Raw genomic sequence first — 62,036 nt, 5'->3', positions numbered from 1 at the left:
TCATTTCCCTAGAGCAACAAAACCACTAACTGTCTCACCAATTTTGAAATGTTTGAATTTGTTTTAGAACCTTGACCTTTAGCCAATGCTATGATTTATGGTATTATCATATCTTTCCTGTCATTTTATAAACAGTTTTACTTTTTCTCTTGTTTTGTTATTTGCCACATTTACATTTTTCCTGAGTTGGTCTCTTATGTATTTTTTGAGCTGTGTTGAGTTTAAACATCTTGCTCTACCCCATGTCCAGGAGGTTTATGTGGAAACCTGTATATGTGTGTTGAAATGTTTAAGTACAATGTGTGGCAAAGCTTTGTAACAACATGTATGAATGCTGGGTATTTGTATTTACATAGTCATGTTTATTCTATAAATAATGTAATACGCTTCTATGTTTTCATGATAAAGTGAAATATATAAAATTTTACTACACAGTGTAAACACTCAAATCTGATACCTACTAGTAGCTATAATTCTCACCTGTACTACTGTGCCCTCCCTAAAAGCCAAACTAACATAATGTTAAACTTAAAAACACATTCAAATAATTTAAAATATACTATTTTATATACTGGATGCTGACAGTGGTTACATTAGAGTGATATAATTATGAGTAGGTTTTCTCTATTTTCTGAATGTTTATTATGTAATTTTATTATTTTTATAAGAGAAGAGAATGCCTTTACTATATACATACACACACACACACACACACACATATATATATATATATATATATATATATTTTTTTTTTTTTTTTTTTGAGGCAGTATCTCACTGTCACCCAGGCTAGAGTACAGTGGCAGGAACATGGCTTATTGCAGCCTCGACCTCCTGGACTTAGTGAGTCTCACGAGATCTGATGGTTTTATAAGTGTCTGGTGTTTTCTTTGGTTGCACTCACTCACTCTGTCCTGCCACCCTGTGAAGAAGGTACCTGCTTCTTCTTCACCTTCTGCCATGATTGTAAGTTTCCTGAGGCCTTCCCAGCCATGCAGAACTATGAGTCAATTAAGCCTCTTTCCTTTATAAATTACCCAGTCTCAGGTATTTCTTTATAGCAGTGTGAGAATGAACTAATATAGTAAATTGGTACCAAGATAGTGGGGTGCTGCTATAAGGATACACAAAAATGTGGAAGTGACTTTGGAACTGGGTAACAGGAAGAGGTTGGAACAGTTTGGAGGCTCGGAAGATGTGGGAAAGTTTGGAACTTCCTAGAGACTTGTTGAATGGCTTTGACCAAAATTCTGATAGTGATATGGACAATGAAGTCCAGGCTGAGGTGACCTCAGATGGTCATGAGGAACTTTTTGGGAAATAGAGTAAATGTCACTCTTGCTATGCTTTAGCAAAGAGACTGGCAGCATTCTGCCCCTGCCCTAGAGACCTGTGGAACTTTGAACTTGAGAGAGAGGATTTAGGGTATCTAGTGGAAGAAATTTCTAAGGGGTAAAGCATTCAAGAGGAAGCAGAGCATAAAAGTTTAGAAAATTTGCAGCCAGACGATGTGAAAGAAAATAAAAATCCATTTTCTGGGGAGAAAGTCAAGCCTGCTCTGCAGAAATTTGCGTAAGTAACGAGGAGCTGAATGTTAATCACCAAGACAATAGGGAAAATGTGTCCAGGGCATGTCTGAGACCTTCACAGCAGCACCTCTTATCACAGGCCTGGACGCCTAGGAGAAAAAAATAGTTTTGTGGGCCAGGCCCAGGGTCCCACTGCTCTGTGCAACCTCAGGACATGGTGCCCTGCATCCCAGCTGCTCCAGCTCCAGCAGTGGCTAAAAGGGGTCAAGGTACAGCTCAGGCCATTGCTTCAGAGGGTGCAAGCCCCAAGGCTTGGTGGCTTCCACATGGTATTGGGTCTGTGGGTGCACAGAAGTCAAGAATTGAGGTCTGGGAACCTCTGCCAAGATTTCAAAGGATATATGGAAATGCCTGGATTTTCAGGCAGAAATTTGCTGCAGGGGCAGAGCTGTCATGGAGAACCTCCACTAGGGCAGTACAGAAGAGAAATGTGGGGTCAGAGTCCCCACTGAGACACTGCCTAGTGGAACTGTGAGAAGAAGGTCACTGTCCTCCAGACTCCAGAATGGTAGATCCACCAACAGCTTGCACCAGGTGCCTGGAAACGCCACAGGCACTCAGTGCTAGCCAGTGAAAGCAGCCAGGAAGGGCACTGCACCCTGCAAAGCCACGAGTGGAGCTGTCCAAGGCTATGGGAGCCCACCTGTAGCATCGGCATAACCTGGATGTGAGACAGGGAGTCAAAGGAGATCATTAGGGAACTTTAAGGTTTAATGACTACCTAGTTGGATTTCAGACTTGCGTGGGGCCTGTAGCCCCTTTGTTTTGGCCAATTTTTCCCATTTGGAATGGGTATATTCCCTTGGGCCTGTGCCCAGGGACCTAGGTGAGGACAGGCACTCCGGCTTTCACACCAAAATGTTGCATTTTCCAAGACCACCTGGGCCTGCCATGCCCCCCATCCTGTGCCTATAAAAACTTTGACACCCGAGCAGGCACAGTGGCTGGATGTCAAGAGGGACACATCGGTGGAAGAACACACAGGCAGCTGGATGTCGAGAAGAGCAGAAGAGCACACCAACAGGCACCAGCAAATGCTGGTAGGCCATCAACGGTGGAACAATGTGGAATTTGGCCGGGAATGGTCAGAGAAGAGTCTGGATGCTGGGCAGCCTGACTCCAGGGGAAGACCACCTTCCCACTTCCTCCCCCTTCCGGCCTCTCCATTCACCTTACTGAGAGCTACCTCCACTCAGTAAAACTTTGCACTTATTCTCTAAGCCCTCATGTGATCCAATTTTTCTGGTATACTAAGGTAAGAACCCGAGAGACAGAAAGCCCTCTGTCCTTGTGATAAGGCAGAATCTAATTGATCTGATTAATGCAAGCCACCTGCAGATGGCTAAACTGAAAGAGTGCACTGTAACACACGCCCACTGGGGCTTCCAGAGCTGTAAACACTCAACCCTAGATGCTGCCGTGGGGTCAGCGCTCTCCACGACCTGCCCTTCTGCATGCTCCCCTAGGGGTATGAGCAGTAGGGCACCAAAGAAGCAAGCCACACCCCCATCACATGCCCTGCCATGGGGATAAGGGCACTTTTCCCATTTCAATAGTGAGTGAGTTCTCACAAGATCTGACGGTTTTATAAGCATCTGCATTTCCCCTGCTTGCACTCACTGCATCCTGCTGCCCTGTGAAGAAGGCACCTGCTTCTCCTTTGCATTCTGCCACGACTGTAAGTTTCCTGAGGCCTCCCAAGCCATGCAGAATGGTGAGTCGAGCCTCTTTCCTTTATAAATTACTCAGTCTTGAGTACTTCTTCATAGCAGTGTGAAAATAGACCTAATACACAGGCTTAAGTGATCCTCCTGCCTCAGCCTCTCAAGTTGCTGGGATCACAGGTGCCTGCCACCACACCTGGCTAATTTTGTAATTTTTGTAGAGGTGGGATTTTGCCTTGTTGCCCGGGTTAATCTACAACTGCTGAGCTCAAGCGATCCTCCTGATCCGCCCATCTTGGCCTCCCAAGGTCCTGGGATTACAGTCCTGAGCCACTGTGCCTGACCACCTGTATTATTCTAAAAGAAACACAAATAAGAAAACAAGGCAGCAACCCTACAAACCCTGTTTGTAAAAATTCCCCAGGTTGGAGCTGTGGTGTTAAAGTGTATTAAGGTCATCATGAGTTGGACTTTATTGCTATTCTGCTTCCCCAAAAGGGCTCACTAGTTTATGTCCCTCTTCCTTTCATTGTTCTTAATAGTCTTATGGTTTTATCTTATATGCCATATCTTAACTTAAGGTCTTACACTGTACATAATAGCTTATAGATTTGAACTCTTTCACATGTTTTTGAAAATATGTAATGTATTGGCCAGGTGCGGTGGCTCACACCTGTAAACCTAGGACTTTTGGAGGCTGAGGCAGGTGGATCAGGAGGTCAGGAGATCGAGACCACCCGGCTAACATGGTGAAACTCTGTCTCTACTAAAGATACAAAAAATTAGCTGGGTGTGGTGGCGCATGCCTGTAGTTCCAGCTGCTCGGGAGGCTGAGGCAGGAGAATTGCTTGAACCTGGGAGGCGGAGATTGCAGTGAGTCAAGATCAAGCTACTGCACTCCAGCACCTTTAGACAGAGTGAGATACTCCGTCTAAAAAAAATGATGTAATGATGTGTCTATTCTAGATATTTTACCTATAACACATATATACATATGTAATAGATACAATAGCTATCAGATTGAAAGTATTTCCTTTTTTTCCTCTTGTAACATAATGTCTTCTTGCTTGGCTTCTAGCAAGCAGTTTTTGTGTTATTTGACATAAAATGTCATCAACTGACTGTCAGTTCTGAAATAATGAGTTTTACACGTCGGTATGTTTTAGTTATGATATGAGGTAATTGAACACTATCACTTAAAAAAAAAGTCAAAGTGGAATAGATGTTGGCATGAATAGAAGTCTCAGGCTCTGAAATCCAGCAGGAAGAAGGACTTGCATTTGGGTTTAGCCGAGCTTGATTGTGCTGTTGAAATAATTTATCCTTTTTGTTATCTCCTGGCAAGGTGAAGTAGCTTCTGTGAATAATTTTTGTTTCATAGATCAGTGAATTTCTAGGTTTATTTTGCTAGTTAAATGTTTCTACCAAATATCCTTATTCACACAGGAAACGATTCTTTTTTATAGTTTGTTCTTTCAGGAAAGATAATACTAAGTATCCTTTGAAAATACTGGTGAAAGCCCGGGCATGGTGGCTCACGCCTGCAATCCCAGCAGTTTGGGAGGCCGAGGTGGACAGATCACTTGAGGTCAGAAGTTTGAGACCAGTCTGGCCAACATGGTGAAACCCCGTCTCTACTAAAAATACAAAAGTTAGCTGGGCATGGTGGCAGGTGCCTGTAATCCCAGCTACTCAGGAGGCTGAAGCATGAGAATTGCTTAAACCTGGGAGGTGGAGGTTGCAGCGAGTCGAGATCGCACCACTGCACTCCAGCCTGGGCAATAGAGTGAGATTCAGTCTCAAAAAAAAAAAAAAAAAAAAAAAAAAAGAAAGAAAGAAAGAAAAGAAAATATTGGTGTAAATACTCATCTATGGGACCAGAATTAAACTTAGGTCAAATTTTATACCTCTGTATTTACGTATATGTATGTGTGTTTGCATTCACATGCACATGTGACAGAAGCTAGCATTTGTAGAACTTTTATCAAGAGATACCACCAAAGAGGCTTAACTTCAGTATTGAGGATACAACTTAATAGGGCTGAGAAAAATCATTATCATCACATGAAAGCTTCTGTTCCAACAGAGTGCTCTCATGGAGAACCTTAATTTTCAAGTTCTAAAATACAGAAATGGAAATTATTTAAACCTTGTGAAAATTGAACCCTTATGCCCCACTTGCCTGTGAAACCCTCCTCGCCAGTTTATGATGAGAATGAACTTCGGAGGCCAGAGTCCTTATTTTCATTTCACATCTTCCATTAGCAAATGCTTTACATTTTAAATTATTTTACTTGGTCCGGCGCGGTGACTCACGCCTGTAATCCCAGCACTTTGGGAGGCCGAGGCGGGCGGATCACAAGGTCAGGAGATGGAGACCATCCTGGCTAACATGGTGAAACCCTGTCTCTACTAAAAACCCAAAAAATTAGCCGGGCGTGGTGGCGGGCGCCTGTAGTCCCAGCTACTCGGGAGGCTGAGGCAGGAGAATGGCCTGAACCCGGGAGGCGGAGCTTGCAGTGAGCCGAGATCGCGCCACTGCATTCCAGCCTGGGCTACAGAGCGAGACTCCGTCTCAAAAAAATAAATAAATAAATTATTTTACTTTCCCAAATACTGGATTTAACTACTGGTTAGAGGAGAATGGGCTGGGAAAATTGTCCTGAAACCATCTCCCTCTCCTGTTTCTTGTTGGTCTTACTGAAAAGCAGCATCAGTTTTACAACGAACACGTTACTTTTATAATCCCCAAAAAGAGGGTATTTAAAAAGTGTAAGTCAATATCAGGCCAAAAGGAGCAAAATCAGCCTTACGGGCAGGTCTTACCTTTTCTCCCTTCCTAGCTCACAATCCTCTTCTCACAGCATGCTAGGGAATGTGGTGTTTGAGAAGCCCCTCCCAGGTCAGTGAGAAGAATCAAAAGGCAGAGCAGCTGGGTCTCTGAGTCTTGTTCGATGAAATTCCTGGAGCAGTCAGGAGGGCTGGAGAGAGGAAAAAGGCACGGACACCTTCTATGCTTCCTCCCTTCCTCCAGGAGGACACACGGCAGAAAAGCCTGTGGAAACGTGGTCTCATGGGAGGTTGGTACTGAGAAGCCTATCAGCCGGGTGAGAACTGTCCACCAGCACTGCAGGGCCAGGCAGAGGAGTCTGGGTATTGTTTTCTTATTAGCCCCGGGCACTCCGTTTCCAGTGCTTCTCTCTTGCAGGCCTCAGTGACATTTTTTCTTTTTTTGAGACAGGGTCTCACTCTTTCACCCAGGCTGGAGTACAGTGGCATGACCATGGCTCACTGCAGCCCCTACCTTCCAGGCTCGAGCTATCCTCCTGCCTCAGCTTCCCAAGTAGCTGGGACCACAGGCGTGTGCCACTATGTCTGGCTAATTTTTTAAAAAAAATTTTTGTAGAGATGGGGGTTTTACTATGTTGCCCAGGCTGGTCTTGAACTCTTGGGCTCAAGTGATCCTCCTACCTTAGTTTCCAAAGTGCTGGGATTATAGACGTGAGCCACCATGCCTGGCCTCCGTGATTTTTAACTGTAGCCTCATTGTTATTTCTCCCTCCCTTTCTCTCTTTCTCTCTCTCTGTCACACACCCCTCGCCCCCAATGTTTTCAAAGTGTTGGCTACACGTAATTCTATTTAGTGACCAAAAACTTAATTAACTACAGAATAAAACCATAATTTTCATTAGGTATTGTTGAAGCATAGAAGTAACAAAAATTAAAATAAAATAGGTGAAAGTTAAAAAATACAATGACTACTAGAGAATTTGGGAAGAGAAGTACCTTTTTTAATAGATATATAAATTATAGTTATTTAATTTAGAAAACAATAACTTTAGTGTTTCTAGAAAGTAGATGGCATTTCTAAAAAATAGTTACATACACTTGATAAAGAACAGATATTCCTTCTGCATTTAGAACTTTATGAGTTATTGTTACAATTAGTAAGGCTAAATTCTAACACAAAGGACTATAATAAAACATTCTTTTAATGTTAAAATAATTCCCCCAAAACCTATATTAAGCTTTACAAATTTCAGGCAAGTCATTCCATCTGAAACTCTGTCCAAGATACACATGGCTGTGAGTAATGTGTTTCTGTGAAAGTCTTTTGGATGAAAATAATGAACTTTGGGTTTTAGAATATTTGATTTACTGCCTTTGGGTTCCTCTCCTGCCTGTTTCTCTTGCTAAACATTCAGACTGAGACTTTACTGTGACTAATCTTACTCCATTCTTGGACGTTCTGCCTCTGTAGTGGGGAAGGAGACCCTCCTGGATTATGGTGAATATTTAGCTTTGAATCAAATGAATGTTTAAATCTCTAAGACTTGCAATAATGTTGAATTTGGCTGGATACCCTGTGGTTATAATATTTTAAGCCTTTAAAAATATACAGATTCTCAAATAGCGACAAGCTTTTTTCCTAATTTTTTTTTCCTGCCTAGCAACTTTGTTATTATCCTCACTGTCTACTTCAAACAAACTGTATGCAGTTTACAATTCTTGTAGCATATGGTTGCTGCCTACAAGCACTTTGTGTGCCTTGGCAAACAGCCACATGCAACACTGAAGAATGGTTTCCTGGATGAGTACTAGAGAATTTTGTTTCTATCCATTTTTCTACTTGAGTTCAACTTTTAAGATAGAGTTGGATTAGACATTGTTTCTTTCTTCCCTTCTCCCTCCTTCCTTTCTTCCTTCCCTTTCCTCTCTCTCTTTCTTCTTTCCTGTTTCATTGTTGCAGCTATCCTTTACCCTAGGTAATTTATGTTGTCAGTATCATTAGAGGTTCTTATAATGCAATGTTAATATAATACTCATGTTGACAATCCCAAGTGTTTCTAGCTTTTGCCTTCTCCTGAATCCTCACCTATATTTCAAATCATTTTGATTAAAATCCATTGGTTTTTTGTTTTGTACCTCTGGTCTAAAGAGAAATCCTCATGGCAGAAAATGTGTTGGTTTGTAAGCCTCATCACTGATATTGAGACCCAGTGTAGATTTCTGTTTTGGAAAAACAATAGGTTTATTTAGCATTAATTGAGATGAGGGCTGGGTGTAATTTTCTACTGCAAAGGAGAAATTGGGAAGGAAGGATCAGAAGAAGCTTTTAGAATATAGGCTGGGTCTGACAGCAAGAGATGAATATTCTGTCTTGAGACATTGGTAGTGAAAGATGCAGGGGATCAAAGCACAGCCCCTTCTTAGTGTGAGGTCCCTTCACCCCTCAATCCCTAGCTCCCTTTCCCACTTCCAACCCTTTCCTTACAGGAAGCCTGGATTGGGACACCCTGGCACATGAGGGGGCAGCAAAGCAATGGACTGAAAAGTATAGGAGAAGCAGCCGCCAAGAGGTGAGCTTGTGTTTCTCTTTTCTGTTTTGGGCCCCTAGTGGCCATCTTTGTGTCCATACTGTCTGCACAGATTGCAATCTAACTGCTTTTCTGTCATTTGATCAACTGGTTGAATTAATTTATCTACCATTGGGTTACTTATTTTTGCCCAACATAATGATAGCCTAAATACTTATGGTCCAAACTCACTTCAGATTTATAGAGCATTAGTCTACCATAGTCCCAAGTGCAAGTAAGAGATCATTTTTTGATTAGCATCTAAATATCCTGCACTGAGAAAAATGCTCTAAGGGGTGAGAGAAATGTATGTGTAATAATGCATTTATATATACATATATAAAATATATACCTGCACATATGTATATAAACACACATATTCACACCTCTATATATATATGTGTACATATACATGTACATACATATGTATATATTATGTATATGTATAGTTTAAATGTAACCTGGACATCCATAAATTACTATGGAACTTATTAAACTACATATCCAAATAAGCAGAACATCACATTTTCAATATTTATATATTGCAGTAGAAGTCTTTAAACATCAAATCTTACTGGTGATTAACAAATTTAATTAAGTATTATCTTAACAGAAAAGTAATATAAATTTGCTGTCTGATGTTTTGTTGCCCTTTGGGAAAATTATACTGTCAACCAGTGTTAAATAGAAAACCTTCAGTTACAAACTGGCAACAAATAGCAAAGCCTGAATGAATGTGTTCTGCATAACATTAAAAAATGACTTGATCCTACTTCTCTTTCATTTGACATCTCTAGCCCTTAATGCCTTTTTCGGAAGACAATCTGTTATGCTGAAGGTGCAAAGAGTCAGGACGAAGCCTCTGAAGGCATGGCCAGGCTTAGTCGACACCTTCCAGATTGGCGTCAGCCAGGTTGGGTGGCTGAGGCCCAGCTGAGGCCCCTACTGGCAGCTCCTCTGCTGCTGCTGCTGGTGGGGGCTGCCTACTGGGCTCGCATGCAGGCACCATGGCTGCAACGTGCTCTTCAGCTGTGCATGCTGGAGTAGGCACATCTGCCTCCATCTCCTGTAGGGAGGCCTCGGTGGGAGCCTGTGGGGCCTGACTGGAAGCTTCTGCCTCTGGCTTCCAGGACTGCTGATCAGCCTGTGCTCCAACAGAGAGACCCTCGCATTGGGTTTGTGCTTCCAACCCGGCAGGCGAATTACTAGCCTTGGAAGGAGGTTCAGCCTCACTGCCTCCTTCGGCTTCAGCCTGAGGAGTTAGGGGAGGCAGGGGACTCTCTGAATCCCGTGAAGGGATCAGAGGGGGTTGCTCTGGCTCTTTGAGAGCGGCATCACTGCTCTCCTGAGAACTGCTGATTTTGGGTTGGGTTTCTTTGGACTGATGCGGGGTTGACTGTGAATGATGAATTATCATGAAGGCTGTGGCCAGATTTTTCACAGCGGTTTGGACACTATTAACCTCCTCTGCGTCAATCTCTTGATCCACAGAGACGTTTGACTCTGGCTCTTCATCAGAGGTATGCTGACTTTGGTCATCCTTTTCAGATACTTTTGTGTCTCTGATTTTTTTGTAGAGTTCGTTTCTCTCTTCTTGTAAAGCACGGCAGAGGTTCTCTAGCCTCCCAATTTTCATCACGAAGCACTCATATTCTTTAGCTCTCAGTGCTTTCTGTGATGTGAAAACACACGCACATACACGCACAGACGAAATGACATGATAAGCAAAATGTCCAGGATGCTCTCTGGAAACAAGCAAAACTATTTGTCCCAGAATTTGTCTACTAGGCTCTGGGACCTGGCCACAGAGTAGGGGCTGAACAGATGCTTGGTCATGGACGTCACTTCCTTTTTTTTTGGCATTGTGTACTAGACTGGTAGATTTTTAATCACCATAGCCTGTTCACTGGGAAAGAAAGATTCAGGCTTCCTTCTGCTTTGGTCCATAGCCTCTCAAATCTTAGAGTAGATGAATTTTCTGCTTCTGAGACTTAGAAGGTAGAAGCAAGAATTGTGGCAAGATAAATGAGATGGATTGGGACTTGGGTCTCAGCAATGCCTTCCTTATCTATTCTATGAATAAACTGCTATGTGCTAACCCCAGCAGCCATTTGATTTATGTTGATGAGTAATAAGTATATCTCTTTGGAATTGGTTACAATTTGGGAAGAATTGTTAGAACAGTAATTATAACCATAAAAATTCACCACATACTAATTCATGATGCTGGCTGCTCAAATGGTTCAATGTTTTCTTTGAGAAATGTCTGTGTATTTGTGCATGAAAATGTTCCTAATTATCTCACTCCTTTACCCCACCTCTTAGCTACTCTTTGCCTTTGAGACCCTTTTTTCCCACTTGTTATACATGGAGAGACCTTCACCTGTAAACCCTACTTCTCAGGTCAGGGGCCATGTATCTCTGCCTTTGGACTCTCAAAATCTACTTGGAGCCTGGCATGAGATCAGTACTTAAATTTCTATTGGAGGAATTCAAAAGAGATATCTCCATATCTGTTTATATTAGAAAATAGCACATGCACTGGACGCTTGGGCTGGTGTCTTCTTGCAGTATATTCAAATCAACTGATTAATTTATTCAGCACCTGTTATGTGTCAGACACTGGGAAAATTCAAAGTAAAGTAAGACACCCATCCTGCCTTTAAGGAATTCACAGCCCTCAAAGGGGACAGCTGCCCTGGGTACAGCTATTGAATCAACAGGTAAGGATGTGACTTAGGGTCACAAAGCACTTTGTGAGTCTGGACCTGATTCTAAATGGACTTTGCTCTTTTTATATTTATTACAATTTAAAATGTCACATCCCTCCACCGAAAATTCAGCTCCTTTTCAAACATAACCATTTGTACTATTATCAGGTTATAATTGTATCATAAGTATGAATATATTGACTAGACAGATGGGATTAAAGCTAAGGGAGAAACTTCCTCACCTCTTCAATCATGTCCAACAGAGCTTTGTTACAGTTCTCAAATCGGGCTTTCCATGTGGCTGTGTCCTTTTCCAGCTTCTTCATTTTCTTAGTTGTCTACAGAAATTAGAGTGTGTGAGTGTTAATCTTGAAGAGTTAATATATCAAGGAAGCTATTAGCTCCATATGTGAGACCAGGAGAAGTCCTTTTGTTACCAGCTGCTGAAGCAAACAAATGTTCAATGTCAAGAATGAAGATTGCAGCAGAGCCATGATTTATTTCTGAGCCAGCTAGGGCAGTGGTGAGCAAACTTATTTGCACCTGAGCCAATTCAGGAAACGGGAAATGACTTAGGGGCACATGGTTTTGTCACTGCTTTTTCTTTCATTTAAAAGAAGAATATCTTTATGGAGTCCCATGAACAAGCCTGTAATTTAGGATGTTTACGGTATTGAACAGAAGACTATCACAGTGGGAAAGCTGGCATGGCCTTTTTAGCCATTAAAATGTTGATAATATCTGGGCACATCTGAGAAGTAGCTGCACAAAAGCAGCCTCTGTATTTTCTGGGTCTTTACATTTATAGAGTGAGGTAGAGTTCACAAAAATCCTTGAAACAGTCCCACAAGGAAGGTTCTATTTTCAGCCCCGATTTTATAAATGTGGAAACCAAAGTTCAGAGAGGTAGAGTAATATTTAGGTGAGTTAACAGAAGAGTGGGGCTGCCATTCTTTTATTTCATTTAATGAAGCATATGGAATGTCTGGTGGTCACCAGGCCCTGGGCTGGGTGCGAGGAAGTGAGAAGTGAATACAGGCCGGGCGCGGTGGCTCAAGCCTGTAATCCCAGCACTTTGGGAGGCCGAGACGGGTGGATCACGAGGTCAGGAGATCGAGACCATCCTGGCTAACATGGTGAAACCCCGTCTCTACTAAAAAATAACAAAAAAAAAAAAAACTAGCTGGGCGATGTGGCGGACGCCTGTAGTCCCAGCTACTCGGGAGGCTGAGGCAGGAGAATGGCGTGAACCCGGGAGGCGGAGCTTGCAGTGAGCTGAGATCCGGCCACTGCACTCCAGCCTGGGCGACAGAGCAAGACTCCGTCTCAAAAAAAAATAAAAAAAAAAAAAAAAAGAGAAGTGAATACAATGCAGCCCGTCTTTTTTGAACCTGAGGCTACTCACGTTCTTGTTTGTAGGATCTCTTCTTTGCTTGGATGAAGTGGAGAACAAGGCATGTATTCAGGTGCAGCTTTCCTGGATGAAACACAGCTGGGCACTCGTGGCATGGTGCCAAGCTGCCTGAGGCTGGGTACCCATGGAGGCCAGAGGCTGGGCCCAAGACTGTCAGCCCCCGGCTCTGTAGAGAAGCTAGGTTTTTAATTTTGATCATATTTTAATTTAGTAGTTTGTAAACTTCTTTTTTTGTTGTTTTCTTGTTTTTTTGTTTTGTTTTGTTGTTGTTTGTTTTTCACTCTGTCGCCAGGCTGGAGTGCAGTGGCGCGATCTCGGCTCACTGCAAACTCTGCCTCCCGAGTTCAAGCGATTCTCCTGCCTCCGCCTCCTGAGTAGCTGGGATTACAGGCGCCTGCCACCACACCTGGCTAATTTTTTGTATTTTCAGTAGAAACAGGGTTTCACCATGTTGGCCAGGCGGTCTCGAACTCCTGACCTCAAGTGATCCACCAGCCTTGGCCTCCCAAAATGCCGGGATTGCAGGCGTGAGCCACTGCGCCCAGCCAGTTATTTGTAAACTTTAAGGTCATCGATCTTTTTAAGAATGTGGTGAAAACTGTGGGACCACACTTCACAAAAATGTGCATATGTGCATCTTTCTTTGCTAATTTCTAGGGAGTTCTCAGGTCAACTACTAACCCCAGATTAAGAACTCCTGATTTAATATTTATTCCACTTTTAAAAGTACATAATTTTGAAGTAAAAACATCTTTTCCTGTTCTAATTTATACCAGTCTTAAAATGCTAGAATTAAAAAAAAAATTTAAGAAAATAGATAGTTCTATTCTGCAATGGGAGAACTGTAACATTTAACAAGTGTCAATCTTCTTCAGGTTGCTCATTTAATTGTAAAATATATCATAGTATTTTAAAAATATATTTTAAGAGGATGTTTTCTACACTTCAAAACCATTAATGCCAATCCCTGTTCAGAAACACAGTTCTGATGCTGATTTTGTATTGGAAAGACACTGAACAAGCTTTAAACATTACATTAAATAATAATACTGGCACCTCATATTTGAAAAATAATTGTAAAAAGTTTAAATCCCTTCCAAAATACATTAATTTAAGTTCACAATCTTGTGAGTTAGGCAGGGGAAAGTGGTATCTGCATAGATTTAAAAAAAAAAAAAAATTAGAGGCCAGGAGTGGTGGCTCATGCCTGTAATCCCAGCACTTTGAGAGGCCACGGTGGGCGGATCACATGAGGTGAAGTGTTCGAGACCAGCCTGACCAACATGGTGAAACCCCGTCTTTACTAAAAATATAAAATTAACCAGACATGGTGGTGCATGCCTGTAATCCCAGCTACTTGGGAGGCTGAGGCAGGAGAATCGCTTGAACCCGGGAGGCAGAGGTTGCAGTGAGCCGAGATCGCGCCATTGCACTCTAGCCTGGGCAACAAAAGCAAAATTCCATCTCAAAAAAAAATAAATTAGATTCAGGAAGTTAAGTGAATTGTCTAACACCACTGGAGAATTGAATTCAGGCTTTCATCTTCTCATTCAAGGCTCTGTCAGTTATATCATATTATTTAAGTTAAGTTTTCTTCTAAGAAGGTTCTTGTAAGATGGCATTTCCTATTCTAACATTCTTTTGTATATTTGTATAAAGGTGTTTTGTTTTGTTTTGTTTTGTTTTTTGAGACAGAGTCTTGCTCTGTTGCCTAGGCTGGAGTGCAGTGGCACGATCTTGCTCACTGCAACCTCCGCCTCCTGGGTTCAAGCGATTCTCCTGCCTCACCCTCCTGAGTAGCTGGGACTACAGGCATGTGCCACCATGCCCAGCTAATTTTTGTGTTTTTAGTAGAGACGGGGTTCACCATCTTGGCCAGGCTGGTCTCAAACTCCTGACTTTGTGATCTGCCCGCCTTGGCCTCCCAAAGTGCTGGAATTACAGGCATGAGCCACTGCGCCTGGCCAAATGTTTTTTTTTTTTTTTAATTCTTAGAAGGTTATATTTTGACTTTAGTATATACAACAAAATGTTAAATTGCTAGCTCTGTTTTTTTTTTTTTTTTAAGTTATCCATGGGTTAGAAAAAGAACTATTCTTTCTCAGAGTGAAAATGTAACCTAGAATTTTTGTACTCCTGCTAAGATTAATACACTAGATACTTACCAATTAAAAAATACAACCCAAACCTCATTCCTACTTATAAACATTTCATTACTTTGTGAAATGCACCAAAATATCCTAGTGAGAGAAAAAGGAAACCAAAGGAAATTTGCCTGTCAAAATAGAAAATGTCAATATTTTGTTGGTGATAAGCAATACTCACTTTGTCCATTTCCTGTTTGAAAGTGGCAAACACCTCATTGCTTTTTGTTAGCGTGCTCTGGAATTCTTCAAACCTTCCTGAGTAGAGAGTGAGCTATAAACAGAGGAAAGAGTGGATCTTTCAGAATACTTCCAGAAGAAAACAACAGGTCATTGTTCATTATTTAAAGGAATTCTCAATATAGGATTAGTAATATGTTTAGTTATTTTATTTACTACAAGATTAACCTAGGTCAGTGAGCATGATTGAAATGCTTCTTTAAAATAAAAATGAAAACATAGCCCAGGCGCGGTGGCTCACGCCTGTGATGCCAACATTTGGGAGGCCAAGGCAGCTGGATCACCTGAGGTCAAGAGTTTGAGACCAGTCTGGCCAACACGGTGAAACCCCATCTCTACTAAAAATACAAAAATTAGCCGGGCGTGGTGGTGGGCACCTGTAATCCCAGCTACTTGGGAGGCTGAGGCAGGAGAAACGCTTGAACCTGGGAGGTGGAGGTTGCAGTGAGCTGAGATCGTGCCGTTGCACTCCAGCCTGGGCAACAAGAGCGAAACTCCATCTCAAAAAAAAAAAAAAAAAAAAAAGAAAAACAAAAAAAGAAAATATGGTATCATTATATTAAAACTTTTATTAACATATGTTGAGTACTATGTGCATGGACTGTATGTACAAAAGTATTTAACACGTGCGTCTGCATGAGGGACCTGTACTTCTAATGGGAAGACCATCTCAAAGACAACTTGACTATGGGACAATGGCTGCAAAGTCAAGTCAGTTAAGGACAGTGGGTGATCGAAGAAGGTGAGCGTGGCAGGTGATCATGTGAGTCACATGTTTATGGAGAAGGTGAACCTGGAACTTGGTCTTGAAGGAAGGGAAAAATTAGACAAATGAAAAGATGTGATAAAGGAAATGTGGGCTGGACACGGATAAGGGCCATTACCATGATGCAGGTTGTATACCACTCTAGGCAGGTGCCATTTCTGTTTCAGACATCAGAGTTTTGTACGTTTCTGAATATGGCATTCCAGCCAATAGCAGTTAAATGTCCCTTTTTATCAAAATCAGTTTATTGCATCAGTTTTCCACAGATGGAAGTGATGAGTCTTGAAAAATAGATGCCTTTTTCTAATTTGCAGAGAAGCATTGTATGGGTTAGCATTTGCCAAGTGTGTGGCTCACCATAGAGACATGGCGAGGAGCATTTGTATTGCCAAGTCCTTAATTCTAGCGCTTGCATTCAGGGTGGAAATGGGGCAACACAGGGAAGCAAAGTGTGTAAATACTTGATCGTTAATGACAGTGATAAAATAATAAAATCTTGTCTTTGAAAATAATATTAGGGTAGCATGTTTTGAATAAGAGAGGATTTAGTATGGATGACTCAGATTGGTCAAGACTCAATTTTCAAATGAATCTTTGGTACTCTTGAGTGTCCAGAATAGTCCCAAGTCCTCAAATGGGTATAACATTTTCATACAACACATTTTTTTGTATGAAGAAGCAGACTTGCAGCATCCATCAACAAACAAGGGCCCTGGCTGCACTGGACAGACCAGGAAGGCTGGGTTATCAGCTGGAAGGAAGGCATCGACCAGTGTTATCACTGTGAGTGTCTTTTTTAAAGCACAGAAAGCAGCCTGAATGAAAGCTGGCAGATTGGAGAGTTTCCAGTCTTGGGGGGTGTGTGTGAGAGGGAGTATGTATGAGTCAAACAATCCCTAGAGCCCAGAAAATTGCTTATCTAGAATGAGTTTTCCCCAATAATTTGGAGTAGCAGAGATTTTACTGCAGTAGACAGCCATGATAACATAAATTATTTCTGTAGAATATAGATTATCCAAAGAAAAGCCAAATGACAGCTGATCATCATTTTGAAATCTCTCATTAGTACTGTGAGTATGTGACATAACCAAAATTTGTTTCTCATGATTCCTTGACACACAGATTAAAGAGACAGAGTAAAGGGGCATCAAGGAATCCATGGCCAAGAAGGGGCTCTAGGGTTTTACACACGCAGACTCTCTCTCTCTCTCTCACACACATGCATGGTGCATAAGACAATATTTACTGTGGTTTTTTTTCTTTCTTTCTTTCTTTTAAGAGACAGTCTGATTCTGTCACCCAGGCTGGAGTGCAATTGTGTGATCCTAGCTCACTGCAGCCTCAACCTCCTGGGCTTAAGGGACCCTCCTGCATCAGCCTCCAGAGTAGCTACAACTACAGGCACAAGCCACCATGCCTGGCTTTTTTTTTTTTTTTTTTTTTAAACCTAGGCTAGTCTCAAACTCCTGGCCTCAAGCAATCCTCCTGCCTCAACTTCCCAAAGTGTTTGGATTACAGGTATGAGCCACTGTACCCAGCCAATCATGTACAATGTACTATGACATATTCTGTTCAATTGTGTTTTCATTTTTTTTTTTTTTTCAAAATACTGGCTGGAATCCACTGTGGGCCAGAATTAATTTCAGGGACCACATATGGGTCAAACCTCTCAGTCGGAGACACTGTGCCCTAGGGTTAGCTCTTGGGGACTGGCTACCTACCCTGCACATCATCCATTGGCCTAGGGTGGGAACAAGTACCCCCAGCAGATCCCGGTCACCTTCTGTCACAACATCTTTCCATTTGTATTCTCAGTCCGGCCTCTTTTGTTAACTTTTTTCCTTAATTTCTCCCCATTCTTTTTCCAACTTATCAGTAACTCTAGCAGCATTACGTAGACCGCAGACACTGTGGTCTCCTGAGCTGGTCCTCCCGATCCCTCTTGCAGCCCTGTAGTTGCAGGCTGCAGACAGACGGGGCAGGAGTGAGCACATGTCTGGTCCATCTCACAGATGCAGCCTTGTTGGAATCAGCAAGAACAACCACTCCCAGGACTTCAGCCTCAACATGAGCTAACAGATATTAAAAACTCTCAGGTTCGATTGTCTTCACTTGACTGGGTAAGGCTGTCCTCATGTCTTACTTTTCCATGTGTACCTGTTAAATTTTTCCATCGTGTCTCAAAGTGAAGGCTTTATAAAAGAAAAAGGCAGAATGTTCTTTGTGGTGTATTAATTGGGCAGATTTTGTTTCCGTTTCTTATGTTTTCTTGTTGCTGGCTCATTAGCATGGAGAAGACAGACACACCCAGAGTTCTGAGAAGTAGTGTCTTGATTCATCACCAGCTCTTCTGTGCTTTTTCTAGTTATGGTTTTAGTTTTTGTTTTCTTTCTGTTAAATAAATTAATTGTAGTAAAATACACATAACACAAAAGTTACCATCCTAACCATTTTTAAGTGTAGAGTTCAGAATTGCTAAGTATGTTTCCAACATGGTGTAACCAATCTCCAGAACCTTTAACATCTTGCAAAATGGAAACTTTATACACATTAAACAACAATTCCCCATTTCTTCCTTCCAGTGACCAGTCTAATATTTTGCTTTTCTTCCTATTTGACCTCTCTGTCTGGTGGCAAAAACTATGGATTTCTCAGATAACTCTAACACTCTCCTACTTACTAAACATTTGTACTTCTTGTTTACTAAATGGATATTTGTTTGGGAGCGTCTTCCCTCTCACTATCGTGCTGACATGATGCATGTTTGGTTTCATGTGTCATGTTCCCAGTATCACTTTGGTATTTCGGAGAGCCAGGGAAGGACATCCAGAGGTCATGCACAGATTTCCCCTGCCAGAGGCACAAATAGAAACAAACTCTTCTATGATTAGAACAACAACAAAAATTGCCTCAATATTTCACTTTTAAATGGGCCAACTGACAAACACAGTCTTTTTACTGAGCACTAAATTTTAATTACAGACATTCATAGAGTATGGGAAACAGCTGTGTCCAGGAATCATCTTGGTGAACCTGTGAGATTTGGTTTGGGAGTAAGTCCCATGACAAGAACAGGTGCAGCAGTGCTCTCCTCTCACCCTGTAGAGGTATGGGGAGGATTTCAGACTTTAAAGACTCTGATTACATGCTTTTAACAATTTACCCACTGATCTTTCCCCTCGGGTAGTATTTTGTGTCCACATCAGATATTGCTGACTTCCCACATCTGCTACTGTCTTCATCCTTATTGATCCAATGAACAGTCTATTTGTAGTGACAATTGTATCCCATTGATCGTCTCTGACATTTATTCTGTTGCCTTGGCTTGTATAATTGAAAGCCAGACATCGCTTCCCTAAGTGAGAAGCCTGCCCTCAGTTGGCCAGCAGATGTCTTGTGACTGAAAAGTGACTTCTCTAGGAAAATAACACAATCTGTCCTTGATAATTCTCTTGCCCAGACCTTAGAAATGGGGCCTTCGCCTTGGCCTCCTGCTACTCCCACCCCTTTAAAGACAGCGTAAAACCAAAGGAAGTGTTGGAGTGTTACGCAGAAGAATCTGTGATAGAGTTTGTTTTCAAAGTTTAAAAGTTTTAAAAATATAATGTTGATACTTTTTAATGAGGAGTTTGTTTAAACATGATTACATGTAGGGATTCAGGACCTCTATTTTCTTCTTGAGGCTTAAGTAATTACTGGAATTTCAAAGGTAACTTGGAGACAAAAAAGAAAGACAAAGGAGGGTTCTTGCAATTAGTGAGGCTGCCTGCCTGCACTGTGGAACACTGCGTGCAATGGAGAAGAAGGCGGGGTCAACTTAGCTTAGGGCCACACTTCTTCAGCTCTGGAAGTTCTCTATGGTCATGAACTACAGCAGAATAGCATCTTGAGATCATCTTTTCCAGTGTTTCTTCAACTTTTTTGCAACTTAAGACTCCTGTTGGGCCGGGCGCGGTGGCTCACGCCTGTAATCCCAGCACTTTGGGAGGCCGAGGCGGGTGGATCACGAGGTCAGGAGATCAAGATCATCCTGGCTAACACGGTGAAACCCTGTCTCTACTAAAAACACAAAAAATTAGCAGGACGTGGAGGCGGGCACCTGTAGTCCCAGCTACTCAGGAGGCTGAGGTAGGAGAATGGCGTGAACCCAGGAGGCGGAGCTTGCAGTGAGCCGACATCACACCACTGCACTCCAGCCTGGGCCACAGAGAGAGACGCCGTCTCAAAAAAAAGTCTCCTGTTGTCTCATATTTCCTTATACAAATCCTTACCTATGAAATAATACTACTAGTTCATACACTAATTAATAGTCAAGCAGAGATTTTTCTCTCTCTTATTGATGATTATATCGCCAAACCTAGAACCATGCCTAGAACTTAGTAGATGCTCAGTAAATATTGGTTGAATTAATTATGCTTATTTTAGGCCAGACACTGAGCAAAATGCTTTGCATGCATGACTTGAAAACCAACTACATATATTATATATGCATTAACTGATGTTCCTTTTAAAAAACTTAAACATAGGCATAATTTCCATCCACAGTTGCTGAGCAAGAAGTGAAGTAATATCGGAAACAACTACATTTTAGATAGGAGCTGCTACCTTATGTGCTGATGTTCGAGAAACGCTGAAAAGTCATAGGCCTCTCAGGGGTTGTAGGACTCCAGACTGGGGTCATTGATTCATTATAGCACTTTCATTTTGCAGACAAGGAAATTCAGTTCCTTAGTGGTTTAGGTGAGTTGCACAGGGTCACACAGCTTCTCAAAGAGCTAGCACTCGGACCTGGTGCCTGGACTCGGGGATGAATGAGGAACAACAGCAAATCTAGAACCCCTGGTTGATGGTTTTTTAAGTTTGAGGGGGTATAGGTGGGAAATTAGATCAAAACCTTTGTATTTGTATTGTACAGGTCATTAAAGGCCTTGATTCTGATGCCAGCTGAGTGAATCACTCTGTTGCCCGCAGTTTAACAATATAATCTACTCTGCTCTAGTTGATTGTCTTCATTTTGCATGGAGGAGTAGAGATTGCATGTAGCAGATGATGTGAACAGTGCACAGCTTCAAGTATTATTTATTGTTCCCCTCAAGGCTCTGTGTGGTGAATGAGGCACAGATAGAATTAGAGGCCTTGGCTTGATTCCTTGAGGTCACACCCCCTTTCCTTCTGCTAGACAGCCAGCAGTCAGCCACCCACCCTACACCATGATGCGATGAGTTCTGTGACTGCCTTAAGGATGATCTTGAGTTTGTAACTCCGGGCCCTTTGATTCAGACACATTATGGTTCTAACCTCTATGCACCTAGTGTATTAAAACAATTCTTCTTTATTATCAGAGAATAGTTCATACTGGAGAAAATAATTTATTATTGCTTTGCTATATACACATTGCAGATATATGCTTTAAGAAGGCCAGATATGAAAATGTTCCCTGTATTTTGTCTATGTAGTGGTATAATCTGTGATTTAAAATTTCTTATTTGCTTTTTTCTTTTACAATGAACACAATTTGTGTGTGTGTGTGTGTGTGTGTGTGTGTGTGTGTGTGTTTACAATGAACAAGTACTCAGCTGTCAGCACATAAACATTTACAAATCTTAAATTAGTGATGCCCAGCTTGGAAGGCTTCTGATTTCCTTGCCTTCAGTGAATTTCTCCCTGTGACCTCACAGTTCCTTTAGCACTTGGGTGTTTCCCGGGGCAGCGGAAGTCCTTCTGTGGCCCGTGGCAGGACGGTACTCCTGGAACCCACAGGGACCATTATTTAGGATGGGCAGAGCCCCAAGGTAGGGGGAAGATGGGTAGGTCTGGCTTTCTTCCAGAGTCACCTGGGGCATAAATGTCCAGAATGGTCCCCTTTTCTTTTTAGAATCTGAAATAGGACCCCCCAGAGACTAACAGAAGCACATAAAAGTTGCCACGCAGCCAAATCAAAATGGTTCCTGACTTGCCTGCCACTTCTATCCATTCACCACTGACAAGGCCAACCTCTGATGGCACAGAAACTTGAGTGGTGACTATTTTTCTCATTTCTTTTCTTTTTCTTTTTTTAATTGAGATGGAGTCTTGCTCTGTCACCCAGGCTAGAGTGCAGTGGCGTGATCTCGGCTCACTGCAGCCTCTGGCTCCTGAGTTCCAGTGATACTCCTGCCTCAGCCTACTGGGTAGCTGGGATTACAGGCATATGCTACCACACCCGACTAAGGTTTGTATCTTTTTAATAGAGACAGGGTTTCACCATGTTGGCCAGGCTGGTCTTGAACTCCTGACCTCAGGTGATCTGCCCACCTGGGCCTCCCAAAGTGCTGGGATTACACGTGAGCCACCGCGCCTGGGCCTCATTTTCTTTTTATGATAAATAATATCAAAACATGAGGACATTCTAAGAATCGCCAGTCATAGATGGTGCATCTAAGCAGTTTACATTTTCTTCTTACCTTAACAGGGCAATGAGAGGGAAAACACAGCAGAAATAAGAAGCGCTAGATGGGAACCTGGACACTGGCTGACACTGTTGACCATTGTACTGTCATCCATTGTCTGTCAACAAACCTTTGACTGGATGTTGCTGGTGCAGAACATTTCTTTTTCATAGATATAATATTGTGCTTTTATTTTTACTTAAAAATACGAATAAATGTGAAGTTGTTCTTCATTTCCAACTCCCCCCCATCCCCTGCCACATAGGAGGACCTCTGCTGCCCACCTTTGGCCCCAGCCTTTTTATCTGGGGACCGCGAGGACAGCGCCCCCATGCCTTGTCCCCTTGGCCTCACCTGAGCCTGTAGGACTGTCTCCTGCTCCTTCAGCACTTTCGCCTGAAGCTTCCACTCTGCCGCCTGGTTCAGCAACTATGAGAAGAGAAAGTGTGTGGAAAGATGGTCAGATTGACCTTTTAGATTACTATTTGGCTGTAATTTGTCTATAAAACTTAATAACCTGCTCATTAACCTCCTTAAGTAATTTTTTGGAACTCTGAAAAGAATCTAAGAAAGCTTAAAAAAAACCAGGCCTAGCATGGTGGCTCATGCCTGTTATCCCAGCACTTTGGGAGGCTGAGCTGGGAGGATTGCTGGAGGCCAGGAGTTTGAGACCAGCCTGGGCTACATAGGGAGACCCTGTCACTAAAAAAAAAAAAAAAAAAAAAAAAAATTAGTCAGGGGTGATGATGCATGCCTGCAGTCCCAACAACTCAAGAGGCTGAGGCAGGAGGATCACTGGAGCCCAGGAATCCCAGGTTGCAATGAGTTACGATGGGGCTGCTGCACTCTAGCCTGGGCAACAGAGTGAGACTCTACTTCTAAAAAAATAAAGGAAGAAAAAGAAAAAGAAAGCTAAGAAAATAATTGGCCTAAAAACATTGGATTCTCAACTATAAACTAGCGGTTTTAATGAAAAAAAAAAAAAAAGCCTCCAGCTTAAGTATGAATCACAAAAATTTCAACTTCCCACCACATTCTGGAACCCTCTCTAGCAATCCTGGCCAACAATCATTCAGCCTCTGCTTGAACCTCTCCAGAACTTCCTCACTTGGTGCACTTTTGTCAGCAACTGTTTCTTTTTCTTTTCTTTCTTTTTCTTTTTCTCTTTTTTTTTTTTTGAGATGGAGTTTCTCTTTTGTCGCCCAGGCTGGAATGCAGTGGTGTGATCTCAGCTCCCTGCACCCTCCACCTCCTGGGTTCAAGCGATTCTCCTGCCTCAGCCTTCTCAGTAGCTGGAATTACAGACACCTGCCACCACGCCCAGCTAATTTTTATAGTTTTAGTAGAGAAGGGGTTTTGCCATGTTGGCCAGGCTGGTCTCCAACTCCTGACCTCGTGATCTGCCTGCCTTGGCCTCCCAAAGTGCTGGGATCACAGGTATGAGCCACCGTGCCTGGCCAACAACTGTTTCTTGATAGTAAACCCGGAATCATTCTCCTAGACCACTGTTCTCCACCATAGCACATGTGATACAATAAGAAATATGTATATCCTTGGTCTTTGTCCCTGATTCCTGACACAGAGCTTCTAACATGCATCAGAATCTCCTATGGAACATATTAAAATGCAGATGCCTCTCAGATAATATGATTTAGGAAGTACAGGGTGTGACTGAAATCTGTGCTTAAAGAAAATACCCAAAATGGTCTGGATATCAGTGGTCTGTGGATTACATTTTGAGAAATACAGGTTAGAAGTTTGACTTACTGGTCTGAATCCTGGCCCCTGAGAGCTGATGGGTTAAACTGAAAAGGTGATTTGGGCATACAATGACACATTCATATATAAGCTTGTAATTTTTAACTTAAGATGAATGTCTATTTCTCAATTTTGAGGAGGGGCTGTGGTCTTTGTTTTGGGTATGGATCTTCTGATTAGAGTTCAGAGGGTTTTTTATTTTGTTTTTATTATTATTTAAAAAATCACATACATAGTGTGCCATATAAGATTTCTAGGTTGTTAGGCGCGTGTGTGTGTTTAGCAATAGTGCTACAACCTAAAAATACTTGTGAAGCAGCTTGACTGGATAATTCTCTAGAGTTTTCCACTTCCCCCCAGTCTTTTATAGCTACTCATATCTAGTTTGACAGTTTTTTGCCACTTGTTTGCATTTAGTCTTTCAAAGCACTAAGCATAATTTGCACAAACAGTTTTTTGTTTTCATACTTATATTTCATCAGTTTATGTAACATCCTGTTGATTTACACAAAAGCAAGTGCAATTGGAAAGAAAAGGTTTGTGCAAAGAGCTGATTCTTGGTAAGCTCCACTTTACTAAACTGGGGCAAATATTTGTAGCCCTTCCAGAGAGTGGCTTGGTAGACCTGCGAGTCAGCATGCTGTGGGCATCAGTTAGTGTGTTTCACAAAGACAATAGTGAACATCAGAGATCAATTTGGCTAGTCTGTCTGGAGGCCATCAATTAAGAAGTTTCTCTTATATTTGAAGATAGGCTGATTGAAATTTCCTACTTTTAGTTTATCCCTATTGTAAAAAAATGTCCACGAGGTCTATGCATTGCTTATGTAATCGGAACCAAAAAAACCAACAATACAATCATTATTTTTAAAAACTGGAAAGCATCTTTTTCCTCATCTAAGTTTGTCTTTTTCCTACGGCCCAACCTCTCCATTTGTAAAATGGGTTGTATTTGTTCCTCTATGCTTCCCAGTGTGCAGTGAAGATTGATTCTTAATAGAAGTGCAACTGACTGGTCCTATGAGAGGACTAGGGCAGCTGTGGAATAGAAGCCCTACAGTGTCCCCTCTGGCCATCTAAGGGGAGTGTTGGCACTGTGCCTGCTTATTGTGAGCTGGCTATGCAGCCTTGTTGTGACTGGTGACCCCTGACCTCGAGGGAGGCTGGTGGCTGCCTATTCTGCCTGGATGACCTGATACCTCATCACTTCCACAGGGAGGTGCCCGAGCTGCAACCCAGGTAGGCGGCTAGCTTCGAAGAACTGAGGGGAGCTCCCTCTCTTTGACTCAAATCTGTTTTGCTGAACCAGAGCGGGGTGCTAGTTTCTTGCCAAGGCTGGATCGTCTCAAACCTGCTCTCCAATGTCTCTCATGTGCATCTTTGTCTAGTTCTTTCTCGGTCGTGTCTCATGTGTTATATAACAAAGTACTGATATCCTGTGGGAAGCATATTTTACCCAAGAGGGTAATTACACCAATGGTGGAATTTCTATTCTCTTGGATTGTGAATAATAATTGAATGTTTTATTTCTTGCTTTCAGAGCTAGGTTGTAGATGGATTTCATAAATTAATCTTTTTCTTAAGAGAACATGGACTTCTGATTTGAAATTATCCAATGTCCACCAGATTATATTGCCCAAAATTTGTCTTTTTGTTGCCATGTTTGAAAAGTTATTTTAAAATTACTATTCTAACCAATTGAATTGATTCTGGTCTGATTTTGGATAAATGAAAAGCTCAAGATCAAAATGTGAAATGGCCAAATTTGAATAATTGGTCCATGGACTATGTTTTACCTCTCTCTCACCCCAGCAACAGATACATGCCTCAACTCATACCTCTGAAACACACATCTGAGTGTGATGCATCGTCACAGAGAGTGTGGGCTTTGGGAACAGATGCACAGAAGATCAAAACACATCTTGCTCAGTCAGCAGCGTGTGACCTTTACAAGTTGTGTATCTTCTTGGAGCCTCAATTCTCTCATCTGTAGAATGGCCCTACAGTTTTTTAGGGGGTGCTTAGAGTTAATGAGATATCAATAAACACTGCCACTCAGTTTCCTCAGGCCAAAACTTAGGAGTCATCCTTGACTCTCTCCTTTTCTCTTTGTCACCAGCTTCAGGTCTGCAGCACTGCCTGTTGATTTCACATTGAAAACAACTTTCATCCATCTCCAACCCTCTTCTCTGCTGCCATATCCCTAAACCAGGTCATTGTCACATTTCATCTGATTGCTATAGTAGTCCCCTAATTGTCTTCTTGCTCTTTTGTCCCTCTGCAGTCTATTTTCCATCCAGGAGCCAAATTAATCTTAGCAGATGCAGAGTAGATCATGCCATCACTTCCTTTGCAGAAGTACCCAGTACTTTCCCATTGTATTTAGAATGAAATCCAAATGACTTTTTAAGCCCTACAAAGCTACCCAGTTTGGCCCCTGCTTACCTCTCCAGCTTCATTTTGAACTTTTCCCCCATGCTCTTGCTTCCCTGACCTTTTCCTGTTTCTGGAGCACACCAAACTGGCTCCAGCATTAGGGCGTTTGTTGCTGCTGCAGATGCTGGAGACGATGCTCCAAGTGGCAGCTCCTCATCGGGCAGGGCTTAGCTCAATCAAGCATTCTTCCCTCCAGGAGGCCTTCCTGGTCACTCAATCTAAAGTACGTCCCCTTCTTTGGCCCCTTCTCAGTTTCTCTTTATTTCCTTAGTAGCAGTGATTATTGTCTGTAATGACCCTTCCTTGTTTGCTCGTCTATTGCCTGTCTTTTTCCAGTTAGACTCTGATCTCCATAGTGGGAGATGGCCCTTCTCTGTCTTGTTCACGGCTATGTCCCAGCACCTAACACAGTGCTTAGCAGATAACAGGCACTTGAAAAATATGTGTGGAATGGATGAATGACGATTTTATGTAGAAAGTAGTGTAGATACAGTGCCTCAGACTGGGCTGGCTAATTTAGTGCTCCATAGAAGTTGGGGCTCTTTCTCCATCAGTCTAGTGCTCTTTGACCATTATAAAAACAACTTGCAGCCAGGCGCGGTGGCTCACGCCTGTAATCCCAGCACTTTGGGAGGCCGATGGGGGTGGATCACCTGAGGTCAGGAGTTCGAGACCAGCCTGGCCAACAGGGTGAAACCATGTCTCTACTAAAAATACAGAAAAAGTAGCCAGGCATGGTAGTGGGCGCCTGTAATCCCAGCTACTTGGGAGGCTGAGGCAGGAGAATCGCCGGAACCTGGGAGGCAGAGGTTGCAGTGGGCCGAGATCGCACCACTGCATTCTAGCCTGAACGACAGAGACTCTGTCTCAAATAAATAAATAAATACAAAACAACTTGCTCAGAGTGTCTCTGACACTGAGTTGGAGCAGATATGCAGAATGACTAAAATGATAAGTACATATTCCTTTTCTCGTTTGTGTCGCTCCTCTGCTTCCTTCATCATTTCTTGGGCCTGCTCAAGCTTTGCATCCACCAGCTTCTGCTGCAGTTCTCTGTGTTTAAATATTTTGTCCAGATGCTAAGAAAAATAAAGTATACATAGAAAGTTTGGTTTATTATTGGTGCTTAAAAATGCAAAATACAATAATTCACATTAATATACATTCTCCAGGTTTTAAGATGTAAAAGAAGAGAGGGATAAATGCATTGGCATCACTTACAGCTTTATACTAAAGCTGTAAATTGGTGAACCATGCCCACCCCCAACTTTGCACCACACACACAAAGGTAGCTACAACAGGTAGAGGCACCAGAGTTCAGCAGTGTCAACACCAAAAGATCCATACAATATTTTTCTACATTTGGTAACTATTAGATATGATGCTATTTATTATGTTAGACAGCGCAGACAATCATCTATCAGTATACAATATACAGGGGCTGCAGTTGTATTATTTGGTATTTTGGCTCTTTCTGTGACTATAAAACCACTTTTAATCACAACATTAGTGCAATTTATCATGATGAATTCTCCGCATTCTTGCCTCTGGCGTTGTGAGAAAGTCTTGGGGTGCCAGCATGTGGTCTGAGGTCTGGGAGTGAGGCCTGAGCCCCCCTGAATTCTACTCTGTTGCTCTGGTGGGGATGACAAGGCCAAGGGTCATAGAGAAATTGATTTGCAAATATGCAGAGCTCACCACACCTTTTGACCTCTGGACTAGTTTGGTGAAGAGAAACTTACAACTCTACCTCAGTATGGATAACTTCCTGATCACTAGGAGGTCCCATCAGAAACAGGACATGGAATTCTACCCTTGGGCTTTACTTAGAACCAGTCCCAGGAATATACAACTAGTATAGCAGCCCATTCCCATCTGAGATCTCTCTGAAGAGTATGGATATTTTGCTTTCACTCCTTCCTTTCTTCTTTAGTCTGAACCTCCACTCTGGAGCTGGATTGATCCTCGTGACAAGATAAAATGGTAGCATGGCATTTTGGCTTACTGTGAGGAGTTTCTTGATTTACCTAACCACTGCGACCATATGCTGTTGGCTCAGTTTTGTGCTTGATAAAATCTTAGCATGTTGCCAACGGAGCCGCTTTGACTATGTTATGTTACATTTTAAAGCAGAGATTTAAAATTTGGGTGGGATAGGGAAAGGAATATGATGTATCAAAATCCTGAGAGGGTATCTGGAATCTTAAAAACATATTAAATATTAAAATATAATTTGGTGATAACAAAAGACGTTGATCATCCCCCTAATATAACCTATTCAAAGTAAAAGGCTTTTGGCTCTTGTGACTGTGGGTAAGTGGTTTAATGTCTTAGCTTCTGCTTCCCATCTATAATATATTATTAACTAGTGCATAAGATTGTTGAGACAATTAAATGCCATATGGTATGTAAAGTTCAGCACTTAGCACATTGCCTGATACAAACTAAGCACTTTATAAATGACATCATTATTATCACAATGATTACATTATTAATACTATTATTGGCCTAGTAGGGTACAGACTCTTTTTTTTTTTTTTTTTTTGAGATGGAATCTCACACTGTCTCCTGGGCTGAAGTGCAGTGGCGTGATCTCAGCTCACTGCAACCTCCGCCTCCCAGGTTCAAGCGATTCTCCTGCCTCAGCCTCTTGAGTAGCTGGGATTACAGGCACCCACCACCATGCCCAGCTAATTTTTTTGTATTTTCAGTAGAGACAGGGTTTCACTATGTTGGCCAGGCTGGTCAACTCCTGACCTCTTGATCCGCCTGCCTCGGCCTCCCAAAGTGTTGGGATTACTAGGCATGAGCCACCACGCCCGGCCAGAATACAGGCTCTTAATTTAGATGACATGGCAATTCTTAAGGAGTGCGTGAGTTATTTCTGGCTATACAGAGAGGATTTTTAAAAGGCTGAGAAATATTATTTTCAAGGAAAACTGTGCCCACAGCCTATCACTTTCTATTTATTGCCTTTACTTTGCAATGATGCCAGTTTTGAAGAAATCCCATATGACTTTCAGTCAGGTATTTTGTAAGACCATCTGTCTTCATTTTGGCTAGTCAAGGAAATCCAATCCTAAATATGAATCTGTTGAGAGGGCTGGCTGTAACTGTCTTATTAACCAAGTTCCCACCTTGACCACCCAGATCCGGATCTATGTCCTGTTCTAAGTTGTTTGATGTGGTTCTCACCTCCTCTCTGAGCTCATACTGATCAATGATGCTTTTCAGCTTTTCTGCAAGCTCTGTGTTCTCCTGACAGAGCTTCATATTTCGCTCGCTCTGCTGCTCAATCTGGCCCTGGATGTCCGTGAGGGTACTCTGGAAATGGCTTGTGATTTCCTTCCTTTTCTCTTCTTCCTCACGTGCCCGCTGAAGCGCCTCTTCCTGCGAATAAAAAGCAAAACATTTTGTTTAAATGCACCCCGGGTTTACAGAACTCAGGATTAGGTCACCCAGAGGAGATGAGTGTGCAGAGTAGGTGGGATGTTTTTTTTTCAGTTCCCTAGAGCTAAAGCTGCTCAGCCCCAAAATAAATGTATGAGTAAAGGTTTCAGCTGTGAGTACATAGTTACTCAGAACAGGTGCTGTGAAGGCCTTGAATTTGTAGTCAGTGATGAATAGACTTGTTTTAAAGATGACGGGTCTCTTGTTGAGTGAATGAACTGCAGCGATTTCTAACAAACACACAGTCACACAATTTTGATCTCTTGGCTGTGGCCTGAAAAAAAGGCCCCTTGAGTTTACTGATTGATGAGACAGATCATGTGTTTCTCTGGTTTGGTAAAGGGAGAACAATAGATCTTATATTTCCCTATAAAAACCATGGCATATTAACCACATAATTGTATTACCAAGTTTTGTAAATATAAGTGATCACAATAAAAATTTTCTCTTTGTGAGAAAAAACTTTCATCAAAGAGCTTTAAAAAAGGAAACTAAGATAGCATAGCTCAATTACAGCCATTCAAGAATATAAAAGGGAATCTTTCCAAATATGCTGGATATTATTTTGTTTTTGAAAGAACAATCATTAAATGTGTCACATAGGGTAATTAAAATGTTCAATGTAAATTTTGAATCTGAAAGCAATATTAAGTTTCAAATCTTCTTTAACTCTAAAGTGAAACATCTAATTTTCCTTCTTCCGCTTTGTTAACATTGAAGAATTGCAAATTAACTTTTATATCATTTCTGTTCTCTTTTCTCCTAAATCAAAACTCTCCATTCATTGCTAGCCACTGACAATGAGCTCCAATTTCCTCCATATCTATATTGAGAAGTGCTTTGTGATTGTTATTCTTTTCGAATAAAAGGGTTTAATCTTGCTACATCCTACCAAAGATAGAGACATTTACGTGGCTGACAAATGATACAGACATTTTAGGATTCTTTTCAGTTCTGATTGTTAATATGAAAGCTTGCTTCGTTGTTGGCAAGTAAAATTATACTGCATTTGATTGCCTACCAAGTTCAAATTATGTAACAGGATTTTTTAAAAGAAATAATAATTTTTAACAGAAGTAATTGTACAGATCTTTATCATAACAAAATAATGTGATCAAAATAAAAACTGATGCTGAAAATATATGCTCTGAAAATATTTTATCATTAGGTTTCTTCTTTCCTCTACAATAACACAATTCCTAACTCTAATGTGACTCCTGATATCAAAACATAATTTATTCATGTTATAAACCTTTATTAAGCAACAACTTCTCAGGGGTATTGAAGATATCTGTACTTCCTAAACTGAAGAAATAAACTATCTGAGATATTATTTCCCTAAACTTTGTATACTAACACTTACTATATGTATTTCGCTAAAAATAATTATGGCTACCAGTTAACAGCAATTAAATATATGTATGATTGTGATTGTTTCCACATTGGTCCTGATTAGCTTAAAAGTCAGCAAGTTTGGAATCAGAACTACACACCATGATTTGAATGCCATTTGTATTTATAAATATTCCATGAATGAATAAATGAACCACCCCATGCAAGTCTGACGTTTTTTTTGTTTTGTTTTGTTTTTTTATTGGGAACTGGTTATAGAAAGAAGGTACAGATGTTAGGATGGCACTAAATAAATGTCAAAGAATCATAACCCCCAATCCTGGCCCAAAAGATGTCATCTTGCATTTTTACATATATATATGTGTGTGTGTGTGTGTGTGTGTGTATGTGTGTGTGTGTGTGTATATATTTTTCTTTTTTTTTGAGATGAAGTCTCACTCTGTCACCCAGGCTGGAGTACGGTGGCACAATCTTGGCTCACTGCAACCTCCACCACCCGAGTTCAAGTGATTCTCCTGCCTCAGTCTCCTGAGTAGCTGGGATTACAGGTATGCATCACCAAGCCCAGCTAATTTTTTTATTTTTAGTGGAGATGGGGTTTCACCATGTTGGTCAGGCTGGTCTCAAACTCCTGACCTCAGATGATCTGCCCACCTTGGCTTTCCAAAGTGCTGGGATTACGGGCGTTGAGCCACTGCACCCAACCTATGTTGTTTTTCAATGAGACAAAAAGAAATCTAGCAATATCTTAAAACATTTGAGTCCATTGTTAAAGGATTTTCAATCATTTGGACAGCATCTGAGATAAAATTATCTTTTCTTTATCAAATACATTATTCAAAGTCAAAATAATGTCAGTAAAATTGAGGGATGAAGTCTGAGATAACAAAGGAAAAAACCTCGCAAGCATCATTGTGCATTTTACAACTGGTGCTGTGCCTGGCACATAATCCATAGGTATTCAGTAAATGTTTATTTAATGAATCAATGAATTATTAATTTATGTACAGACATATGAGTAGCTTGGACTAGATCATTTCTACAGTCCTATCCACATTAAAATTCTGTGATATTCTGATAACAAATGCTTCTCATTTCTTTAGGAAAATTATGCTCCCTGAGACACTCACCCCTCTCTTACTAAGCAGTTCTTTTTCAGTATAGTTTGAGGCTCAGATTTATCACTTCAAATATATGTATCATTTTGTTGAAACAAACCCATGTCTCAGACTTTCATCAATCCTTTCTTAAGTTATCCTAAATTGTGAGGTTCTATGTGTGTGTGTGTTTGACTCATTGAAGGAGCGGTTTTAATAATGAAAAGTAAAAGCTAAAATTTGTGATGGTAGAAATACCTAGTTATACATTGTCTTTCTATATCTTCCCAAGCTCCCAGCACATGGATTTTAGATTTAGGTATACTTAAGCTGTTTCACTAGTATGGCCAAGGAAGCTCATATCAAGTTGACCCTTCTGCAAATAACAACTATAAACTCTGGATGAAATGCAAGAAACAATGATGACACCAGAGAGTAAACAAAATCAGACAGACTCTGGAGGGAAGTTGGCACTTGTACATGAGTTTCCTATTTTTTTACAGCTTTTAGCTTGAGAGAAATCTGCAGTTGGCAGGAGTATGAGGTGGGCAAAATTCTCATGTAAAACATACCATCTTCCATATTGGAAGAATAAGAATTCAGAGTTCTGGACAACTAGAGTCCCTCAACAGTGAGGGGGAGATCACCCCAAAAAAGAGAGAGTCAGAGAAATAGAGCCCAGATCCTGTGAATAAACTTCACACAAATCTGATTGGCCTTGAGCCACATGTGTACAAAGCCGTCTAGCTAAGTAAAAAAGAACTGAACTGAGATTTCAGCTGCTGCTCAAGAGACAAAGTTTATGGTTTGAATCTAACCAAATTAATTGTCTGCTTAAAAAAATAAAAAGTATTCAGCATATAGTAGAATCCAGATTCTCCACAACATAATAGTCACAACATCCAGGATCCAATAGACCATGGCTTGACATATGAAGAATCAAGAAAATGTGATCTATTCTCAAAAGAAAAGACAAGTAGAGGAGGCCTGTTCTACAATGCTGCAAATGTGGAATTAGCAGACAAGTATTTAAAAACAGGTATTATAACTATGGTCAGTGATGTAAAGGAAAATATTATCTCAATGAATGAAAAGGTAGAAAATCTCAGGTGAGAGATTATGTATAAAAAAAGAACCAAATGGAAATTCTGAAATTAAAAATTGCAAAATCTGAAATGTAAACATCACTGGATGGATTTAGAGCAGAACAAAAATAAGAAAGAAAAGAATCACTGAATATGAAGATAGACCAATCAAAATAAGGTAATCTAAAAATAAAAGAGAAAAAGTATTGGTGAAGAATGTGAAGATTGACTCGAAGGCCTGTAGGACAATATCAAAAGGTCTAATACACATAGAGTTAGAATCTTAGAAGGAAAGAAGATGGAGAGAAAATGGAGCAGAAAAACTATTCGAAGAAATAATGGCTGAAAAAAATTAAAATTTGGTAAAAGACATGTAATTACAGATACAAAAAAGCTTAGCAAATACCAAGTAGGGATACATACGAAAAAAACCACTCCTGGCCATAAAGCAGTAAAAGTTCTGAAAGTGAAAGATCAATACAAAGGCCTTCAAAAGGGCAGAGAAAAAGGACATAACACATGTGGAGGAACAATAATTTAAATGATTGTTGATTTTCATGAAAAATTTCAAAAGCCAGTATAGTGGAACATTTATATAAGGCTAAAAGGAAAAAAAACCCACGAATAGGTTCTCTCAATGTAGAATTCTATATCCAATGAATTTAGCCTTCAATTAAAAAAAATAAAGATGTTTTAAAGATAAAAGACAACTAAGAAAATTGATTACCAGATTTGTACTGTAAGAAATACTAAAAGAAGTACTTCAGGCTGAGGGACATGACATCAGACAGAAATGTGAAGCTACAGAATGAATAAAAAGTATCAGGAATGATAAACATCTGGGTAGATAAAAGGGATAGTTTTGTCTTTAAGAAGAAATACATATTATCGTTTAAAGTAAAAATTATAACAATGTCTCCTCGGCTTTACAAAAGTATGTAAATATAATACATATAATGATGATAGCTTAAAGGCTGAGGGAGTAAATTAATCTATTTAGTTGCAGTGTTTCTATGTGTTATGTGAAGTAATACAACATTAACGCCAGGAAGACTATGAAAAATTAAGAATGTATATTGTAATCACAGAGTAACTACTAAAGATAATGCATAGTGTTATAATTTTAAAATACAAGAGATAAAATGTAATTTTAAAATATTCAAATAATCCAAAGGCAGGCAGGAAAAGAACAAGAGAAACAAAGTAGAGGTGACAAATAATAAACAAATAATAAAATGGTAGACATATATCAAACCACATCAATACGTACATTATATGTTAATGGACTAGTGCTGCAATTAAAAGGCAGATACTGTAGGAATGAAAAGAAGTAAGATCCAGCTATATGCTATCTTGAAAGGATGCACTTTAAATATAAAGACCCAGGCTGAAAGTAAATGGATGAAAAGAGATACACCAGGCAAACAATAAGAGTAAGAAAACTAGAGTGGCTAAATTGATATCAGATAATGTAGACACCAATACAAAGATTATTACTGGCCTGGCGTGGTGGCTCACACCTGTAATCCCAATACTTTGGGAGGCTGAGGTCAGCGGATCACGAGGTCAGGAGTTCAAGGCCAGCCTGGCCAAGATGGTGAAACCCCATCTCTACTAAAAATACAAAAATTAGCTGGGCATGGTGGCAGGTGCCTATAATTCCAGCTACTTGAGAGGCTAATGCAGAGAATTGCTTGAACCAGGGAGTTGGAGCTTGCAGTGAGCCGAGATTGCGCCACTGTATTCCAGCCTGGGCGACAGAGCAAGACTCCATCTCACCAAAAAAAAAAAAAAAAAAAAAAGATTACTAAGGGACATTTCATAACGGTAAAATCACCAATAGGACATAATAATCATAAATGTATATACACCTAATATTAATGATTCAAAGTACATAAAGCAGAAATTGGCCTAATTAAAATAAGCGGACAATTCCACAATTATATGAGATTTTTAACTCTCATTTCTTAGCAACTGTTAGATAAAAAAATAAAAAAAAAAAAACAAAAATGATTTAAAGCTAATTGTTACTTATGGAACACTACACCCACCATCTGAAAAACATTCTTTCGAAGTACATATGCTATCAAGATAGAGCATGTATGATAGGCTATAAAAATTAAATAACACTTCTAAATAATCCCTGGGTCAAAGAAAAAATTAGAAAATTTGAAAATATTTTGAATTTGAATTCTGATTTTGACATTTAAAATATACTTAACCTTGGACAACTGATTGGGATTGCTGAGTGTCAGTTTCTTCTTCAATAAAGTGGAGATATTAACCTTCACTGGGTTATCGTGAAGATTAAATGAAATAATGTATGTAAAGCACTTAGCATAACTTCTGGCATAATAATGATACTTAATGTCATTGTTCATAATGAGAAGCCATGACTGAGGGTATATGGGCACACTTACAGGGTCTCCTGCTACTTCCATCATTCTGTCTTTGTTTTTTTTGGTGGGGGAGGGTCTCTAACCAGTTGGATGGTATTAATAAGATCTCTCTCTCTTTTTTTTTTTTTTTTTTTTTTTTCCTGGGGCATCGCTCTGTCACGCAGGTTGTAGTGTAGTGGCACAATCATAGCATACTGCAGGCTCTAACTTCTGGGCTCAAATGATCCTTCTGCTTCAGCCTCCCAAGTAGCTGGCACTGCAGGAATGTGCCACATTCAGCTGATTTTCTTGATTTTTGGTAGAGACAATGTCTCACTATCATAAATGTTGCCCAGGCTGCTCTCAAATTCCCAAGCTCAAGTGATCCTCCCACCTTGGCCTTCCAAAATGCTAGGATTACGGATGTGACCCGCTGTGACCAGCTGATCATTCTGTCTTTCACTACTACCCAAGAAGACCATGCTGTATCATTCTACTCTTTATATTTCTTTGTTGATAAATGATCCCGCCCTATCTGATTTAATTTTTATCTCCTTACTGTGTAACATTACACAGTGGATTTACGTAGACACACAAGAGATTTATGCATCCTTTGAATCCAAATCTTGAGTTGAGGACAATGCTTCCATCCTCAGGCCCCCATTCAGCCTGGGTGTCTGTCTTCAGTACCATTGTTGACAAGACGCCAGTAGCCCATCTCCTAAAACTTGCAATTTGAGACTTCGACTTCATCACGCTGGTTCTCCATTTCCCAGATATCAAAAAGCAATTTGGAAAATGAGGAACCATGATTATCTTCTATTTGTTTTTCCTAACTCAATTGTACAAATTCAGCAATGATTTTCATGTACTCTGTTTCTTGAAGTATCTCTTTTTAAATGCTTATAATAATAACTACCTCACAGGAACCTTGGTGTCTAATTAATTATTGTTTGTCAAAAGCTTTAGGATCTTCAGCTGGAAAGGGGATCGGGGAAGCACACAGTGGTCATCTTGGAGAGCTCTGCATCTTGCTATATTGAATGGAGCTAGTGTCTCTGTGTAATCAAATTGACCACACTGCTAGGGCTTACGCTGTAATTAATGAAACCCGTGCAGACCCAATGAAGTGAACAGTCTATTATTTTTAGATTGAATAATTAAGCCTGAAGAGCTTCAGTGCTTTTTCCAATAGCTTCCTTTTTTTCAGATGACTATTGACATTTTGGTTCTCAATCTCATTTCATTGTGTCAATTCGGTGTGTGTCCGTTTATCTCATGTCATGCAGAATTCATTATAATACCAAAAATGCTGAATCTTTACAAATGTATTTTTAAAAAAGAACTAAGGCCTACCTTAGAAACAAACTCAACATAATAAAAAAGTAAGGGGAATGGTATGCATTTTATTAAGGGCCTGCACTGTGTCAGGTACTATGTGGGTACCTTACATATTCAACTTCATCTAATTTTTTCCGAGCCACAAAGTGAAGCTGGTCTAATCTCCATTTTATGGATGAAGAAAGTAGCTCGAGGAGGTAAAATTATTTAAGGATACCAGCAAGCAAGGGACAGAGGCAGTATTTGAACCCAAGCCTCTCTAATTCTAAAATTCACACTCTTTCCACGAGTAGCAGAGGCCTGTCTCTGTGCCCATTCAAGAAAGTATGTTATTCTGAGCCATTGGGACATACCTTGAGAGTCTTGTTGTGTCTCTGCAGCTCCCGACACAGACTCTCCAATTTGCTTCGAGCGAGGATAGCTCTGCTGTGTTCACCTTGTAACTGGTCCTTTTCTTTTTGAATTTGTACCTGTTTCTTTTGGAGGAGCTTTAACTTCTTTTGCTCAGTACGATGTTCATCCAGCTGTACACATGGAGATACAAACATGAAAGAAAATGGCAGGGATCTCCTTGGAGTCGATAGAAAAAAAACAAACCTAAAGATTACTCTATGGTTGTTTGGAAACATTCTTTGCTATTATCTCTTCCTCTGGAAGTAAATGAAATTCATAAGTGTCACCTTTGTAGTACTTGAAGGTATAGTTTTCAGAGCACAGCATTGATAGGTTTTTCATTATTACTAGTCTCTTTTTACTTTGATCTATTTTTGGATGGTCTAGAAATATTTTTCCTGAGTCTATCTAACCAATATTGAATAGCCAGACAAAATCGAAAGGCATGTCTTGGAATCTGTAAACTGCCAGAGTTCATGACGATGCCTTGCATTGAGGCAGTGATCAACAGTCTGTCTGCCTGGGTTGCATTTAGTTTGCGTAATTCTTCCTTGAAACAAGCTTCTAGCACTATTTTTAAAAATAGGAAAGAGAAATGCAGCCTTCTGGTAAACAGAAGATGAAGTCCTCTTCTTTATAATTTTGGGCTCTGAGTGTGGATTGTTTGTGTGTGGGAAAGGAGAAGAGAAAGTATCCTTCCACTACCTAAGTATTGACGGGTTTTCACCAAACCATCAGAAATAGCTACTGCATGATTCAATCGCATGAATAGCAAATATCTGTAACATGCCTTGCTGCTCCCCACCCACACCCGCCCTGTGCTTATAACAAATAGATCATTCTGCTGGTTTCTGCTGAGTCCAGGTGAACTCTTCTCGTGTTCCTCCAGCAGCCACAAATGCCCTGGAACATGAAATCAACTTACTACTGTACTTTCCATCTTGGATGCTGAAGTTCTAGGATAGGATTGTCAGTAAAATGCAGGACACCCCGTTAAATTTAAATTTCAAATAAACAAGAAATAATTTTTAGCATAGGTTTTAATATATTCCAAATATTGCATGAGACATATTTTTGCCAAAAAGTTATTTGTTGTTTATCTGAAATGTAAACTTAACTGAGTGTAATGTATGTTTATTTGTTACATCTGGCAACATTATTATGGAGTTCTAGACCTGGTGTCGGGAGCATGGGGATAAACCTCAGAAGCCTCCAGAGAGAGATCAGTGGACTCTAGGAGTGTCGATCTCAGACTGACCATCACTGGGGCCACATTCAAGCAGCAGCCGTTTGTCCCGAGCCATTTCCTCCACTGGCCTTAGTTCCTGTAGTGCCCAGATGGTGATGAAGTCAGGTAAGTACTAGTCCTAATAACGACTTTGTTGATGAACAGAAAGGAAAAGCCCTGGTTCTTCTGGACCTCAGGTGTTCTGGTGCCTCACAGAGCCTAATGCAAATGGATACAGATGCCACATGAGCTCTGACACGTGCCTCAGTTTCCCCATTTTAAAAAAGCCATTGGGGCCAGGCGTGGTGGCTCATGCCTGTAATCCCAGCACTTTGGGATGCAAGGCAGGCAGATCATGAGGTCAGGAGATCAAGATCATCCTGGCCAACATGGTGAAACCCCATCTCTACTAAAAATACAAAAATTAGCCGGGTGTGGTGGCGCACACCTGTAATCCCAGCTACTTGGGAGGCTGAGGCAGGAGAATTGCTTGAACCAGGGAGATGGAGTTTGTAGTAAGTCGAGATTGTGCCACTGCACTCCAGCCTGGGTGACAGAGCAAGACTCCATCTCAAAAAATCATAATAATAAATAACAAATAAAAAGCAGTTATTCTTTCTGAGTGAGATGAACACCTGTCACACTTTCTTCAGTTCACATTTTATTTCTTTCCTCTCTCCCTCCTGCCACCCTAAAATAAGCATTTTAAACCCTTGCCAGATAAAACTAAGGCTATGTATATATGATATTCTATCTTCAAACTTACGTGCAATTTCTAGCTACTAGTGGAAATTAGCATTGTAAAAACAAGACCCATATTACTAAAAATATTGATTGAAATAGATATGCTCCTTGGAAAATAAATAATCTGTTATTTCTCATGCTAAGCTTGCTCATATATGTGATCCTTTCATTTTGCACCATAGTTATAAGATAGGCATGAAATTTCTTGCACATATATTTTGATTTTAAATGACTATTGTCCTTTCTTGAAATTTATATATTGTAGATCGGGCATGGTGGCTCATGCCTGTAATCCCAGCACTTTGGGAGGCTGAGGTGGGTGGATCACCTGAAGTCAGGAGGTCGAAACCAGCCTGGCCAACACGGTTAAACCTCGTCTCTACTAAAAACATAAAGATTAGCTGGGCCTAGGGGCGGGCGCCTGTAATCCCAGCTACTCGGGAGGCTGAGGCAGGAGAATCGCTTGAGCCTGGGAGGCGGAGGTTGCAGTGAGTTGAGATCGTGCCACTGCACTCCAGCCTGGGTGACAAGAGCAATACTCCATCTCAAAAAAAAAAAAAAAAAAAAAGAAACGAAATTTATATATTGTTATTATTCTTGCCATTCTGGTTTAGACTTTACTTTCTGAAGATGAAACCTATATCAGGGTTTCTGAACCCCAACACAAGTAACATATTGGGCCAGATAATTTTTTGTTGTTGGGGCTATCCTATGCCTTGTAAGTTGTTCAACACCATCCCTGGCCCCTACCTGCTATATGCCAGTAGCACTGCCCAATTGCAACACCCCAAAATATCTCCCAACAGACATGCCTATTGTTGCCTGGTGGACAAAACTGTCCTTGTTTAGGGAACTCTGCACTGTGTGGCTTTATCTGAGTGTCAGGAGGAAGACGCCCTATAGGTGTTTCATAAGTTGAAAGAGAAATGATTTGTGCTTGCTCATTATCCATTTAATGTTTTATTTTTATTTTTAATTTTAATTTTTTTAGAGACAGAGTCTTGCTCAGTCACCCAGGCTGGAGTGCAGTGGCCCGATCACTGATAGTTCACTGAAGCCTCAAACACCTGGCTTCAGTCATCCTCCTGCCTCAGCCTCCTGAGTAGCTGGGACAACAGATGCGTGCCACCATGCCCAGCTAATTTTTTTTGTAGAGATGGGTTCTCGCCATATTGTCCAGGCTGGTCTTGAGCTCCCGAGTTCAAGCAATCCGCCTGCCTTGGCCTCCCAAAGTGCTGGGATTACAGGCACGGGCCGCTGTGCTCAGTCTATTTTGTTTCTAATATTAATCAAGATAATACACCAGAACTTTCCTTTATATTTTAAAAAGTTTAAATTATTAACAAAGTAATTCAGCCAATATTCAAGTGATTCTTGGCATCGAAGACAATGAAAATACACATTCCCTGCCCTCTGGGTTCTTACCGCACAGCTTCAGTCAAATGCAGGCTTTGCGATTTTACTTAGGCATAGTCCTTCTGTACAATTGTAATAGGCATATAGAATGTCTGTCTGTAATTTCTCTTGTTTTCTTTCTCTTTTTTACTAAGTTAAAAAGTAAAATTATTGCTAAGTACTAAATTAAAATCCTATTACTGATGTTGTTTTAACTACATAAGAAATGAGGAAATTAAATGCAAAAAATATTTCTCCCAGGCCATTTCCTAATTTAGTCATGAAGTGTCCTTACCTATTAATGAGCTTATCTTTATTTATTAATGAATACAATGTCAGGTAATATTACAGGATTTAGACTCCGCAAGGATGAGTGAGCTAGAGTGGCAGTTTGATTCACAGCTTTGAATTTGATGATTTATTCCATGTGAACACTTATATTTCAGTCGTTTTCTATATTAATATCCAAATCAGTGAGCAAGGAAATAGGCTTTAGTCTCCACGTAAAAAATTGAAATTCCTCATAATTTTTCTTTTCTGAAAAGGAAATGTAATAGGTTTTTTGGGTCAATTTTCTCCTATTCATTTTTTCTAGGATGACCTCTCGGGTTTGAAAGTTTATTACAAGAGATGATACAAATGCCAAAGTATAGCAAGTAAGGTTTGAATTGAATATGGTCTCTGGAAAAACAATCTCTTGTTTATTGGGGGTGACTGCTTTGGTAGGAGGATGAGTAGGTACAGGGAGTTCCCTGAGACCAGGATGAACAACACTGGCTCATGGAGAAAATATCGGTAAGTCTGGAAAAGTGATGCTTCCCCAATGTACTGCCGTGGGACTGCAGCACCATACATCACTTCCTGTATTAGTCTAGAATGCTGCCCAGTCCCCTCAAGTATAGAACATGGCGCTGGAAATGAAACATGAATGGCCTTGGTATGTGTTGGTAAATTGAAGGGGCAAAGGAAAAACGACTCAGAAAATACTAAAAAGAGCAAGGATGGATAGGTGAGAATTGCATGGAAATGTGAGAGTGGGGGCCAGATTTGGAGAGAAAATATTATTTTTGACACCTAACTTATGGTATTGAAATTCTTAATAGCCAGTGCAATACAAGTTGCAAGAAAATTGATACACTGATACTTGCTTTGTGAGTTTCTACTGCTCTTTTGGGAAGCAATATGGCCATAAAGTTTAAAAACCAGAAAGCACTCATCTTGTTTAATTTGGTAATCCTATTTCTGGAAATTTTTCTTAAAATCATAAAAAAGAAGGAGAAAAAACAAAGCTGATACGTGATGATGTTCATTGCAGAAATATTTGGTAAAGCAAAATAGTGAGAGGAATTTAAATATCTTCAAATTATTGAATCAGTAGATACAGCCACTTAACGGAATATGATACAACCTTTACAAAAAATATTTATGAAGACTATATATTATATGGAAAAATACCTGTCATGTACAAAACCAGACATCAACTTATATGTACCTTATGACTGTAATTATAATTAAAAGCATCTCTGCATATACAGCAGAATAGGAAAAGAATACGCATAAAACAAAGTTTGTATTTTACATGAGGGATTAGAGGTATTTTTATTTTGTGTATTCACCACTATATATATTCATAATGTAGTTTGTATGTCTAAAAAATAATCTAAAAATATTGTTGGGAGAGTTAAGTAATCAGCCAGTCACTTAGAGTTTCAGAATTTTTCTGGATCTATTGCATAATAATTCAGTATAACAGGATGCATCAGGTAGAAGGACAGAAAGATTACAGGACTAGATTCAGAGTGAAAAACAAAGAAAACAAGTCACTCACTGAAGTGTACTCCATCTACAGGGATGAAGAGTTTGTGGGCCTGAAGCTTATTCAGTTTTGGAGGCCCTCTTAAAAAAAAAATTAAAGCGAATTAGGCCCCGGGCCTCAAAGGGGTCCATGTAAGTGAGATGTCCTGAGGTTTAAGCTTCCTTAGCTGCAATGGTAAATCTACTGTTGGGGGCAGTTCAACCTACTGTCTGGAGGAATTTTTTGCTATATGGAGTCTTAAGTTTCATTCTCCTGTCACTGTTTCTTCAAAAGAAATAACTGAAAGAACTTGTATTTTGCCCCAAACTACTTTTTATTTGCAACTAAATTTTAATTGCATGATTTCATGCAACTAATTTTAATTGCATGATTTCATGCAATTCTTCTAAACAACAAGGGCACAAAATAGACTTCTTTGTGTATAAATAACTTACATATGCCCCATATAGTACATGTTGAAAGTTGCTAGAACAGCTCTTCCACTCCTATAATGTTCTGGTATCCAACAGTGTTGATGCGCAATATATAAATGCCAAGTCCAAGATTAAAAACTCAGGCAACTGACTAACTTTTAAAAAGTTCCCCAAACTATGTCAATATATCTAAAATGTATATATATACATTTTAAGAAAGATTATTCTCAATAAGTTCTATTAAAAATAAGTTCAATTGTTTGGTCCATCTAACTTCACTACTATTAGTATGAGCTTTCAGTCTACAGTAAGATTTATTTTACCTTTTTCTCAACGTGACACCAACACAATCAAAAGGAGCTAGTGAGGTGCTAACATGTGAGAATCAGCCCAGTGATTCTGGTCACAATACATTTCAGGGAGAGGAACCCATGTCGCTGGGATTGGGTGATATGGTTTATTTTCCTTCCCTGATTTGGATAACCAAATGGAACAGATAGAGATTCTGATGGGAATTCCTTCAAAAGAATTTTTGTAGAAGCAGAAATAAAGGAGAAGGTTACTGCCGAGCTTTATTAGAGAGGATGCCACATCTGAACTGTGGGTCTCATAGTCTGCAGGGTTAGCACACAGACCTCAGATGTTGGTCTTTACAATTCATTCTCAGATTGGCAGGTGTTTGTTTTTCCTTGAAACTAGAGGCACTGGGCTCACTAAGTCCTCCCCTTTTCTCCCACCAGCCAATTTTAGAGTTACTAGTGAGGAGGCAGTCCACTTTGAGGATTCTCTGATGGTTGAGGGTAGCTTCCTTTGCTCCTAGGGGCCCCAATTTATTGAGAAGGCGGCTGCCTAGGAGCACTTAGAACAGGGTACAAAACAATTCACATGAAATGCTTTGCTATTGTAGGCAAGAGGGAGAAGAATGAGGATCAAAGATAATAAATACAGAAATGGACCAGACTAGAATGTGCCATGAACTGAAGGATGGCATGACTCAATCCCCTGCTGTCTTCCCTTTGTAGCTCTCAAAAATCCTAGGTAGGAGAACTGAGTGAAAGTTTGAAAATATGTTATCTATCTATCTGTCTATATTTATTTATGTATGTATTTATATTTAGAGACAGGATCTTGCTGTCACCCAGGCTGGAGTGCAATGGCACAATCATAGCTCATTGCAACCTCAAACTCTTGAGTTCAAGCAATCCTCCTGCCACAGCCTCCTGAGAAGCTAGGACTACAGGTGCTCATCACCACGCCCAGCTAATTTAAAAAACTGTAGAGATGGGGGCTCACTATGTTATCGAGGTTGGTCTTGAACTCCTGGCCTGGGGTAATCCTCCCACCTTGGCCTCCCAAAGTGTTGGATTACAGGTGTGAGCCACTGCACCTGGCCTGTTTATCTTTATAGTGAGTATATTTCTATTTTATTACAAAACTAAAAAGAACTTTAAAATATCTACAATTTTCAATCACATATACTTCAGTCTCCTAGCCCCAAAATTACACACATATTGGAGGTGGTGGTGGACACTCCAATTCTAGCCTCTTTCTTCCTCTTGCTGTTATTTCTCAACTTTTCTTTCCTTTTTTTTTTTTCCTTAAGAAATTCTTCTTTTATGAATTCTAGCTCAGGCTTGTTCAAAGGTACCAGCCATGGTCTTTATTTAATGAGGTGCCTGAAAAACTAAGTCTCCTTTTCTCAGCTCTAACTGGAGCCTGAATCTGTCTGAGAAAAGAAGCTAATCAAAGATCTTACCAATTCAGCATACTTCTTGAATAAAAAATCGAACTTTTCTTCAGGTGTTGGCAACTTGTTCAGATTTTGCATTAGCAGGTTGGCTTCTTTGCCTTAAAAAAAAAAAAAGACATGAAAAAAATAAGTGTTGAATTTACAGTCAGGTGATAAGGGCTGGCGTCTCAGATTGACCACTTGCTAATTATGCCCCACTTTGGCCAAGCCATTCATCTTATCAGATGTAATTTTCTTTCCTATAGAAAGGATGACACCTACTTACAGAGTGAATGTTAGTTGGGAAGTTTGTGAATGTGTGGCACAGTGTGAGGTTCATGGCAGACTCTCAATAAATGTTTGCTATAACAGAATCCCCCAGTTTTCATCACAAGAATCCATTCTTATTACTCCTCCCTGTATTCTTCAGAATCAAAAGATTTTATGCATCAAAAATACTGACTTTCTGAAAGACTACATCACCCATTTTCCCATTTGAATTAACAAAAAGGAAGCAAAACAGCCAATCAAAATTTCTGACTAGTATGAAACAGCAACACGGAGTTGCTAGGATTCCAGCCAAAAGCAGAGAAGCTTGATGAAGTAGCCTGCCCATTTTTCCCCTGTGTTTTTCGTTCTTTTGGTAACTCTTTTCCCTCTTTTAGAGGGAACCAAGTTTCTCTTTTTTGTACATAAACCCATTCCTCGGGATTGGAGTGGGAATACCTCTGATCCTGTTTCCTACCAAACAGAATAAAATCATTATAGAAGGAAAACCAAGTGAAGACATGGAGGGCCTTTTCACAAGCCTTTTTGTGTCTCTGTGATAATGGACGCAGCCTTCTCTGGCCTTCCTTTCCTTCACCTAGGCCTTAATATCCGTTGGCAGTTTCATTTTGTTTCCAGTTGGAGCTTATGCTATATTAAAAAAAATTAACCCTGTTAAATAACAATGAACAGGTGGGGCATTTTTCCCATCCCTACCTATCTATGAAAACCACTCTGTTTAATCAGAGTAGAGTGGTCAAGCCACACAACAAAGCCCACACTTCCTGATATAAATCTGCTTAAGAAAATTAACAACTTGGTTGGGCGAGGTGGCTAACACCTGTAATCCCAGCACTTTGGGAGGCCGAGGCAGGCGTATCACGAGGTCAGGAGTTCGAGATCAGCCTGACCAACATGATGAAACCCCGTCTCTACTAAAAATACAAAACTTAGTCGGGCGTGGTGACGCGCACCTGTAATCCCAGCTACTCAGGAGGCTGAGGCAGGAGAATCATTTGAACCAGGGAGGCGGAAGTTGCAGTGAGCTGAGATCGTGCTACTGCACTCCAGCCTGGGTGACAGAGTGAGACTCCGTCTCAAAAAAAAAAAAAAAAAAGAAAAGAAAATTAACAACTTTGACCTTTCCCCCAAGAACAGACATTTCCCCTTGGCTAGAGTACTTGCTTTCATCTTGGAGAGACATATATGTCATGAAATTAGGGTTACCAGATGAAATATAGGACATGGGGCACACTTGTACTAAAAAATGAGTGGTGTTTACCTGAAATTCTAATTTTTCTGGACATCCTGTATTTTCCTTTGCTAAATCTGGCAACCTTACATGGAATCAAGGAATTTGATGTCTAGAAGGAATTTCAAAGAGCATCCAGACTAATGGGTTAATTTCATGGATTTTAGTATTTAAGGCCCAGAAAAGTCCAAAGTTACATGATTAGTGCTGGCAGAGCGAAGGCTTGAATCCAAGGCTTGTCTCCTTGTTCTAAGTCACTCCACTCTCATGTGGAATTCTGATGCTAGAGAAACCTAGAGAAATAGGAAACTTTTTTTTTTTTTTTGAAAAAATGACCTCATTTCCAACAGTTAGTTTGGTCTATCTTTGCCTAGTGAGTCAGTTCAGATTAGCCTAAGACAGGGGAAGGTGGGTGTGAGTAGGGTCCCTCCCAGCTCTCCAATTATGGCCTGTGGCATCTGCAGCTGATAATCACTGCTGCCTCGCCCCTGCCGGGCATGTGCTTTGGTTATCCCTCTACTGACAGGGATGGATTTGTATTGGTCAGGCCATTCCTTCACCCTTGTCTTCAGTCCAGGGAAGGTGCCCACATAAAGACTACAATCCCAAGTTAGAGTGTCATCTATTAAAGTCAAGAGACTGTACCCTTGATCAATCTTGGCCCAGGATGCAACGTAGCATTTGGCCCATGGCAAGTGCTCAGCAAATGATGATAATAATAGAATAAAACAAAGCTGTCCAGGCGCGGTGGCTCACGCCTGTAATCCCAGCACTTTGGGAGGCTGACGTGGGCAGATCATGAGGTCAGGAGATCGAGATCATCCTGGCCAACATGGTGAAACCCCATCTCTACTAAAATACAAAAAATTCGCTAGGCCCAGTGGTGGTGTGCGCCTGTAGTCCCAGCTACTAGGGAGGCTGAGGCAGGGGAATCACTTGAACCCAGGAAGCAGAAATTGCAGTGAGCCGAGATTGCACTGCACTCCATTGCAAACAAACAAATGAAACAAAACAAAAACAAAGCCAACTAGCTCAAACTCATATCATGGGAGTCAAATAAACAATGTCACGAAAACAACTTTTTGTGACCAACTAGAGGAAAAACAGGTCTTACTCTCACCTGTGATGTTTTACGTTTCCTGGGATACGGCTCAGTGTGTGTACTGAGATATAAAACCATTACATGTCTTGTTTGGGAGAGACAGAAATGAGTGAGTCCAAAGGTTCTCGCTTTCTTCCCACATTAAGTATCTTCTCCCCTTTGGTTTTATTTTCTGTAACTGTGAGAAGAGGTTTCTTTTGTTTTGTTTGTTTTGCTTTTTAAACTTCACACACTCACTGAGGTCTCTTTCTGCTCTAGTCTTTTTGCTAGAAGGTTAACATCCAGGTACATCAATATGCCTTCAAAAATTATTCCTCCCGCCAACAAAAAATCCAGGAAACAGAATTTCTGTTTGTAAGTCTCACAGGAAAAGCATTAAAACTGGAAATTAATAAAAAAAAATCCGGCCGGGCGTGGTGGCTCAAGCCTGTAATCCCAGGACTTTGGGAGGCCAAGACGGGCGGATCGCGAGGCCAGGAGATCGAGACCATCCTGGCTAACACGGTGAAACCCTGTCTCTACTAAAAAATACAAAAAAAAAAAAACTAGCCGGGCGCGGTGGCGGGCGCCTGTAGTCCCAGATACTCGGGAGGCTGAGGCAGGAGAATGGCGTGAACCCGGGAGGCGGAGCTTGTAGTGAACGGAGATCGCGTCACTGCGCTCCAGCCTGGGCGACAGAGCCAGACTCCGTCTCAAAAAAAAAAAAAAAAAAAATGGGCATGTGCAGAATTCATAAATTTATGACATTACTGACCTCAGTTTTTAAACTTCCATTGGTGTTGTTGGACTAGGGTGCTATGTGGAGTAATCATGAAGGAGGGGAGTAGACAGAGACTTGCTCATCATCTACAAAAGGCTGTCATTACATCTCCATGGAAATAGGGTCATTTGGTGACAGTGTCAAACACAAGAGGAAAAACTGACTTTATTCAGGGACGCTTTATCAGGAAGGAATCACCTGCCTTCTCCCTAATGTGTCCTTCCAAAGCAAGCTGCATTTCTTCCTCATGAAAGCTAGGAAGGCATGTGGGCATGTAGCCACCGCGCTGCGAAATGCTCAGCGTGGTAGGAAGTCTACATGAAAGTGGAACCACCTGTGCAGTAGACACAGCACTGTCGCATATGGCTGTGGTCACTGGCACAATTTTATTGGAAGATGGAGAAATTATTTTTAATCAAAGAAACAAAAAACTGGCTGGGCGCGGTGGCTCATGCCTGTAATCCCAGCACTTTGGGAGGCTGAGGGGGGCAGGTAACGAGTTAGGAGATCGAGACCATCCTCGCCAACATGGTGAAACCCCGTCTCTACTAAAAATACAAAAATTAGCTGGGTGTGGTGGCGCGTGCCTATAATCCCAGCTACTCTGGAGGCTGAGGCAGGAAAATCGCTTGAATCAGGGAGGCAGAGGTTGCAGTGAGCCGAGATTGCGCCACAGCAGACCAGCCTGGCAACAGAGCGAGACTCTGTCTCAAAAAAAGAAAGAAAGAAAGAAAAGAAAGAAAAGAAAGGAAGAAAGGAAGAAAGGAAGAAAAAGAAAGAAGGAAGGAAGGAAAGAAAGAAAGAGAGAGAAAGAGAGAGAGAGAGAGAAAGAAAGAAAGAAAGAAAGAAAGAAAGAAAGAAAGAAAGAAAGAAAAGAAAGAAAGAGAGAGAGAAAGAAAGAAAGAAAGAAAGACAGACAAACCTGAAATTAAAGGCAACTAAGCCAGCTGAAGAAATGTGGACCAGGATTTTTCTGAAACTTTTAGCATAGTAATGATTGTTTATACTAAGTTTGGTGACAACTTATGCAGATTTAATGTGTTCAAAACTATGCCTTTTCTGGCCGGGCACAGTGGCTCACACCTGTAATGCCAGCACTTTGGGAGGTCAAGGCAGGCAGATCACCAGAGATCAGGAGAACCAGCCTGGCCAATATATAGTGAAACCCCGTCTCTACTAAAAAATACAAAAATTAGCTGGACCTGGTGGTGCACGCCTGTAGTCCCAGCTACTTGGGAAACTGAGGCAGGAGACTTGCTTGAACCCGAGAGGCAGAGGTTGCAGTGAGCTGAGATCGGCCACTCTACTTCAGGCTGGGGGACAGAGCGAGACTCTGTCTCTCAAAAACAAAAGTATGCCTTTTCTCTTCCAAAATTTTTTTTTTAGAACTTTGGGGTTAAATTTGATTATGAATAGGTACTTGTGTACCTCTCTAACCACCTTCCTGATTTCCATGTATTGTGGCAGAAACTTAAAGCCAAAAAAGACTGTGAATGTCCCTCTTTCAAATGTTAGGCCTAGATTCATATTTCACTGTTAGTTTTGTTATTCTTCTAATATGATATGATTTCTAAAAATAAGCATGAGATAAATAATTCCTGAGCATCTATAGATATCTTTTAAGGGAAGTAAAATTCATGTATGCAGAGGATAGGAAGGAAAGTATTATTAAATTCATACTGGACTAAGGATGGAAGACCTGGTTCCAGAACCGACTCTGCCATCAACTAGTTGAGTGATTTTTTTTTTTTTTTTTTTTTGTAGACTCTCAAACTCTCTGGCTTTAATTTCCCTGTCTATAAAATTAGTGGGTTGACTAAATGGATTCTGAGTTCAACCTTTAAGAGTTGGTCATTTCACAACTAAAATAGCTTTCACCATTTTTAGCTTGATTTAGATAACAACAAAAGTAAAAGCAACATTGTTTGGATGGCATATTTGTTATCTTAGACTATTATGATCCACTTTTTAAATTTACAAAGGTTCTCTTACTCCTCACTGTCACCATTCATTGTCAGGGTTTTCGTTCGCTTGTTTCATTTGGTTTTAAGGCTTCTAGCAGTTTCGAAAATACCACCTAGCCTGTGTTTTCTTATCAGATTTTGTTCCATTTGGCTGACATTTTCTATCTCTTCTCTTTCAGTGGCCTTGTCAAATTTGTAGGGGAACTTTGGCCTCTCACTCAGTAGGAGAGTGGATCTGATCTGAAGTTCTTAATAGGTCAACTGATGATGTGCATACGCTATTACCAATAACGAAAATAAAAATATTAGAAAAAAACAGTAAAATATTCATCCATCTAATACCTACCTTGATCAGAAGAGAATACTAATAATTTTTCTCAAGACTTTTCTCTCCCCTTCCATCTGCTTCTGTAAACTCTCCTCCCTGTCAAGGTCTGTTTTAGGTTCTAGCTTCTCTATGAATCTACTTGTCAAGTTTTGTCTCTGCTTATTCCTCTTTCCCTTGAATTTCTCTGGTCTTCTTACCATCTCCTTCAGAAAATTTAGTCTCCTTGAGAAAATACCATCTCCTTCAGAAAATATCAAAGCAGCAGGTTATTACTCTCTCAGAGAAACTAGAAATCAAGCTAAAACAGATGAAACAGACTGTCTGGGAGAGTGACCAGATCGTTCAAAGGAAGACTAGGGGCCGGGCACAGTGGCTCACGTCTGTAATCCCAGCACTTTGGGAGGGTGAGGTGGGCAGACCACTTGAGGTCAGGAGTTCGAGACCAGTCTGGCTAACATAGTGAAACCCCGTCTCTACTAAAAATATAAAAATTAGCCATGCATGGTGGCACGTGGCTGTAATCCCAGCTACATGGGAGACTGAGGCAGGAGAATTGCTTAAACCTGGGAGGTGGAGGTTGCAGTGAGCTGAGATCGCACCACTGTACTCTAGCCTGGGCAACAGAGTGAGACTTTGTCTCAAAAAATAAAGGAAGACTATGTAAATGGATGTCTGAAGACATTTCAGAATACTGATGTCCTAGTCAGGAGCCTCTCAGAAGGTACCACTGAAGCTCACTTGTAACTAGAAAGACAAAATTCATTAACTGAGCTGTAATACATGCTCCTTAGCCAATATGATGCTTGCTTCTGTACCACTTTGGTCCTACGATGACACAAGGTCCATCCCTTGCTTTATGACTAATCTCGCAATCACATCAACTAGATAAGTAACATTTTTTGGCGGACTCTGAAACTCCCTAGGCTTCAATTTCCCTGTCTATAAAATTAGTAGGTTGACTAGATGGATTCTGAGCTCAGAATAGCCCTATGAATGAACTTTGTTTTTCTCCTAGCCCACATAATGTTGTCAAAGAAGTGATAAATGAGAGATACCTGTGAGCCTGGAGGATACGAGTAGGAGAACGAAGCAGATACTTTAGATGTGAACACGGCATGGTGCTGCATAATGGGAAATCTGTTTTCATTTCTTTCATTTCACATGCCAAGGGGAAAGTGACTTTACCCCCAGAGAGATTTTTAAATATTCCCCAACTGCTCTGGTAAGTACTGCGTTTATTGTACAATATGCAGCCTGAAAAGGAAAAATAAGTCCTGGGTGCTTGGGTTGTAGAGACATTTCCCAAATATTCAAGGTGTTCTGGGAAAAAAAAAAAAAGGGTTCTTGGCCAAGCGCAGTGGTTCATGCCTGTAATCACAGCACTTTGGGAGGCTGAGGCAGGCGAATCACCTGAGGTCGGGAGTTTGAGACCAGCCTGACCAACATGGAGAAATCCCATCTCTACTAAAAATACAAAACTAGCTGGGCTTGTTGGCATATGCCTGTAATCCCAGCTACTTGGGAGGCTGAGGCAGGAGAATCGCTTGAACCCGGAGGGCGGAGGCTGCGGTGAGCCGAGATCACACCATTACACTCCAGCCTGGGCAACAAGAGTGAAACTCCATCTCAAAAAAAAAGAAAAAAAAAAAAAAAAAAGTCTCTCACTGATCCAATAAGTCAGTAAGTTTTGGAAATGATGGAAACTATACCCATCACTAGTTTAGATTTTCATTGTGTATACAGTAAAGGTCAGAGAATTCTGGCAGTAAAGAAACTGTTTAACTTTGTGAAATCTCAAGCGTCTCAAAGTAGACACACTTTGGAAAATGTTATAGTAGAGAGTCAAAACATTTTAGCATCTCAAATGTGCCAATAAAGCAAATAGCATCTGATAAAGACATCTTTGATCAAGTACATAAGCAAAAACTAAGAATATATCTTCAGATATGGGTTGAATGACTTATTATCTAAGAGGTCCAAATAGGTTATAAAAGGAGACCACAGCCAGACGTTTATATTTGCTCCAAAAGAGTGAAGAAAACACTTTCTGAAGAATCAGAACCATTGCTTCCACAATCTGTTTGTGTCAAAATTACCCAGGGTGAACATTTCCCATGCTCTCCTAAAAATTTTCCTGTTCCTGGTCTTGCATTTATACTATATGACAATTAGCTTATGTGTCTTCTTTTTCCTCTCTACCTAGTGATCCTTGACTAAAGGCCATGACTTATGTATTTTTGTGCACCTAGCACAGTGCCTCATAAACACTAGGCATTAATAAATACTCATTGTAGGCCGGGCACGGTGGCTCACGCCTGTGATCCCAGCACTTTGGGAGGTTGAGGTGGGCGGATCACGAGGTCAGGAGATCGAGACCATCCTGGCCAACATGGTGAAACCCCGTCTCTATTAAAAATACAAAAATTAGCTGGGCTTGGTGGCGCATGCCCGTAATCCCAGCTATTTGAGAGGCTGAGGCAGGAGAATCGCTTGAACTAGGGAGTCGGAGGTTGCAGTGAGCCGAAATCGCACCACTGCACTCCAGCCTGGCAACGGAGTTAGACTCTGCCTCAAAGAAAAATAAATAAATAAATAAAAATAAAGAAATAAGTACTCATTGGGGATTTGAGGATAGGTAGAAATTCCTAGGTAAAGAAACTAGAATGTGCACAGTCCTTGTGGGAGATGGAGTATAGCATGTTCAAAGAACTGAGAGAGAAGATCAGGCTTCACTCCAGGCCTACAAACTCCAAATATCTGTGTGTGGGGGCTCAGGAGCAGCATTTTTCACAAATTTTGCAATTGATTCTAATAAAGTTGGAAAACCATTAGTCTAGACAATAGCACAGTATCGTTTAGCTGGAAAGTAGCTAAGAAGGCTGCCAAAGCTACTTGCAAACAACTGAAAGTTTAAAATGGTGGTTGTTGAGGTTAGCCTAAAAATGTTGTTTTCATGCATGATGTAGCTGTTAAATAGTACAGTGTTTACAATAATATGCTAATGATGATGAGTGGGAAGGCACAAAAAGGTCATGAGCCCACACACACTCAATTAGAGTGGATACACCTAGATACTCTAATCCACAAGCATTGATTTTGGTCAAACACAGTCAGTTGGAATTTGGTAATTTGTAAATAGCGGCAGAATTAGAGAGTTGGAATTTTTAAAAACATCATCCTGATTATTTGGTAATTGTAAGATTAATGCAGATTATGAAATAACTCATGGAAGAGAGTAGAAATCCAAATTGGTTATTTTAACTTTATGCCTATTTTCTTCATATCTTTCCCCTCAACAACACACATGCACACACACACACACACACACCAATTCCTATGTAAAAGTTTTAGGGTGATTGAAAAATAACTTTTCTGGTTAGGAACACTTGAAGTTGCTTACCTCTGGGATAAGGTTTTGTATATTGTCTTATGGAAACTTGAATAATGACTAGCTTTGCAAAGGGACGCATTTGAGATGTTTGGTAAGAGAAGAAAAAATTGCTCTGTAACACAGAGCAATTTTATTATGTTTTTCCATGTTCCAAAACACTAGAGTGATTCCAACCCTGCACTTTGGAACCTGAAGATACTTTAAAGTTATTATCTGGGTTCTTTTAATTTTATACTAGTTGGGTCAAGTATGCTATCTGAATGTGTCATTCAGCCCTTCTTGAAAGCATTGTAGCAATGGGTTTTAGCATCATAGCGATATCTGTAGGAAAACAGCCCATTGCATGGCAAGAGTGATGCCATCTTAAAGCAAACCTGCCATGATGACCAATGTTTGACTCCTCCATACCAAGGTGTTCTGCAGCAGGGATCTCCAACCCTGTCTACCAGTCCATGGCCTGTTAGGAACTGGACTGCACAGCAGGAGATGAGTGGCAGGCAACAGAGCAAAGCTTCATCTGTATTTACAGCTGCTCCCCATCACTCACATTACCACCTGAGCTCCACCTCCTGTCAGATCAGTGGTGGCATTAGATTCTCATAGGAGCATGAACCCTATTGTGAACTGCGCATGCGAGGGATGTAGGTTGCACACTCCCTGTGAGAATCTAATGCCTGATGATCTGTCACTGTCTCCCATCACCCCCAGATGGGACCGTCTAGTTGCAGGAAAACAAGCTCAGGGCTCCTACTGATTCTACATTAAGGTGAGTTGTATAATGATTTCATTATATATTACAATGTAATAATAATAGAAATAAAGTGCACAAAAGATGTAATGCGCTTGAATCATCCTGAAACTGTCCCTCCCCAGTCCATGGAAAAATTGTCTTCCCTGGTGCCATAAAGGTTGACTGCTGTTCTGCAGGAAGGTCTTTAAACAATGCCTATAACATAGATAATCCCTCAGAAAGATGCTTATCTAATGTTCCCAGTGGTCATGACTTTTGGCAAGAAAGTCTGAGATGTGACCAGCTGCACATGACTTTACCTAAAAGCTTGCTATGTAAAGGACACTTTCTGGAGAGTGGTGCAGGGATCCACTGTCTCACTGCTGCCCAAGACAGCACTACTGTTTGTAAGCCCCTATTAAATATTTCTTTCTGAGAAAGTGGACTTGTCAGCTTCTGCTTTTGGCCTTCAGCTCCCTTGGTCTTTGTGAGTAGGTTTGTATATACCTGCTCACTGCAGAAAAATATTCTACTCCAGTTTGGGATATTTTTGGGTTTACAGATAATCTGGTTACTGGACGTTGAACCCAGTTCTGACACCAACGCTTATGATCTTTCACTCTACCACACAGTCTTCCGGAAACAAATAAGATGTGGTCTCTGCCCTTGATAGATTCTCCAACTAGCATGGGAGATGGGTTATAAACAAATGACTTGCTACAGAAAATTTAATGGAAAACTAAGGAAGGTGATGCTGACTCTACCTGGGCGTATCAGGGAAAGTATCACACAGGAGTGGGTATTTGTAGTGAGTGTTTCCACCAGGAAAGATAAGCAGAGGGACTTTCCTATGTACAGTAACATGCTTTCACTCATAGTTTAAAAAATTAACATTCTCACCCTTTTTTCACAGCCATCGTTGGTGTTACCAATCTCCCATGCTCTCCTAAAAAATTTTCCTGTTCCTGTTTTTGCACTTCTCCTATATAATTAATTTACGTGTCTTCTGTTTTCTCTATACTTAGAGCTCCTTGACCAAAGGGCCATGACTTATTTACCTTTGTGCACCTAGCACAGTGCCTTACAAAGACTAGGTGTTAATATACAGTCATTGGGCACTTGAGGATAGGTAAAGATTTCTAGGTAAAGAAACTAGGATGTGCACAGGCCTTGTGGGAGATGGAGCATAGCATGTTCAAAGGCCTGAAAGACAAGATCAGAATGACTAGCTATTAGGCAGTAGTGGTGGTGGTAGTAATAGAGGCAGAGTGTTCAGGAAGGTGATGTTGTAGGGTAGAGTAATCTGAGATAAAACTGGGACTGGTTGGAGTTAGATCATTAGGATCTTAGAGAACATGTTAAAGATTTTGGTCTTCATCCTAAGAGCAGTAGGAAGCCATGGAACAGAGGGTCAATGGGTAACAGACTGAAAAGTTCACCTGAGCTGTATTGAGGGGAAAGGGCTGGGGACAAATACAGCAAGGGAAAATGTAGAAGGCTATCACAGTAATCCAAATATTAGATGTGGCTTTTAGTGAAGGTTGGAGGAAGTGCCCCTTTTTCAGGAATACTATACAGAAAAGTCATATATTTGAGCATAACTACTTGCCTAATCCTTTTAGGATTTTCTTTTCCAATTTTTGCTCTTTATTGCTGACAGGCTCTTTGACAGTGGGTGGCTCTCCAGAAGCAACAGGTTCTCTTCCAGCCTCTTCAGTTGTTTCCTCACAGTCCCCATCCTCGTTGTCAGGTGATTCCGCATTCTCAGGCTGCTCACTAGCCCTGGCAGTGAGACCCATAAGTTTCCCTGCTGTGCTGGCAGCAGACCCATAAGTGTTAATGATGTCTTCCAGCTGTCGATTCAGCTCTTCAGAGATATCGGGGTGCACATCTGCCTCTTTCTCCGGTGGCTGGACTGGGGTTGAAGAATCCTGACCATCTTCCTTCTCCAGGCCATTGTGACGGGGTAATGATGAACTGTCCCCTGGAGGTGTTGACTGTTGTTCCGCTGAGAGCTGTTCAGCGTGATTAGCCTCCATCTTGGGACTGGTATCTAGTGGTAAGCACATTAGGCTTTACATAGCTAACCTAGATGCTACATATCAATGCTTCATTTCAATGGTAAGGATATCCCCCAAGTGAATGCCAACTAATTATGGTCTCTAACATAGAGTGAATGTCCTTTCACAAACCATTGATGTTACAATTATTAAAGTAGGAACACTGAAAAGTTGTTTTTCCAAATCAAGTCACACTACTGGCATATTTTTGGTTTTGCTCTTCACTTTCAACAGTATTCCTTATTATTCACATTAAGAAAGTAATTCATGCTATTGTTTCTTTGTGGCCTTATTTGTCATTTTGCTTACACTAGTCAGTTTGTGTTGTCATTTTCCTGTATAGTTCTATATAGATTAACAATCACTGGAGGTACATGACTGTGTGTATTTAAAATGTTTAAATCTAAAATGGCATTAGTTTTCTTCCAAAGTTAAAATATTTAATAGAAGAGCCATCGAATTTATTTAAATGACTCATAACAATAACATCTCTAAGCTCTATTTGATCCATAAATCAGTATTTTGCTTAGTATGAATATTTTGATGTAAATGCATTATTACACTGGATACAGGAGACATTTCTCACTTTTCTGGCATTTTCTTTTTCAGATAAGCAACACGAATGCTTTTTCTGAGGCTCAAACTGGCATCATTTTTCGATTAAGACAGGGAATGAGGAAAGGTATAAATAAATAAACCAAGTAGTATAGAAACACAGGCCGGGTGCGGTGGCTCATATCTGTTATCCCAGCACTTTAGGAGGCCGAGGCGGGTGAATCACTTCAGGACAAGATACCAGCCTGGCCAACATGGTGAAACCCCGTCTCTACTAAAAATACAAAAATTAGCCAGATATGGTGGCGGGCACCCGTAGTCCCAGCTACTTGGGAGGCTGAGGTATCAGAATTGCTTGAACCGGGAGGCGGAGGTTGTAGTGAGCCAAGATTGCGCCACTAAACTCCAGCCTGAGCGACAGAGCAAGACTTTGTCTCAAAAACAAAACAAAAGCATGATGCTGCTTATAACAACAATTCCTTAAGTTTCTATAATACTCTTTTATTCCAATATATAAACCAACATTTTAAAAGAGAAAAACAGATTACAACTTTCTCTTCTAAGTCAGGAAGCTCTAGAAAAACAAGAATTTTTAAGAAGTAGCAAAGTTTCATAAACGAGGAGGAGACCAACTCGAGAAATAATTCAGCAATAATAAGGGCCCTTGGGAAAGGGTGAGAGATGGAACTGAGTCAGAGATTCCAGTGTTTCTGACTATTACCACTTCTAGGGTTGCAATAGATTTGGTTTAGGCCTTTAAGTTATGGTGCATTTTATTTTTAAATAATATTTAACAGTGATGCTGCTAAATAGCAGCATAAAAATAAGGCAAGATCCTCGTAATTCGCAGGTTTTGCTGTTGTGGTAACATGAAAGTGAAAACAAAAGCATACTGTTCTACAACTGCATAGCTTCCTTTTCCTGTTCTTAGGGCAGCAGATGTCAATCAAATGCTCGGACACCAACAAGAACAGAAAATTCAACACACAGACGTTGCCACTGATGTGATGCTCACTAAACACTCATAACTTAGAGGAAGTACTTTTTTTCTTTCACTGATTTGAATTCACCAACTTAATTATCAAATAATGTAGCAAACAATTTCATTATCTTCATCACTGGGATTTCTTTATCCTGACCTCTACTTGTTGATTGCACTCATCTATATATAACTTAGGCCTCCCCTAAACACGGAGAAAGACACACGGCACCTGCTGTCCAGCCAAAAGTTATTTTAAGCTATTCTAAAATGAGTCATGCCATTTAGCACTTCATCCTTAAAAATCCAGAAAATCATTTTTCAATCAAATTGAGAACAGTAAACATTTGCTGGCTTAAATCCATACGTAGGTTTTAAAGTTGGGAAGACTATCTTAGGATGAAATAAAATCTCAAGTAAAATGAACTTCAAAATAATTAATTTAAAATAAGCTGTCCATAGAAGTTTTACTTTGGTTAGTCTAAATGCAAGTGGCTGTTTGTATTCAATTTGTTCTTTATCAGATGCCACAATCATTGATTTTTTAAATTATTAATTCCATGGCTATTCTTTAAACTCCTGTTCCACATTTACTTTAAAACAGAACAGTCATTATAAAGCCTAGGACAACTCAATTCCTAAAAGTAGTCTCAAGACAAGTTAACAAGAGGGAAAAAAACAAAGTCAAAGAACTTCGTTACTTTTCAATCATCCATTTTATATTATGTGGCAAAGAAATTATTTCTAACTTTTATCTTATATAAACTTTATTGCCTTATTTTCCCCTCCCCAGGGAGAGAACTTTTCACTTGTGTTGGCTATTCCAGATGACTATCACAGACACATCCCTCCCTAAGCAACATATTTATTTATAAATACAACAATGAAAAGTTCTCCAACAGTTCACTGGCAATCTCAAAGCTGCAAGTTTCAAACACCACAAACCGCACCCTACATCTTCTCACGGGGCTTGGGGGAGGGTTTATCATACTTACCAGAAGGCAAGAAGCTAAGCAAGAAGAGAGAGGAGAGGAAAGAGGCAGGAAAAAGCAAGTCAGAGCTGCAGCAACAGCAGGGGAGGGCGGGCTGGCTGTGTTCTTACAAGGGAGAGAGAAACCCAATACACACACACACACACACACACACACATATACACGCGCGCGCGCGCGCACACACACGCACACACACACACACGCCACAGGCACTGCTGGAGGCAGCAGTCTGGAGGAGGTGGGGGTAGGGAAAGGAACATCGTATGACACAGCGAGGGGAAAATACATCCAAGCTTCCCTAGCTGTTGCCACGGGAAATATCTTAGCAGAGAGAAGCAGCTGGAAGATCTCATCGGACTCTCCATGTTTTGTTTGTCCTTTCGGAAATTTAAACTCTGACTATATCATCCCCTTTGCAAATGCAGTCTTTCACCATTGTTATCCTTTTGGGTAGAGATCAGTTTTTCTTACTTCTTGGTTTATCTCCAGTGTGGTGGATGATTCATCTTCTTTTTCTTCTTCTTCTTCTGCTAGCTTAATTGGTGTCAGGTTTGTTATAGGAATCATGGAAAAAGAAAAACAATGGCATAAGAACAGGGAGGTGGTGGAACTATTTTAATTCTGATGTCATTGGTTTGTTTGCAGAGTTTGAAATAAACATGTAGATGGTGATTTTGGAGCTGAACTGAGTATAATCTTCATGCACATGGTAATTGATGTGACCTTGGAGCACAGTCTTTCCCAGGTAACTGTTCCCACCTCAGACAAACCCTCAGGGAAGCAGTCTGCTTTTTCTTCCTTAGCTGGTGGCTTTCCCACACTTTGTAAATCCTCAACATACTCCTGGATCCTCCTCAGAAAAATAAACTCCTTCTGATTCACCATCAAATGCCTCTCTATTAATTTACGTCCATTCCCTTTTTATTTTTCTTTCTGGAGCTTGTGTTCCTATACTTTCAAAGCAGATTCCTCCATCAGTCTCTGCTCTGGGGACAGGCTGGGCATAGTGGCATCCCTTGTGGTAGGCAGAATGATGCCACCCAAAACATCTCCACGTCCTACTCCTTGGAACCTGTGAATATGTTACTTTACATGACAAGAGACTTTGCAGATGTGATTAAGAATCCTGAGGTAGGGAGATTATCTTGAACTATCTGGGTGAGCTAAATGTGATCATAAGGGTATTTATTTATTTATTTTTTGAGATGGAGTCTCGCTCTGCCACTCAGGCTGGAGTGCAGTGGTGCAATCTCAGCTCACTGCAACCTCCACCTCCTGGGTTCAAGTGATTCTCCTGCCTCAGCCTCCTGAGTAGCTGGGATTACAGGTGCCCGCCACCACACCCAGCTAATTTTTTGTATTTTTAGTAGAGATGGGGGTTTCGCTGTGTTGGCTAGGCTGGTCTCAAACTCCTGACCTCATGATCCGCCCACCTCGGCCTCCCAAAGTGCTGGGATTACGAGCGTGAGCCATTGCACTCAGTCTCATAAGGGTCTTTATAAATGAGGGAGGAAGGCAGTAGGATTGGAGGCAGAAAAGGAGATTTGATGACCTCAGCATAGGTCAGGAAGCTTCTAGAAGCTGGGAAAGGCAAGGAAGCAGATTCTACTCTAGAGCCTCCAGAGGGATGCAATCCTGTGACATTGATTTTAGCCCAAAGAAATTCATTTTGGATTTCTGACCTCCAGAAATATAAAATAGCAAACTTATGTTGTTTTTAAGCTGCTAAATTTGTGATAAGATGTTATGGCAACAAAAGGAAAATGAAAACATCCCAACCCCAATTTTGCCCTACTTATTCTCTGAGTTTAGGGGAGGCCTAAGTTATATATAGATGAGTGCACCCAACAAGTAGAAGTCAGGATAAAGAAATTCCAGTGTTGAAGACAATTAAGCTGTTCACTATATTATTTGATAATTAAGTTGGTGAATTAAAATTGATGAACGAGTAAAGTACTTTCTTCTAAATTAATGAATACTTGGTGAGTGTCACAAATTGGGTGGCACTCCATCCTGGATTGCAGCAAACTGACCTGATCAGATCTCTTAGTAAATATAAACAAGTCAGTGTTTTTCAAATTTAAATAATGTATAGATTCACTTAACAGAATAACTTAAATAATGTGGAAATTATTTGAAGGATTATATTATTTGAACCTACATGTACTAAAATGAAAATGGGATAAACTCCTTATGCTTACAGTAGTTACATGAATTTTAAAATGTATACCTTTCCAAGCCTACAAAATCAATAAATGTGACTCAAATTAATAACACTACTTTTATGTGACAGATATTGTTTTGCTGAACTTAAATTGCTACTTGCAACATGAATATTATATTGACTGCTAGGTTTTTTGAGTTTCTGGTACTCTTCTACCATGTGGTTTGGGAATTTCCTCAACACTTGATTCATTCAAATTATTACATAGTTTTTATTCATATGGCCTGCTATGATCTCATGGGGCTCATTTGATACGGCTGCATCATTTATTGCTTGCTGTGGTCTGAATGTTTGTGTCCCTCCAAAAATTCACGTGTTGAAATCATAAACCCCAAGTGATGGTATGAGGAGGTAGGGCCTTTGGGAAGTGATTAGATTATGAGGGTAGAGCTTTTATGAATGTGATTAGTGTTCTTATAAAAGAGGTCTGAGAAACCCCTTACCCCTCTGCCATGTGAGGCTTCAGTGAGAAGATGGCCTTGTACGAGGAAGTCACCAGACACA

At 40.6% G+C, this 62,036-nt stretch overlaps 1 protein-coding gene across 1 annotated transcript; it reads right to left on the bottom strand.

Annotated features, from left to right (window-relative positions):
* Positions 1–7,022: 7,022 nt before the first annotated feature.
* Positions 7,023–59,526, bottom strand: TXLNB (taxilin beta). Its single transcript, XM_003898103.4, has 10 exons — positions 59,312–59,526; positions 56,332–56,775; positions 44,956–45,047; positions 37,564–37,734; positions 29,702–29,896; positions 27,466–27,585; positions 22,668–22,742; positions 15,061–15,153; positions 11,564–11,659; positions 7,023–10,282 (listed from the first exon to the last, which is right to left on the bottom strand). The coding sequence occupies exons 2-10, from the start codon at positions 56,759–56,761 to the stop codon at positions 9,491–9,493; spliced, it is 2,064 nt and encodes a 687-aa protein (XP_003898152.1). The 5' UTR covers positions 56,762–56,775; positions 59,312–59,526; the 3' UTR covers positions 7,023–9,490.
* Positions 59,527–62,036: the final 2,510 nt, after the last annotated feature.

Source organism: Papio anubis, chromosome 6 (genome assembly GCF_008728515.1).
Source record: "Papio anubis isolate 15944 chromosome 6, Panubis1.0, whole genome shotgun sequence".
NCBI lineage: Eukaryota > Metazoa > Chordata > Mammalia > Primates > Cercopithecidae > Papio > Papio anubis.
This window is presented reverse-complemented; position numbering and strand designations above follow the sequence as displayed.

Coding starts and splice junctions, on each gene's coding strand:
- TXLNB (XM_003898103.4), bottom strand. CDS start 56,761: ATGGAGGCTAATCACGCTGAACAGCTCTCAGCGGAACAACAGTCAACA. Junction 45,048..56,331: donor GAAAATCCTAAAAGGATTAG/GCAAGTAGTTAT, acceptor TTTTTTTTTAAG/GCAAAGAAGCCAACCTGCTA. Junction 15,154..22,667: donor AGACAGTCCTACAGGCTCAG/GTGAGGCCAAGG, acceptor CTCTGTTTATAG/CTCACTCTCTACTCAGGAAG.